General features: G+C 32.3%; 5 protein-coding genes across 8 annotated transcripts; 3 read left to right on the forward strand and 2 right to left on the reverse strand.

Annotated features, from left to right (window-relative positions):
- The first annotated feature begins 7,223 nt into the window (after positions 1–7,223).
- Positions 7,224–11,046, forward strand: LOC133699517 (protein NUCLEAR FUSION DEFECTIVE 4-like). The gene is made up of 3 exons (XM_062122791.1): positions 7,224–7,678; positions 7,836–8,716; positions 10,318–11,046. The coding sequence occupies exons 1-3, from the start codon at positions 7,343–7,345 to the stop codon at positions 10,793–10,795; spliced, it is 1,695 nt and encodes a 564-aa protein (XP_061978775.1). The 5' UTR covers positions 7,224–7,342; the 3' UTR covers positions 10,796–11,046.
- Positions 11,047–15,086: 4,040 nt separating this feature from the next.
- On the forward strand, positions 15,087–18,238 carry LOC133699518 (endo-1,4-beta-xylanase 5-like). Of its 4 annotated transcripts, none has more exons than XM_062122794.1 (8): positions 15,087–15,304; positions 15,412–15,446; positions 15,536–15,692; positions 15,955–16,130; positions 16,275–16,376; positions 16,508–16,654; positions 16,767–17,415; positions 17,500–17,639. In XM_062122794.1, exons 1-7 carry the CDS (start codon positions 15,208–15,210, stop codon positions 17,412–17,414), a joined length of 1,362 nt encoding a protein of 453 aa, XP_061978778.1. In that variant the 5' UTR covers positions 15,087–15,207; the 3' UTR covers position 17,415; positions 17,500–17,639. The 4 variants fall into 4 exon arrangements, with proteins under 4 accessions (XP_061978778.1, XP_061978776.1, XP_061978777.1 ...); XM_062122792.1 differs by having other exon boundaries at positions 15,102–15,304; positions 16,767–17,405; positions 17,500–18,238; XM_062122793.1 differs by having other exon boundaries at positions 15,107–15,304; positions 15,412–15,454; positions 16,767–17,405; positions 17,500–18,238.
- A 1,211-nt stretch (positions 18,239–19,449) lies between these two features.
- On the reverse strand, positions 19,450–22,382 carry LOC133699519 (thaumatin-like protein 1). The gene is made up of 3 exons (XM_062122796.1): positions 21,933–22,382; positions 20,699–21,371; positions 19,450–19,938 (listed from the first exon to the last, which is right to left on the reverse strand). The coding sequence occupies exons 1-3, from the start codon at positions 22,003–22,005 to the stop codon at positions 19,656–19,658; spliced, it is 1,029 nt and encodes a 342-aa protein (XP_061978780.1). The 5' UTR covers positions 22,006–22,382; the 3' UTR covers positions 19,450–19,655.
- A 14,886-nt stretch (positions 22,383–37,268) lies between these two features.
- On the reverse strand, positions 37,269–39,454 carry LOC133699980 (uncharacterized protein At2g29880-like). Its single transcript, XM_062123530.1, has 4 exons — positions 39,326–39,454; positions 38,257–38,601; positions 38,111–38,183; positions 37,269–38,034 (listed from the first exon to the last, which is right to left on the reverse strand). Exons 2-4 carry the CDS (start codon positions 38,587–38,589, stop codon positions 37,550–37,552), a joined length of 891 nt encoding a protein of 296 aa, XP_061979514.1. The 5' UTR covers positions 38,590–38,601; positions 39,326–39,454; the 3' UTR covers positions 37,269–37,549.
- Positions 39,455–46,765: 7,311 nt separating this feature from the next.
- LOC133698804 (auxin transporter-like protein 5) lies at positions 46,766–51,167 on the forward strand. The gene is made up of 8 exons (XM_062121878.1): positions 46,766–47,186; positions 47,295–47,480; positions 47,629–47,741; positions 47,867–48,050; positions 48,292–48,389; positions 49,306–49,513; positions 49,621–49,878; positions 50,609–51,167. Exons 1-8 carry the CDS (start codon positions 47,031–47,033, stop codon positions 50,879–50,881), a joined length of 1,476 nt encoding a protein of 491 aa, XP_061977862.1. The 5' UTR covers positions 46,766–47,030; the 3' UTR covers positions 50,882–51,167.
- Positions 51,168–58,616: the final 7,449 nt, after the last annotated feature.

Below are 58,616 nucleotides of genomic sequence, written 5' to 3' on the forward strand. Positions count from 1 at the left end.
AAAATAATGATGAGAACATGTATTAATTAACTATGTTAAGTAAATAAATTTGCAAAAATATTGGTTTAACTCAAGATTATCCAACTTACTTTCAAACTTCTCTTAATTATTCATTATCAATTATCTACGTACATTCAAATTTATACACATTAATTTACAAAAATTTCAACTCAGCAAAACAATTGACAAAAATTAAAAGGGACCTGTTAAACAAGTCATTATTTATTTCATCACAACACACCTAAGTCGGTAAATCGACATAAATTTCAATAATTTACAAACAAATATTATTTTATAAAATCTAAATCATAACAAGTACAAAGTTATAAATCCATACTACAAGTTTGTTTGAGAAAAAAACAATAAAATAAGTAAACATTCAATAATAATAAAATTGACATTTTAAAATTGTGTTAAAATAACAAAAGATAGATTTACTTATTAAAAATAAAAAAATTCACAATAAATCATAACACGAATGTTGTGACTATAAATGTTAAAGAAGACTGAGTTGTGTTAAGATGAGGCAGGGTGTTTTTTTTTTTAGGGGGTGGTTGTTTGCAGTGGGGTGGATGTTTAGATATAGGGGGAAGAAGAGGAGAAATAAAGGAGGAAAGGGTCGATGGCCAGGTCATTTATTAATTATTACTGATGGAATCATCGACGGAATATATTCGTCTATAAATCCTTTGGTCATGTTGTCGGTGAATTAAACACATCATTATACGAACAATCCAGTTTGAATTCCACTGTAATTCCGACAGTAAAATCATCCACAAAAACTTTCACGTCACCGCACTACTTTGTTTTTTAAAATTCTTTATATTCTGTAAGTGATTCTCTTGGTATATACTGATGAAATGTTTTTGTCGATATAAACCGATGATTTTAACGATGAAAGTAATTCGGTCGGTAAATATCATCGCAAAATACCAACAGAAACATTTTGTTGGCAATTGTGTTGGTATTCGTTGAATTTCTAGTTGTGAAATAAGAGGCATAACTTTCTATTTATAGAAAAATCTAAAAACCTTATAATATCAAAATATTAATTTGCCCCTTAAATAGTATAACATATATTATTTTAGGCTAATTTTATAAATTTATTTAATCTTATCCTTACTTAATTGTTTGTAGGTGCAGAATTGTTATCCACTCTATTATTTACATTCTAACTCTCAATTTCTAAAATTTATTTAAAATTAAGTCACACTTGATTAATCATCTCATTTTAATTTATGACCAATGGTTATTTTGTATGTGACCCATTAGGTTCCCTAATAAGTTGACCAAAATATAAATCATAATCTTAAATAAAATAGGATTAAGTAAATTAATTTATTATCAATTCAATAATTGATTGATTTATATTTGAAGATCAAACAAAATAGGATTAAGTAAATTAATTTATTATCAATTCAATAATTGATTGATTTATATTTGAAGATCAAACATAATGTTTAATAACCTATCATGATCCCTTAAATATTAGAATAATCACAAGTGGTTTGCCTTAACCTTTTAGTGATCAGTTTCTTAGTCTAATTATTATCATTTCATCAACAATGTTTTGATTTAGACATTACAGCATGAAGAGTGTCTACTATGCCAAATCATATTTGTTTTCAACACTATAGTTATTGGTTCTTTGAATAAGATTTGAAACTTTTTTCAAGTCTTATACCACCTTACGCAAGGTCTTACAATAAATACTATTTGAGAACAAATGGAACATTTTTTCTAATTCACCTAGGGTGACGAATCCTCTTCTAATTAAATAAATACCTTCACATAGTCCATATTATACTCAATATTTTCACATTTGTTACCCTTGATTAGGACAAGGTGTAGCAAGATCAAAACATAACACTCTCTATATAAAATAACTTGGTGATCTCAAGTCAAATGATCACTTACATAACTGTCATATGAGGCTTTCCATAGACACAAGTGATATCTACATATGTAATTCTCATGTAGGTCAGTTCAATGTACATGTCATCTGATAAGTACTGCATATTAGTTTTAGGTATCCCTTACGAAAAGAATCATTTTTTTTTATATAAAGGAAAGAACATGATATGTATTAGTCTCAATAACTCTAATTAATATTTAGTTTTAATAGAGTATTAACTATGAATATTTAGAAACAATATTTTGATACAATAAGAATCTCATAATTATAATAATTTTATAATTTCTCTTAGAGATCATTTTTATCTCAAGAACTTTATCTTTACTTTAGATTTATAATCAAATATTAGTTTCATTAATAAAATATTTACTAAATATTAAAAATAAATAAATATTTATTAATAAATTAAATATCCATACATAAAAAAAAATCAATATCATATATAACCAATTAATTTAACGTCTACAATTAATTGACGACGGATATATACATAGATGAAGATAGACAGCATGGAATCATGTTATATTTGACATATTTCTCTTAGGGAGACTAAGAGTTGCATCACTCTCTAGTACTTCTTGCCCCCATCAAGATTCTTTATTTTTATATAAAAGATAATATGAACACCACTTGAATGTGTAGAATGCGAAAATGGTCACGGAACTAAATGCAAACACCACACAGACACATATATTCACCTTTTTTTATCATTTGTACGGAAAATGAGCTTCCAAGAGGCCCACTAACGTGATATCTGCTCCTCCATTTTATATTGATATAGTGCTCGGAATTAATGGGCTGTTCACCTCATGAAAGGGAAGTCGCTGTGCGGTCCATCGTTGAATTGTGAAATATTGCAGTACTGTCACTTGAGGTCTGGCTGGATAGTATTTCAAGATAAAAAGAAATGAATAAAAATATGTTTGTTGAAATGATTAAAATATGATATTATTTATAAAGAGATATTTCTTAACTCTATTCATGATGTCCTAATACAGTAATTAAATACACTACCTTACAGAGAGGAGGAGGCAAGCTTTTTACTTGCAAAAAGAGCAAGTCCCCAGCTGTTCAGCTTGAGGAACACTCGCTACCTGCAGTCTGAGCTTAGCTTCCACGCACAAGATACCCATCTGGTGCTGTTAATTTTGAGAAATTAATGAATGGCACAAGATCCATGGTGTTGTAAATTAACAAGAGAAGAAGATATTTAGTAAAGTAACGAAGTCAACGAAGCTAAATTTGCAAGGTAAAGGGAGGTAGGTCGGCCATCTCTAACCTTTCTTTACGTTTTCTGCCGTTTTTGTTTTTCTAAGAATATGTTTCCTTTTCACTTTCAAACGCGGTTTCAAACTGAACGGCAGCCATACCTCTTGAAAGATCGGCAAAACCATGTTTGTACGTTTTGTACCTTGTTGATTTGAAAAAGAATAATTAAAATAATATTATTTTGATATTTTTTAAAAAATTAGATGAATTTCCCGAATGAGAACTCGGAACTCTATGTTGAGTTAAATCTGTTTGTTTCTGTATTTTTTAAAAAATTAAAATTTCTTTTATTTTTTTATTTACTTCAATAATTTTTTTTTAAAAAAATAATATTATTTTAATATATTTAAATATAAAAAATACTTTTAAAAAAAATAATAACCACGTAAACTTGCGAGTGCCTCTAAAAAAATCCATATGAATTTTCCATTAATGTGAGCAATGATGTTGACTGTCGAGTCGCGGTTGATAAAAATCCTTCTTTTTTTTTAAAAGTAACAATGATGTCGACTTACATGGTTGTTAACTTTAGAACTCGTGAGATTAGTCAAAATACGCTCAAACTGATCCGAATACCTACATTAAACTAAAAAAAAAAATGAGCTTTCAATATTAGGCTATGATTTTAAATAATCAAGACAAGCATTTATTTCTGCAGTGGCAAGTGTTTTAAAAAATATAATTTTTTAAGTTAATTTTTAACTCATTTTAATTTGGTGATATAAAAATAAATTTAAAAATATAAAAAATATTTTAATATATTTTAAAATAAAAACAACTTCCAAAAGTAATCACCACGGGACTAAATCTTTGGAGTAAATCTTTTTGTTCTGTTTTTTCATAGCAAAGGATTAAAAGCTTGGCTGAGAGCACAAGAGAGAATATTTCCTTGTCCCAATTGTACGGCTTGGGAGAAATGTCCGAGAAGAAATGGCATCTGGCACTGCCTACACGTTTGACTAAATTGCACATGCAATCTCACGACTACAAAACGTGCCGTCACTCGTGTGTGACTTGTCGGGCGAGGTTTTCATGATGAAAATTGCTTCTTGTCTAAAGAGTATGTTTGGTACTGTGGTAGCTATTGTGGTAATAATTTGAAAAAAAAATATTTTATAAAAATATTTTTAGTTGAGGTTGGTTTAAAAAATAGATGTTTGGTTAAAACTGTGATTAAAATTGAGGTTGAAAAAAAATAGTTTAACGTGTTTGGTTAAAAATGCTTTAAAATTGAGGTTATAAAATAATTTAAAAAAATATATATTAATATTGATGATTTTTAATTTAAATGATATGGATTTAACTATTGCTATTATAAAATAATTTAATATATATATATATATATTGATGATTTTTAATTTAAATATTATGGATTTAACTATTGCTATTATATCATGAAATAAATCATACTTTATATAAAATATTATTAGATATAAAATTCACTCTCAACTAGTTGTTTTAAAAAAATATATTAAAAAATTAACACACTAAAAAAAAAAAAATTCACGCAATGCAAGAGAATTGCACTATTCACTATTTTTTAAGTAAACAGTGTAATAAGATTTATGAACAATATATAACTTTTTCTTAATTAAATAATTACAAACTGTGTTTTAATTAAAATATAGTCGAGCAGCGTAGTCAAACGAGCTCTTAATCACGTAAAATGATCCATTCCAGTTAAAGAAAGAAGAAGAAGAAGAAGAAGAAGAAGAAGAAGAATGATCCATTTGGGATTTATCCAAGGAATTTGAATTATTCTTCTCTTAAAAAAACCCGTGAGCCCAGTTGAACAGTCGCACTTTCCAGGAAACTTCTGCCGAACAACAGTTGTTCTGGTCTCTAGGATGCTCTGTCCCCTTTTTCTCTGATGAATCACTGCATTTTGTATCCATACGAAGAACGTACCAAACCTTCAAATGCAGGTGTCTCATCCAGCAATTACTGACGAAATAATTTTCCAAACTGAAACGGTGCCATTATGCGGCGAGTCGTCTGGTGTAACAGACGACTACCTTTCAGTCAATTATCAAAGAATCAATAATCATCTTCTTCCCATAATGGAAACGAAGCCGTGGGCTGGATTTAAAAGTATAATAACGGTTATTTTTTAAAATATTTTTTATTTTAAAATATATTAAAATAATATTTTTTTATTTTTAAAAAACTATTTTTAATATTATCACATCAAAATAATTTAAAACATAAAAAAAATATTAACCTAAAATTAAAAAAAAATTAAAAGCACTTTTAAATTATAATAAACCCGTATGTCTCTATGCCTTGTAAGCTAGTTAGGGTCGTGTATTCAATAAAAGTTTTTCAATGGATTAACATGATAATGCAACGCGAAAGAAAATTAGGCCTCCCAAATTAAAAATAGATGGTTTTCCATGAGAGTTCTAAGTGAACGACGCGTGCAGCAATAACACTGCAACGACGACGACAAAACTTTTACTCTGTTTATTTTTGAATTTTTTTTTTACTAAAAACGATTATATACACTCTTTGATATGTGGAAACCTTTTAAAAAATAGTCAATGAGAAAAGATGTTTTAGTCAAATGAAAAATTAGCATTAAAAGAACTTTTTATTTTATCAGATTTTATAATATTCTTTTAATAAACTATTAAAAAGAATATTAATTAATTATTTTTCAGTTTATTTTTCATGGTATGTCTAAACATTGAAAAATATTTCCATACTTATTTTTTATAATACCACCAAACATAAAAAAATATTATTAATTTAGCTTTTCAATATTTGTTTTATATGCTCCAAATAAAATGCTAAAATCGGTTGTTTTAAATATTATTTTTATATATCTTACAAAAATGTTAAAACCTCACAAAATATTATTTATTATAATAATATTTTTTTATTAGTTTTTATTTAAAAAAATATATGTTTTTTCAAGTTTGTTTTCCACAAAATTATTTTAGTTTCATCACTCGTATTATTTGATCTGAATTAATTTAAATTGTTTTTTTTTTAATTTTATTATTTCATATTAATTATAGTAAATGGTTAAAATAGATATATATTAAAATATAATCGGCTGTTTTAAATAATTTTTTTAATCATTAAATTACATATAATAAAAAAATAATCATATTTATACTATTAAAAAAATACATTACCAATTTAAATATTCTAAATAGCATCTTTCATTGGGAATTGGAGAAGCTGTCGGGAGGGTGTGGGACCTGCTAGGCAATTGCAGAAAAGTTTGTTCTCTTCTTATCTATCCTAAAAGTGCTGTTTCCTCTCTCTCTCTCTCATACAAAGTACTGTTGTTATTCTTCTAGAGGAAAAATATTCTTTTTCTTGAAATCATCTTCCTATTGAAGGGTCAAAAACGCATGATCGAATGAAAGAAAAAAGAGAATTAAAACTGCAATTTTTCTCTGGAGATCTTTGTACCCACCACCACTAATAAAATGCCTCTTCTAAAATCATGTCTGCCACAGAAATGAGAATTAATGAATAAAAATCCAATCATAATTTTCATTAAATCTGATATCCTAAATTACACTGTAAAGACAAAATAAAACTTATCCCATCCTTATCAAACCTCTGCTACAAATTCCCAAATGAAATCAAAACACCAATCCTCATTAAAATGGGAATCAGAATCCTAACTCTGTTCTAACATTCTCAATCTTAAGAAGAAGATCCACCAATATTCCCAGAAGAATCCATCACCCTAACAGTTGTGCACAATTGCCTAATCAAGGAAGCTGTTTTCCTGCGAAACTCCAAACTATGGCCGTCCCGATTCACAGACCAGTAAAATCCCGTATTTAAAAACACAAAAAATCAAGATTAGAATATATTAACGGTTAAAAAACCACGCACAACCAACAAAAATCACGAAGTCTTTTAACTATTATCCCACTCCCGCCGGACAAGACAGCCATCCATGATGTCATATGCCATGTATTAGAACAAGTTACACCGTCCGTGTCCTTTAAGAACTACGGTCGTCAAAGAACTTTTTTTTTTAAAAAAAAAAAATCCTCTTTATATATACATGCCCCCTGTGCCCGAGCTTCGAAGCAAGCACTTTAGTTTCTTTCTTTCTTTCTTTCTTTCTGCCAATCGATTTCTTTTGAGGTATCTAAGGCTGGTAGACAGGTTAAGATTTAGATTGGATTGATGGGTTTTCATCAAACCTCTTCAATTTCTTTCTCAGCTACAAAATGGCTAGGCTTTGTGACTGCTGTTTGGGTCCAAGCTATTTCAGGCAACAACTACACCTTCTCAAACTATTCTGATGCACTTAAATCTCTAATGAACTTGACCCAACTTGAACTCAACAATTTATCTGTTGCTAAAGACGTTGGCAAGGCCTTTGGTTTGCTTGCTGGTCTTGCTTCTGATCGTTTGCCTACTCCTGTTATTCTTCTTATCGGTTCAATTGAAGGTCTTATCGGTTATGGTACTCAATGGCTTGTTGTTAGTGGGAGAATTCAACCTCTCCCTTATTGGCAGGTAAATCTTACCAAATTTGTAGTCTCAGTAACCATGTTTGTGGTTAAGATTTAACTGTAGCTCGGGATTCTGCCGGGATTTGGTGCATAATTAGTTTTCGGTGCATTAGTCATGTTATGATCTTACCGAATAATTATTTTTCTAATGTGGAATGCAGATGTGCATCTTCCTATGTCTAGGAGGAAACAGCACTACATGGATGAACACGGCGGTTTTAGTAACCTGCATCCGCAACTTCCGCCGCAACCGTGGCCCTGTCTCTGGAATCTTGAAGGGCTATGTTGGTCTAAGCACGGCTATATTCACCGACCTATGTGCGGCTCTATTTGCTTATGACCCTGCAAAGTTTCTCATAATGCTTGCCGTCATCCCCTTTGCTGTCTGTCTCACCGCCATCGTTTTCCTCCGAGAAACCCCTCCTGCCGCTACTATAGAGGAAGAAAAAGAAGAAAGCAAATACTTCAATATCTTCAACGCTGTTGCTGTTATTGTGGCTGTTTATTTAATGGCTTACGGTTTTATTCCAAATCCTAGCCATGCTATTTCATTGGGGTTCTCGGTTATATTGCTGGTTCTTTTAGCTTCTCCATTAGCAGCTCCAGTTCATGCTTTTATTAAGAGCTGGACTTTGAACCGGTTCAAGAACCAAGCGGATGTTGAAAGGCAAATTCAAGAACCTTTATTGATAGAAGAGAAAGCCCAGGAGGAGATTCAAGAAAAGCCCGCTGAAGAGTCGGCTTCAGCAGTGGTGGAGCAACCGCAAGCTGCAGAGGAGGAGAAGGCAGCTGTGGAGGTAAAGAGGAGGCCGGTGATTGGAGAGGATCATACAATTTTTGAGGCAATGCAGACCGTTGATTTTTGGATTCTGTTTGTGTCTTTCCTTTGTGGGGTTGGCACAGGTTTGGCTGTGATGAACAATATGGGACAGATTGGCTTGGCTCTCGGATATGCTGACGTTTCTCTTTTCATTTCCATGACAAGTATTTGGGGATTCTTTGGAAGGATTGTTTCTGGCTCGGTGTCTGAGTACTACATCAAGTAAGTTTCTTGATCCCTGGTTTATTTTCTTAGAAGTTGAGTTAATTGGGATTTTTTCTCCATAATTTCTCCATTAGTTGACTTTTATAATCCCTCTTGCAAGTTAGAAATTCGTATCCTTATTTTTGGATATGTGCTTTGCCCTTTTTTTTTAAAAAAAAAAAAAAAGCATTAAGCACCCCGTTGGTGCCCGCAGTTTCCACTCCCGGTGGCTTTCCTTTTCCTTTTCCGTTCTGTTTCTCTTTTTCCCTCGAACAATGAGGTATCTTTACTTCTTGGAATGGGCTGTGCCTGCTAATACACGGCTGCTTATTTCTTTTCTTGGATAGATTTTTTATTAATTGATTCAAAAGTCCCCCTTTTGGAAGCACGCTGTGGACTGAACTCCAGATTCAGGCTAGTCAAGTGTGTTTGAGAGTTTGAGAGTATGCATGTTATTTTTAAAATTTATTTTATTTTAAAATCTTTATTTTCTTGTAGTTTGAAGTTAATTGCTGTTGTATTTTGGGATTGTTCATAAGTTAATATTAAAAATAAAAAATATATTATTTTAATATATTTTAAACTAAAAAAACACTTTTAAAAAAATCTTATACAATTCTGTGCCGCCCCCACTTGTGTTGAATCTAGTATTGATCGATTCTAGAAGTGAGCTAACTAATTCAGCACTAGAATTTTTTAGGTCCCAGAGGTCTAAAAGCACTTGCCATTTTAATAAAAATATATTATTGTCTCGCTGATAAAGTACATGGTTAAGTGATTTGGTTAGGAAAATTAAAAAACAGAGATTTGAGAGATAGTTGAGCACCTTTATAACTCTTCCTTTTTGTTTTTTCAGACTACTCAATTAAATTCTACACCTTGACACATTGAAGGGTCAAATTTTTCGGATGTAATTGTTAGGATGGTCCATTTATAGGGATAGGTTAGGGTTAAGTGGAGAATCTCCTTGCTAAGAGCTCATGGCAGCCATCAACCATGGACCACTTGCTTTTTAGAATCTAATAGAAAAAATATACAGTTTGTGTTTTTGGTGTCGATCTCTCCCTTTAATCCTTTGTCATGTATTTATCTGGCATCGTGCTTAACGCATCAAGCCTCCGTTGAGTCCTGAGAAGTCTTTATTAGGACGAGCTCGTTGGATTAGTTCAAATATGCTGGTCTTTACAAGGTCATGACTCATGATATCAACCTGCTATGCCGCTTTGCCCCAGATATGAATTCTTATTTCCTTTGCTACCCCGTCACAATGCTTAATTGCCAAGTAAATTTTGCTTTGTGCAAGTGGCTTGGGTAATATTCCCCATCACAAGGCTGGGTCCAATTCTTGACTTCCTGGGTGATGTCGGCTTCACGATTGTCATAGTTGAGCTTGGATTTATTCTTGCGTCTTATCATCCAAGACCCCCCCCCCCCTGATAGAGCTCTTTAACTGTTCTTGTTGAGTCTGCGTCAAGAGAGCTAAATATTACCACTGAGTTGAGAATTTCTGTGGTGCAGAGAAAAGATGGTTAAACGGGTGTTAAATCGAACGTAAATAGGGCCTTTTTAAGTTAAAACGGGGACATATTCTGACCTTGTGGTCATTTTCGTTTTTGCAGGAAAGCTGGAATACCAAGGCCTCTTTGGAATGCAGCATCTCAGATTTTAATGGCTGTTGGCTACATCCTCATGGCTGTGGCTTTGCCTGGGTCGCTATACGTCGGTTCAATAGTCGTTGGTATCTGCTACGGAGTTCGTTTAGCTGTCTCAGTCCCGACAGCCTCCGAACTATTTGGTCTCAAGTATTTTGGTCTGATTTACAACATCTTAATCCTCAATCTTCCTCTGGGCTCCTTCCTATTTTCTGGTCTGCTTGCTGGATTTTTATACGACGCAGAAGCTACCCCAGCACCAGGAGGTGGCAATACTTGTGTTGGTGCCCATTGTTATAGACTTGTTTTCATTATCATGGCCATTGCATGTGTCATTGGTTTTGGTTTGGATGTTCTTCTGGGAATCAGAACCAAGAAGATTTATAACAGGATCTACATGAGCAGAAGATCAAAGAAATTGGCTGCAGCATCCAATCTGCAATGATATGAAATTACTTGGAGTTGCGAGATAAAAAAAATAAAATAAAAATATATGGTGGGATTGAAGGGCTTCTGCCCAATGACATCCAAAGTTCATCATCTGTCGGTCATTTTATTTTTGGTTAAAAAATAAATTGCACAATCGAATATTCCATTATGGTCTGATTTGTATTCTAAGTAGACTGTGCAAGCAATTTTGTTCAACATTGTAATTTCCTTTTTTTCCCATATTAATCAATCATGATTATTATTACATGGACCAGATCCAAGGAGACCAAAAGTTGTGGTGGAATTTAATTCCCTGTATGGCGATTGATTTGGTTTTCGTGAACCATGGTCAAATAGTAATTTTCCAAAGTGAATTATGAGCTGTGCAATAAAAACCCTGTCAAGTGTCAGTGACATAGATGGACGGCAGGTTACCTCATTAATAGATGATGAGTTTGAACTTACAGGTCCTCTGGGTTGGTTATCTTCTTTGGCTCAAAGTCAAGGGAAGGCTAGCAGAAATTTCTCCTGTGAATAGATTAATATGGGTGAATGCAAATAATAATAATAATAATAAAGTTGTAGATTTGGGTTTTGAAGGATTTCTTCTCGATGAAGAACTAGCCGACGCTAATCCATTCTAAGCAAAGCACCAAGGCACATCATTTTCTGCCTCTGCTTCAAGTAACTTTATTTTACGTGGTTGGCTGTTAGTTGCAGAATGGAAGTGGGAGTAATGGAGGAATTACTCCCCGTCTAATATCAAATACTGTAAATTCAACACTGTCACTCTGTCAAAGCGATGAAACGAAACATTTTAACAGTCAATTTCGAACCGTATAACCATATCAGCATACGAGGAACTACTAGGCAGACTGTGCTTTAAAAATTTCCATAAGCTGTAAATCTTTGTTGTGGCCTACTGAATTGACATAAACTCGTATACTGTCGATCTTGCTTGTAGAGCAGAAAATTATTTCGGCTTTGATTCTATAGTTTTGAGCTTTGATTCTAGCATGATCAGTCCATGAAAAGAAGTTGAATAGTCGGGCCTGTAGCTAAACCTCATTGGCCTGTAGCTAAAGATCTATTGGCATTGTTTACTATAACAGAGGAATGATTTTGCTTTTCCATCCAGAAAAACTTTACACTTGTTTTCAAGAGTATCGTAGTTTTTACGGCTGATTTGTTATTTTCAAATTGATAAGGAACAATTAAGTATTTTTCATAATTATTGCACAATGAAATAATCAGATTATCCTTTGATGCAAAAAAATTAAAACTGATATAAAGAAGTGTTTTTATATTTTCACAATTGTTTTTCATTATCACAATTTATATTTAATAAAATATAAAAAATAATAAAGAATTAAAATGATCAACAAATCAATGAAAATATCCTTAAAACTAAAAACATTAAGAGTGAGGTCGAGGGATTTTTTTGGTTTTTCACAATAATTTTTGGTAATTAGAAAGTCAACTTAGAGCTACTTTTGTATTTAGCTAAATAAAAAACAAAAGACATGTCACGCCCTCACAGTGTCCAAAAATATCATTTCACGATGTATTTGGAAGCACCGTCGTGTCCTTTTCTATTAGTGTAATGAGTGTTTTTAGTGGTGATCTGGTTTGTCGTCTGAGAGCTTTCTTTTCCTTTTTTTTTTATTTTTTCTCCCTTGAAAATTACAGTTTGGCCCTTTTAATTGTTCGTATTTCAACTTCTTTTCTTATTCTTTTGATTTCTCATTTTTAGTCTTTGTCTTTTGTAGAAATTTTATTTATTTTCAATTTCATCATTGAATCCTAATTCACCAAAAAATATATTCTTCAATTTAGTCCTCATTCTTTGAATTTCTAATTTTTTTCTCTTGCCCTTATTGTTTCAATTTCATCATTCAATTCAAATTGATGTTGTTATGTTTTTCAATTTGATCCTTGTTGTTTTGATTTTTAATTTTTTTCTTAAGCTTTTTATAAAAGTTATTATTCTTTTCAATTTTATCTTTTAATTACAACATTGCATTTATTTTTTATGTCAATCTTGAGCTTTATTCTTTTCAAATTTGTTTTGTTCTTTTACTAAATTGATATTTTTTTTTATCAATTTCACCCTTTAATTAAAGCTAAAATTTATTTATTATCTTAATTTTTATCATCATTCTTTTAATTGTTATCTTTCAAAATCCTTTTGTATAATTGAAATTCTTTTTTCAACTTTATTATTTAATCTGTGATTGATTGAAAACTGAACTTCATGGTTTTTTCAGATTGGATGCTTCAGGTCTAATGACTCGGGTCACGGGTTTAAAAAATTAACATGTGTTTTTTTTATAGAAAAAAAGCTTTATAATTCTTTTTATTTTTTTATTAGATTATTTCAATCACATTATCTGGACTGCGAGTTACAGAATTAGCTCAACCTTAATTAGCGTGGTTACAAGTTTATCATGACCAGTTTTTATGTATTTTTCTATCTTATTTCAAAACATTAACATTATTTTTTACATAAAAAAAAAAACATTACAGCCCTGCGACGAAACACAAGCATCAAAACTAGTTACCTACAATCAAAACAGTGTGAGAAAAACACTATGCAAGTCCACAGTGTTTTTCCCATTTTCCCCTTATATGTGTGTGTGTTGCGAAGAAAACATTATGCAAGTTCACAATGTTTTTCCCTTCTTTAAAAAAAACAATTGTGCAAGCCCACCATGTTTTTACCACATACACACGCACTGTGAACTTACACAGTGTTTTCTTCACAACACACACACATATATGGAATAAAAAAAAATTAAATAGTCGTTATTTGTTTTTATTTTCTTAATATGTGATAAAAAAAAATTTAAATAATCTTTATTATTTACAATAATTCCCCACATATTTCAATAGAATTTTAAAATAAAATATACTTGTTGAATTTTTATCTATTAAGTTTAATGTATATAATTTTATATCTTTTGAACTATAAATTAAATAATATAAAGAATGAGATTTTTAACTTTGAGAATTATTAATGATTTTTTTTCTATAAACTAAAAATTCTTATCGTAAGTTAAGTATCTCACGAATTATATTGTATCCCCATAATATCTTAGTGTTAGACTTGGTTTATGTTTAATAGGTTATGTGTGCTTCTAATTGTTCATGAGTATTCTAAAGATTTTACTGATATTTTATAGGAGTGACCTTGATTTTTTCATGTATTCACTGCAATTTAAACACTAACCATAAAGAATATAAAACTCATTAAAAACTTTGTGGTTCATCATATTTTAAGAAAAAAAGAGGTTTTAAGAGGATTTCTTATCATAGTAACAAAATTGCCGATGCTATCTAGCTTTACCGATCCAGTTTGACCAACAAAGACTCTTAGTTACATGGAAGAGAAGGTGGGTAATTGTCCCCTTCAATTTTTTTTAAAAATTCATTTTAGACCTTCTAGTTTTAGCATTTCAAATTTACTCAGTTTTAGACAGCTGCCCTCATATTTCTCAAGAGTCTCTCTGCCGCCCTTATCTTTGAATCCAAGCTCCCCTCGTGACCACAGCGCTCCCCGTGCTTTGAATAATTTTGTCTTGCTGACATTGGACAAGGAAAATAAGGGACCTTTGTAGGGCATGTGTTGATCTCCATGGTATGCTGCATCATGAAGGCGTGCCAGTTGAAGCCATGAAAGCTCTCCCACTTTTTAGAGTTTAGACTGCAAGGCATACAGGGAACGGCAGCTTGAAGTCAAAGCATGCACCATCTTAATTCATCAAAACGTACAGGACCTTTCTATTTCGAAGTCACTGTCAATACCTCTTTGTCAGTCAATTTTCTACCAGCTTCAGCCTCGCAAGCCATAATATACGGCAATTGTAACCACTCTTCTGAAACAAACCAACCCGTCCTCTACTCCCTAAAACACTGACTAAAAGCCACAGAACATGGATCGTGCCACTAAATTATAGCAGGATCAGCTTCACTAATTAGGTGATGATGATCCTTTAACACTTACAGTTGCTGGGATTTCCATCAGAGCAAAGGGGGAGACTATTGATTAGGCAAGGATCAAAAAAGCCAGATAATAATGGAATAATAAACATCCACCCTACGTACGTAACTAGGGACTCGACTCTCGGCCACAGATGATAATTAAAAATGACCATTCAGCAAAGGTTACAGGTAATTAAGAAAGATCCAAAAAAGATAATGAATCCATACACAAAAGATTGAGTTTTAATTAATGAATGGCATGTCTTCACATGAGTATCTTAAAAAAACATGTGAACAAGGGCACCTATAGGCTTATGAAAGACAAGGTAGCACTGTACCCTTGTGAACCACCTCAAATTTAAGTACCATTCACTCTTGTAAGTTGTAGCCTCCATTCCAGTCCTTCATAAAAACATTTCTCTATATAAATTACTATCCATTCCATTCATGCAGTCCATGGCTTTTCTAAGCAAGAAGAGCATGCACAAGGCTCCTATCTTGGGCTTCTCAGTTTTCTTGATCCCTTTCTTGGCTTTTTCTTACGGTGCTTTCTCAATTTCTTGCATTGCTTTTGGGTTTTTAAATTCAAGTTTGTTTGACCTATAATCACTATTTTTTTTTACTTTTCTTTTTTGTGTGTGGTTAATGCAGATGGACCTTTGTATGACTTCACAGCCTACACCGAGGTAAACTGGTATGATTTAGGAGATCATTAATAAATTCTCCTCTTCAAATTTACATTACCTTTCCATGGCTATGGATGTTTTGTTGGCAGTGTAAATCAGTGCCAGAGAAGCCACTATATAATGGAGGGATATTCAAAGATCAAGCACCACTTACCCAGCACAGAATTAGTACTTCTTCAGATGGCTCTTATACACCAGCTTTGATATTGCAAAATCTAGCTCAAAACACCATGTATTGTTTTTCCAGTTGAGTGATCGTATCTTCATTGCTTTAATGTTCCATCTCCTATAAAACTATAGTCTTGATTTTTTATTGCATAATCAAAGGGCCAGGTTCAACACAGCAAGCCATTGTGCAAAAACGAATGTTGTGAACTCCATAATTAAGCTATTAGGAATCATTTTCCTGGCATGAATGTTATGGTAAAAGCTTGATATAAATCTTTGTTATGAGCTCTATAATTGATAGATGTTCCCTGAGGCCTGTGTAGTTTTTGGTGTGATGCAGTTTGGGTCAAGATACAGGGTGCAGATTCAACTCTAGTAACTGCAAGCCTAATGGCAAATAATAACTCCACGTATGATTGCGTGGGGACTGTTTTGGCCAAGAGTGGATGCTGGTCGTTTCTCAAGGGAGGATTCATTCTTGATTCACCATCAAGTGTATCAATACTATATTTTCAGGTTAACTTGTTTATGATTAGAAGCTTCTTCTATTAATTGGTCATTGTCTGGACCTATCATTGTTGGGTTGTCCTAAGATTAAACAAATTGTATAATGTCTATATGTTGATGATATTATTTTCTGTTTTTGAATTGTTCATGCAGGGCACAACTGACAAAAGTATCAATGTCGCAATTGCAAGTGCTTCAGTACAGCCATTTACTGAGCAGCAATGGAGAACAAATCAGCAATACATAATTAACACTGTAAGCACTGTTAACACCTTGTGTTTTCATGGGCTGATAGTGTCTGTGTTTCTAAGCCTGGTATTGCCAGATCTAAGAAATAGTTTCAACTGAAAGAAGCAGCTCGGTTTCTTATATATTTCCTTCACCAGGAAAGAAAGCGTGCGGTGACAATACATGTGTCAGATAGTCATGGAGATAGGTTGCAAGGAGCATCCATTACAATAGAGCAAATCTCAAAAGATTTCCCATTTGGATCAGCAATAGCAAGAACAATTCTTGGAAATTTACCCTATCAGGTAAGTTCAGTACATGTAATAGTCTTACAGAAGATTGTAAATTAAATAAATAGGAAAGAGTACTAATTTCTGGCGACAAGGCTGACTAAGAAAATTGCTCTGATTGTTTCAGAATTGGTTTGTTGAGAGATTCAATGCAGCAGTATTTGAAAATGAACTCAAGTGGTATGCGACAGAACCCGAACAAGGGAAGGTCAATTACACCATACCAGATCAAATGTTGGAATTCGTTCTAGCCAACCAAATAGTTGCTAGAGGCCACAATATTTTCTGGGAAGACCCCAAGTACAATCCAGCTTGGGTTCGTGATCTCACAGGTCCTGCCCTAAAATCAGCAGTCAGCTTCCGGATTCAAAGCCTAATGAGCAAATACAAAGAAGAGTTTATACATTGGGATGTTAGCAATGAAATGCTACATTTTGATTTCTATGAAGAAAGGCTTGGTCCGGATGCCACTTTACATTTCTATAAGACAGCACACGAAGCAGACCCCTTGGCATCATTGTTTTTGAATGAATTTAATGTGGTGGAGACTTGCACTGATGTGAATACAACAGTAGATACCTACATTGATAAGATAAGAGAACTTGAACGCGGAGGATCATCTATGAATGGAATTGGCCTAGAGAGTCACTTTTCTAAGCCAAATCTTCCTCTAATGAGGGCTATTCTAGATAAACTGGCTACCCTTAAGCTTCCCATTTGGCTCACAGAAGTTGATATCAGCAATAAATTTGATAAAGAAACTCAGGTGCACTAGGGTATTCATCATTTATTCTCAGTTCATAAAGAATCTAAAATTAATATTTGTATCCTAACATTTCCTTATGGTGTCAACTCTGCAGGCTATTTATCTAGAGCAGGTGTTAAGAGAAGGCTTCTCACATCCTGCAGTGGATGGGATCATGCTTTGGACTGCAATCCATCCTAATGGATGCTACCAAATGTGCCTTACAGATTCTAATCTTCAAAACCTACCGGCCGGTGATACAGTTGACAAGCTCCTAAAAGAATGGGAAACCGGGGAAGCAAATGGCCTCACAGATGATCATGGATCATACAGCTTCTTTGGCTTCTTAGGTGAATACAGAATAAGGGTGCAATATGGCAACAGAACTACAAACTCAACACTGTCACTCAGTCAAAGTGATGAAACGAAACATTTTAACATTCAGTTGTGACCAACACCATTCCTATAATCTTATCACCATACTAGGAACAACCGAACAACCAGGGTAGATTGTCAGAAATTTTTGACTAGTTAAAAATCTTTGCAATGGCCTGTGGCTTTGTGCTGTGCTGAACTTGGAATTTCTAGCAATGTTGGGCTTCGGAGTACAGTAATTTTTTTACTGAGAAGAATTAAATATTGTTGACTTTTGTTTCTTTATGAAAAGGCCATGGGAGAAGTTCAAAGGTTGGGCTTAAGGTTGGCCATACTTGTCCTTTTGACGGGGAACTTAGATTTTATGAGCCCAATGTCATTCCAGATTCTTACAACGTTAAGATGTTTGTTCAAGTGGCCAGTGTAACTGTTCTGCTAATATTATTTCAAATTCAAATCTAAGGAGTTATGATTGAGAAGTTTTTTGTTAATACATCACCATCGTCTCCTTGCTAAGAGTGATCAAAGAATATCAAATCGTTAAAAAAACCCCTTGAAGTAACGGTAGATAACTAAAGAATGGATGGAAACATTTCTCACCTGTCAATATTCTTCAGCAAGAAGATCAGGAGAGGTTTCTTTCCTTCCCTTTTTCTTTTTGTAATTTTTGCAGTGGGTTGATGGTGCCCCTTCAAGCTGTTCGACCAACACTAATAAATTAAAAGCATAGTATATCCTGTAATGGACCTCTAGCAGGCGGCTTGTGCCACACTTTTCCGCCTTCTATCGTAGCCCACTTTCAAGCCTTGAGCAGACTCGGGTTTCCCATTAAAGTTCTTCAAGAACAATTGGCTTTCTTGTTTCTTGTGGCCGCTTAACAGTGCAAGTTGAAATTTTTTACTCCTGCTGCTGAATTTATAATATCTTGAGCTTTCTCATGGCTGCAAATAATTCAAAGCTTTGTTGAAAAACTTCTCGGGGTAACATGAAGGGCCAGCAAATATGATGACAATCGGTAGTGGTAGGGCCCAGAAGAAACATGATGGAGTCCTTTCAGCGCACAAGATTTATTCGCAAGATTGATGATTGCTTTCTGTTGATTTAGCATACAAAATGAGATTGTGATCTTGAGCTTGTGTGGTAGTAATTTCTCTTCATTAACTGGTGGGTGTTATTTGTTTTTATTGTATAATTAGTCCCTGTAACCATTATTGATTATTGAATCTTCATGAAAGATGTATCCTCATTATTTGCTAATTAACACGACGCGATAGTCTTCCAGGAAATCCATTACCATGACAAACATAGACAAGAGATGAGCTAGAAACTTGCAGCAATCCCCGCAGAGGTATACCATCCCATTTGTTTTTTTTAAAAAAAAAAAACAATTTATTTTTATTTTTTTCTTTACTACAAATTATTTTTATATATTTTTTCAAATTATTTTTTAAAAAAAAAAACACCTGCCAGCAATCCTATTGACATTCACATTACACAAATCACTCTCAATACATACCTAAATTCTTTTTTTCTTTACAATCAACCGGACACAAGATGTGAAAAGCCAAAAAAAATGCAAGCACAGATCAAGGCCTTGTCCTTGATCTGTGCTTGGTTGCTTTAACTCTCGCAAAAAAGGCTTAGACATGTGAAAGCAAAGAGAACCCTAATAATCCTGAAATAACACAGAGAAAACAAACACTTTCTACGTATATAACATTTAAAATTCAAGTGGAAGAGAATCTTGGGAGCGGGTGGTTTACAATCTGGAAGAGAGAATCTGTCAGCTTTCCTAATAAAGGCAAAATCCAAGCATCCATCAAGGCTGCAAATCTGTAATGAAAATTCATCACATTCAAGAGCAGGATCCATTAAACAAAGAGAAAGGTCCTAGCGCTACGAGTGAAGGGGGGCAAAAATAACGACAAGAGTCGTAAAAGCCATTATTGCTGATTGTAGAGCAGAAGGAGAAGCTGTCTTATACGAGTCTCCCATGGCCAAACCAGCTAACCATGACCCATCTGCTAGCATGGTTTCTCCTCCGGATCCAGTCCCAGATCCAGCCCCAGAATCAATGCCTGAACCAGAGCCCGTGTATTCCAGCCCGGATCCTGTGCCAGACCCCTGTGATGTTGTTGTTCCTTCTGTCGTTGGCGTTGAGTAGCTTGAAGATTTCTGACTGCAACACATGTAAAAGAAAACCATCAATTACAAAATACCCTAACAGGAATAATTATTACGGGTCGGGTCAGATTCTCTGGTATAATATAAATGACAACTTTGATTGCAACCTCAATTAATCCTAGAGCACTAAAACAATTAACAAATGAAATAAATTAACCATTCAGAAGAGGACCTTTGGCGTTGCTAATTTGCCTCCATCTAGCTCCACACGAACAGAAAGTGGAATTAAACATAAACAATCACCACCAAAGAATGAAAAAAAACCACTACAATTGCCGTCACACACAACTAAAACCATAATTTTGCTTTCCACAAACAGTAAACCAGAACAAAGCAGCCCACGATACTCGATATTCCCATGTGTGGATAATATCATTGTGATTTCACCCAGATCATTGTTAAAGCACGCAAGGGAGGGATTTACCAAAGACACCCGCGGCTGCATGCAGTTGAAGAAGATCCTAGCCTAGTGTCCGATGCTTTAGTTCATACATATGGCTAGGATCCACCACTGCAAGTAGCCCCGGCTGTCCCTGGTCCTCCTCGCAAAAGAAAAAGGCTAGCCGCTAGACTACCTTTATCTTTAGACAACATCCATGTAAGAAAGAATAAACATTCAACGAGACAAAAAAATAAGCGTCAATTCTATATTAATCAAACAAAGAAAAACTTCAAACAAGTGGAAGATTCTCCAGAAAAAAACAAAAACCCAAAATTATAAAGACAATACTAACCCAAGAGAGACACTTCCTTACCTTGGAGATGAAGGGCAAAAGGTCACTGTATAATCAGCACCGCTACAAGTAAAAGTGCTAGTTGCATCATCATAAGCATAACTGTAAGATTTAGGACAAGCAGCCTTGAACATCTCTGAATAAACAGAAGGTTTACAAGTGGCGGGTGTATTGAACGCGCCACTACAACAGTACTCCGGGCTCCCAAAAGCTTCACACGCGCTCTTACACGCGTCGCCTTCACCAACCCTCAGTTCTTGCGGACACTGTATGTTAAGATCCGATATACAGCCCGTTGAAGCGCACATGCCCGACCCCCCACTACCTTCCACAACCATGGGCAAATTGTACCCATCTACAAGACTAACATCGTAAAAATCCTGCCCACCCGACCCGAGTGTGAACTCTGCTAATGTAGCAGGTGGAGCAGCTCCAAATCCGTTACATTCAACTTGACCCGACCCGCAGTCACCTGTTGAGCATAACCCGGCTCCGGATTCGTCGAAATTACAGCCGGTTCGAGCCCAAAAACGACCAGACCAGCCAGTTGGGGCTATAAAAGAACGAGAAGAGTCTTGTGGAAGCTCAAATCCGGTGCTGTCAAGTCTAGGACTGCCCGCATTGGCAAGAATTCCAGGCCAAACTGTGTGCTCACATTTGTTTACAAATGTGAACGTAGCAGCTAATACACAACCTGTAAAAACATGGAGGTCTATTTGAGAATGATAATGATAGTGTTTATTGGTTAGAAAAATATTAAAATAATATTTTATTTTATTTTTTAAGATTTATTTTTTTATATTAAACGATCTAGAAAAAAAAGGATTAATTTAAAACTAAATTAAAAATTTTAAGACATGATTGGACCGTAATAACAAAAAGAAGCACGAAATGCAAAACCCTTGAAGGAAAATCCAGACAAGAGCAAGAATTCCTCTGGCATTCATTTAGGTTGTTCTTAGAAGAAAAAAAATGGTGACTTGATGAGAAAATGGGTTCAGAATGTTAATTAGTAACTACATACAAACATGAGCCCATAGAAAATGTTGTTGAGATTTGGTTTCTTGGTGTAAAGATTGGGACTTTTAGGCAAAATGAAGTTAAAATTCAAAAACTCTTTAAGCCTAACAAAGAAATGAGTGCTTAACCACAAAATGAGCCTAGTAAAGGGCTGTTGCTTAGTTAATGTGAATATAAATGTGAGAGAGGGACTAGGAAGTAACAATGGAGAGAGCATTTTTTGTGGGATCATTACCTTTATAACTCACAAGAAGAAGAAGAACAAAGCTGGAAATGAGAGTGGGGAAGCAGCAAGAGAAGTAATCCATGAGGTTTGCTTGTCTCTTTTTTATGGCTTTTGGGATTCTCTTTTCACTTCGAGTACTGGTTTAGCTGGCACAATTGCAGCTTAAGTTAGAGGAAGTGATAATGATGAAGGTGATGGCGCATTGAGGTAATGGCAATGGAGAAGACAATGAAGGGACTGATGATGCCCTGAAAGTGGTGAGGAGTAAAGAGTGAAGAAAGAGAGTGGTGTGATTGAGGGTTCAATGCCCCATAAACAGACAAATGAGCTTATGGGAAGAACCAGAGAGGAGAAAAAAGCAGGAGAGATGGTGAATGAGTTGTCAGCTCACAGGTATAATAGAGCCTCTTTCTCTCTGAGACAGACAGACTGGCCCTCTCTATCTCACTGTTGTCAGGGACACTGTAAAAGAAAGTGATTGCAGCTAAGGTCTCCATTTCTTATCATCAGTTCAGGGAAAATCTTGCTTAGCTTTTCTAACAGCATATTGTAGTTTTTACCTTTTTTCTCAATGGAGACAACCTTTTATTTTTATATATATGAAATGTTATATATATAAAATAATTTTTTAAAAATAAAAAAATATAGTTGGCATGTATTTTGGCATAAAAAGTTATTTGAAAAGCACCCGCAACCACACTGCTAAACACGCTCCTGATATTATTTATATATTATTTATATTAACTACAGTTATTTTTTAAAATATTTGTTTTATTTAAAAATATATTAAATAATATTTTTTATTTTTAAAAAATTATTTTTAATATCAACAAATCAAAATGATTTAAAAATATCAACAAAATTTAATTTAAAATAAAAAAAAATTTAATTTTTTTAAAATACAAAAAAACCCATTATTAAATAATATAATTATAAAAAAATTCATTCATTCATGTTTGTTTGAATTAATATTTATGAGTTTGAATTAAATTATTATCCTTGTTTTTTTCATTTAACAGTACTTTGATCCAATTAGTGTCCAAATCACCTTTGGTTTTTGGCAAAATATACAATGGAGACACGTTAAGAATTAAGAGTAAATTGGATAGAAGGAGTGGACAGCTAATAGGAGGTTTATTTCTATGTTTTAAAAAAATAATTTTGAAAAAGTTTAAATTTTATTTTATTTTTATTTACTTGAAATTAATATTTTTATATTGTTTTGATGTGCTAATTTAAAAAATAAAAAAAATTAAATATATTTTTAAATAAAAAATACTTTAAAAATTAATAATTTCCATAATACTGGACATGAATTATTAACCTATATATAATTAAAAGGATTTTGTGGTTATACTTTAGATTTTTTATGAATTATGTTTAGATGTTTTAATTTAATTTTTTTTTGCTAGAAAATAATTTTTTATGTATTTTGAATTGTTTTAATGTGTTGATTTTAAAATTAATTTTTAAAAAATAAAAAAATATTATTTTAACACATTTTAGTATAAAAAATATTTTAAAAAACAAGATAATAACAGTATTAAACAATCACATTTTATTATGTTCTTGCTTCTCCTAATGAGAATGCTCTTCTCCTACAATATATACAATATATTAGATCCAAGCCCCTAATTTACAGAATTTATGATTTAAAACCACAATAAAAAATTTCTTGATTTTTTTTCAATGTCAGAATAATAAAGTAATGAAATTTTCCAAAGAAGGTCAAAAGGAAGCCTTAAAATTCAACTATTTCAACATCCTGCAAAAATAACTTTTCATTACTTGAAAAAACTAAATTAATTAATTAACAATTTTAGTGGGTTTCCCATGGGACAATGGCTGTTCCAGTACGTGAAACCCCATAGCATAAATAACGGGGAACCGTTTGATTCGTATACATAAAGAAAGTCAAAAAGAAGCAAAACTTTTAAGATTAGAGGCCCCACCAATCACATTTTGCCACCACTTTATTTTTCACACCAGCAACAGTTGCTTAAAACTAGAAAAAAAATATTGATTCAGTACCATGTAGCTCTGACAAGGCTGGGATGGAGACTATTTAGAGGTGTGTCCATCCGATCATCGGCTCATAAATTGCCACGACGAGTAATATGACGGTCGATTTGTGCCACGTGGTAAGTCCTGATTTGGGGTCCTCGCTTTTGCAGTGCAATTATGGGAAGAGCATCGGATTCTTATACCCTCTCGTCTTTTCATGATTTACTGTTGATTCTTTGGAAGCTGAAAATATTATTGATTTAATTATTTAAAAATTAAGAGTGTAATTAATTCGAACTGTCAAGAAGTATACTGACAATCAATCTTGTTACCCGTCTGAGCAAGATATTTCCTCAGTCCTCGTTGTAATGGTTTTTATACGAAGGTTCAAGAACATCAAATATGTCGTCCGCGCTCCTCCGAGTATGCGACCAAATTTTCTCAAATGATATAATAATTCTAGAAAAATCATGTTAAATTTATTAAAAGATCTGTAATAAGAGATTAAAATAATTTATGGAAAAAAAATAAAAAATAATTATAAAGTTCAAGATTTAATAACCTAATATCAAAAATAAAAACAAAAAAAATTAAAAAATATAATGTTGAAAAAGAATATGAATTCAACTCGAGCTAATTTGATGATTTCATAACCCGTTATATGAGATCGGAATAAAAAAATTATTTTAAAAAGATAACCTAGTAAAAAAGATAAAAGTGCAGTAAAAAAATATACACAAAAAAAACCGAGCCACCTTAACAAACCCACAACTTACGATATAAAATCAAGATAAAAAAATAATTTAAAACAAAGGACCTAGTAAAAAAGATTAAAGTTCAATAAAAAAAAATTGAGTTAACTCGAGTTAATTTACCAACCCGCTCTTGGAATAACCAAACATAAAGAAAAGTAAAAAAATAACAAAGTTCAAGTGCAAATAACTTGATACAATGATGAAACTGAGAAAAAAAACTCTTAAAAAAATCAAGGAAAAAAGAATAAAACCAACCTGGGTTTAATCGATTAACCCGTCACTCGCAACATGAAATTGGAATAAAAAATAAATTAAGAAAGTGGTAAAAAAAAACTAAGAAAATGATTTTAAAAAGTAATTAAAAGAATGAGAACTATAACTAGATAATAAAAATTAAATTAAATTAAATTAAATATCGAGGGATAAAATTAAAAAAAAAAAATAATAAATTAAGAAAAGGATATGACTATAGAAATCAAAGGAATGAGGATAAAAAACAGATCAAGAAAAAAATGCAATAAAATTAGAAATGATGATATTGTATAAAATAACAATAATCAAGAAAACTATAAAACATATAAATAAAGCTATCAAGAGTAGAGGGACCAAATTGGATAAGAAATCAAATTGAATAAAATGCTTAGGTAAGAAATTGAAAAAAAAACTTTTAAAAAAATCAAAAGCCAAGTAAAAAAACAATCAAAAGGAGGGTCAAAATCAATAAAATCACAAACCGAAAAACACAATTATTTTTTGAAAGTCATGTAAGAATTTATAGGGAATCAAAATATTATTTGATACGCTCATAAATCAAAATATTAACTAAAAACACCTAAAAATGGTCAAAAAACACGAAATCAAAATTGGTTAAGTTTAACTTCATCGACTTAAATATATATTTTTAGGCAACATCGAGGTACTAAACAACCACCATCTAGCATCTTTTATCTAATGGAACTGTTAACACAAAAAAATTTATTTTGGTGGTCGGAAATGACTTTAATGACTATATTTTCTCTCATCACTAAAATCCACGACTTCTCTCTCTTTCCTTTCTCTAACTAGGGGTTGAAAACATTATAAATGAATTTTTGTATCAAAATTGATTTTTCAAAATCTAAAATAATCTAAATTGTCTAATTTGTGTTATTTTTAAAGTTTTAAAATCTAAAATAATCTAAATTGTTTAATTTGTGTTATTTTTAAAGTTTGAGGACCTAGGTGTATTTTAAAATAATTTATGGCACACCAACCATGACTCCTTTTAATTTCACTTCCTCTCCAATCAATTCTATTATTGCCTAAAAAATTAAATAGCATAAAATAAAAATTTACAAGACTAAAATAATTTATTACAAAATACATAGCATATACACAATGTGTTGTTGTGGGCCTAGTGAAACTTTGTAAATATGGTAGTGGCAGAAAACTCGCATCATTCGTAGGTCCACACCACACGATTTTGAAGACCATTCAAACCACTTTCCATGATAAAAAGTGCACCGCTTCACTGTTCCCCTCACCATACGAATAATTAAGGGTTTAAACAAAAACATAATAAAAGATGAGTGATTCTTTGCTTTGGTCACCATGTATTATTTATTTATTTATTTTTATATATATAAGGTATATTGGTCGGTTTACACTCTTACACGTATCAAATTAGATTTTTATATTCTAAATAAAGCTTACGAAACAAAATTTATATCCATGAATGTTAATATTAATGAGCAGAGAAAGCCTTACTACAAATCATACATGAGATCACGCATGGAGCATACCTTTTTTCCCGTTCATTTTAACAACTCAGCTATAGAAATAATTACGGTTATTTTTTATTTAAAAATATATTAAAATAATATTTTTTTAATTTTTAAAAATTATTTTTAATACCTATACATCAAAATATCTAAAAATATAAAAAAATATTAATTTAAAATAAATAAAAAAATAAAAAAAATTATTTTTATAATGTGCAGTTGCCATGGCCATATCTGTCAAGGGCGAGCAAATCCATATGCGTTTTATTCCCCCTTTCTTGTAATTTATGTAAGAGTCATGACAGTTGTAAATCATTTATTAGATATAGTATTTTCTATGTGCTATAATATTAGTCTTTACTTGACATAATTTATAAATGAGAAGCACTTAATCGGTCCAACAATAATATCTTTATTAAAAACAATTCATGTAATTATTAATCTAATTCAATCATGTATATCAAATAGAAACAACAAATACAAGAAACATCTTTATAAATGAGCTCTTAGTATCAAATACATAATCAACATAAAATCATGACATAATATCAACAATTATATTCCATGGTACCTATTATTTCAATATGATTGCTGAAAATCTTGGGTGACAATCCTTTTGTTAATGGATTAACAATCATAATAATTATGCTAATTTGTTCAATTGATAATTTTTGTTCTTGAACTTCTTCTTTAACAACAAGTATTTCAATTTCATGTGTTTTGCACCTTTTGAATACATGTCGTTCTTAAAAAAGAAGACAATTGTAAAATTATCACAATAAGTTTTAAGTGGCTTGACGATATTGTTGACTACTCTAAGTCCTAAAATAAAATTCACAGTTAATTTGTTTGAATTATAGCCTCAAAACACGCCACAAATTTAGCTTTCATAATGAATGCAACAATAGTATATTACTTTGCACTCTTTTATAAGGTTGTTCCACCAGTTAAAAGGAATAAATAACCAAATATGAATTTTTTTATATTTATATATCCAATAAAATCTAAATCTGAATATTCAATCACCTTAAGATGAATAAATTTTCTATAAATGAGCATGTAATCTTTTGCCCTTACAAGTATCTCATTAATTTATTTATAACCTTTCAGTGATCTAAACCTAGATCACTTTGGTACATGCTTAGCATTCCAACATCAAAATTAATGTTTAGCCTGGTACAAATTTGAGCATACATCAAGCTCACAATAATTTATGCATATGAAAATCTTTTTATTTTTTTGTGTTTCAATTCATTATTTGGGCATTGAATGTGATTAAACTTATCTCTCTTTTGAATGAAAACAACATTTGCTGAAAATTTATCCATTCTAAATCTCTCTTAAACTTTATTGATATAAGCTTTTTGAGACAACCCAAACAATTCTTGTGATCTATCCCCGAATAGTTCTATCTCAATCACGTATGTTCCCTCTCCCATGTCTTTCATCTCAAAGTTATTACAAAGAAAATTTTTGATCTTGTGTAGACTCTTAAGTCACGTTTTCTCTTGGACAAGCATGCTATGCAACTCATGTACATTTCATTTATCCTTCATTGTATTATAGTTCATTTGAAAAAGGACCATATTCAGGAGGTAATCAGTTGATAATAAATGGCACAAAAAAATTCACATTTACATTCATTCCTAATGACTTAAGTTTTGATGCAATATTTGTCATTTAAATAACATGCTTATGCATAATACAAGAACCATCAAAATTTATAGTAGTTAAAGTACTCATTGATATCTCAACAAGTGACTTGTCAGCAGTTTGGAAACACTCTTTTATAAATATCACAAATCCCCTAGCATTTTTAGTTTTGGAAAGAAAAAACTTAATGTCATTGGCTATACTCATTCACATAAATATTAGGTTGTCTCTTTGATATTTCCCAAGCTTTATAGAAAGATTCTTTTTAGGCACTACTAATGTCAGTAATATCAGCGGATTTTTTAACTTAAAGTTCCAAATCAAAATCCAAGACAATTAAATGAAATTGAACTTGCCCATACCAATAAAATAAATTAAAGCCCATAACATATAAAGCATGCAAATGAAGGGAAATAAGAACATTTACCGCAAAGATTTATAAAAATACTCAAATATTAATGCTTTAAACCAAAACTTAAATATATTATACAAATCCAAATATATATATATATATATATATATATATATATATATATATATATATAAAATCTTCTTTAGGTGATGCAACAATACACAAAAGAATAATCATAATGATGATAATAAAATTTAACTTGATTTTATAATTATATATGCACTAATTAGATGATTTTACTATGTTTGAATATATAAACATAACTAACAGCACATATTTATTACCATCAATTATATTCATTAATTACAAGAACAACTAATCAATCTTTAGATGATTCTAAAATACCTTATAACAATGAACTTTAATTTACCCATAAATAAACAATTATCATGACATTTATAAGCATAAAATTCATGGGTCATTGAAAAGAAAGAATATTTAAAAAATTCAAAACTTATTTGTCTTAATGATTTGACCACTTTGATGATTAACATAATATAAATTTCAAATTGTAAACATAGTACTTAAACATAAATATTCTAACATATAGTCATAAATATATTATGCTCTTAACTTTAATTTTAATCATGCTTAAGAACATATAAACAGTAATTATTATATATATTAGAAAATAGACTAAAATACTAATTATTTTAAAGTCTCCATTCCTATACAAATAGTGCCCTATTATTGGAGAACTTATGATTAATCTTGAATCAACACTTTAATCTCTCAACTTAACCATCTAGATTCAACTCGCGGTGACTTCATTCTCTAGAAGTATTCAAATTTAAGAATTAACTATTCCGAAAAAAATAAAAATCAATCCGCTATAAATCAATTGGACAATGCCAAAAAAATCATGATCACCTAGCAGTGTCACGACCTCGGTTTGGGCCACACCAAAGCATTCTTAAATTTTGTATGAGCGGCAGTAGTTTTTGAAATTTACAGGTAGCTTTTTTTTAATCCATCATCAATTATGAAAATAAAAACAATAATATTCTTTAATAAATATTCATATACAAAAATCATTATAATAAGCAGTGGAAGAATAAAATAAATTCCTCAAATTAAAATCTAGACTTTATAAGAAATGAGGAGGAACAATAATTTTTAAATGAAAAAACATGAATTTCTAAAACTAAAGTTCTGATAGCAATCTCTAACTAGTATGAATAAATTTCACAATGGAGTATATTTTCTACGCATTTTCCAAGAGATATTCGGCATAAGCTATGCACTTGAACTCTATAATTCTTTCTATGCTTTACGTGGAACTGTTTTTGATGATCTAGCTTGTCTCATCCTTCCTAATCCTGGGGCCGGTGAAACTTTGGAAGGGAGGCCCCAGGGCCACCCTAGCAGTGCCTGTAAATGGTTAAAAATTTGAAAGGTTGAATTGTGGATCAGGCTTTGCTTTTTATGCATTTCTCGAGACGAACAAAGCTTTTGAATTCCTGCTTTCTATAACTTTCGTCTCGTCAAAAGAACCCAGCAAAAGCATAACTGTAGCGGTACTTAGTGTCAAGAATCAAGACATTCCTTCTTGGACCCATTCCTCTCTCCGTTTTCTCAAAAAACCCTTTTCAGTCATTCATCTTTCTTTTGAAAAAAAGAAGAAAGAAACTCGTATCCATGGTTTAATGGTCTGTATGAACATTGAAGCATGCTTTCTTATGATGATTTTCTTTTTACTCATGGTGTATTTACATCAACGTTTATTCACTGAAATCAAACCTGTTCCTTAAAAAAAAAAGGAAACCCAGTCCTTTTTTCAAATAGATTAAGCCTATTCCCAATAACTGAAATTAAAGCCCCTTTCCGATCACGGATCGGGGAGGAAAAATAATATATTTTTTGGTTTTTCTTTGAATTTAAACACAAAGCGTGGATGATAAGACAAATAGAGAACTCCCACTTCGTAAGGGTTCTTGTAGGGTTTGGTGATTCAATGTAATCTGTTGATGCCTATTGCTGTAACTTCGAGCTACGTGTTCTTTACAACAAAAAAAATAAAAAAAAATAAGTTGAGCATTTTAGTTTCAACATATCATGTTATATGGGAGATATTGCAAGTCAGCACCACAGTCTGACTCTGTTTCTGCTTTGGTCAAAGCATGGGCAGCTTATGGGTTGTGTGGCTTTGTGCCAATTGATATCTTCCACCTCCTGGAACTCTGTAAGTAGAGGAACAAGCGCCGCCGGGAAATCATGTGTAAACGGTGGTTCTCCACTGTTTAGGGACTATCAAGTATCTGTGCCTCTCTCATTGTCACCTAAGGTATGTTTCTTGATTGGTGCTAATTATCGTGGTGGTTACTATTTTAATGCTTGTGGTAATTAATTATTGCTAAAAACGTTATCTTTTTAAATTGAATACGACACGAAAACTACAGTGTAGATTCATATTATAAAATTATAAATATATTTTTTAATTAATTATATAGATAATTTTAGCCAAATAATAAATAAAAGTATAATACAATTAAAACAAAAATAAAATAAACAATCACTTTAAAATACATAGTTTAGATAAAAATTCTAGTTTAACTTAAAAATCCCTTACAATACAATTATGTCCATAAAATTTCATTACCTGACAATAATCAAATTTAAAATAAATAATTTGCTGATTTGTTATGTAAACTAAGATAAATATCATTGTTTTCATCTTCCTTATTATTCCTAAGATATTCATGAAGAACATTATCATACATAGAATTACTAGTGCTATTACTGGTATTAACACCAATATTTTGAACATTAATGCTATTACCAGTACCAACACCAATATTATCAATAGTATTTAACTCAAAAATCCTTGAATTTTTTAGATTGACATCAATTGAAATCTCTAAATCAAACCATAACTCTCCATTTCAACATCATTAAAAAAAAACATTCATCTTCTTCACCATTTTTTTTTTGTGTTGCACTATCAATGACACAATTAAATAAAGTTTGATGAACTACTATGAATTCTTTGGATTGACATCAATTTGAATAACTAGATCATATCCAGCACCATAACTCTATATTTCAATATCATTAGAAATTCTTCTTCATCATTTTTATCCTTTTTACTATTTTTTCTTCATGGTGTACCATCAATGACACTAATTAAAGCAAAGTTTAATGAACTACTGTAATTTTTTTTCTTAGTTATCCAATTATCATCAAATGAGAGATCATCTATAACTTCATCTGAATTATTAGCATGCCTTTTGACCTGGTTGCCGTTTAATTTCAAATTGCATATTACAAACACGAAGTCATTCATTTTTTTCTGGTGCAAATGATTTTTTTCATTTTGTATGAACCTAAGCAAGCAATTCAAATTTATAACCTATAAGATTCTTATCAAATATAAAAACATTAAAAATAAAAAAACTTACTATCTAAAATGCATTCCAGTTAAACTTATATCTAGATGAACTACAAGTCAAACTTAGAACTTAGATTGCAAACCTTTGTAATTCTAGACATTTATCCCCATAAGAATCCTATCATTTAGCTAGAGTTTTTTTTTTTAATTCCAGTCTCAATGCCAAATAACCTTTTTATATCTTTAAACAAGTCAAGTTATAAGTCAATTTTGTACATCTCACTTACATCAATCACCATCATTTCAAAGTATTGATACAGTCTAATTTTAATACTGGCATGAAGATTAGAATTGAGATTATAATAATAATAAGGATTGAAGTACCAAGCTATTTCATGAAAAGGTATATGGAGCAATATTTCATATAGATATATAACTATAAAATATTAATAAGAATGTCCTGAGTTTCCTAATTTAAGGAACATTCTTTTCATTAAAAATAAATAAATAAACTATGTGTGTCTTTTGCATGTGATGCAATCATGTTAACTTTAACAACAAGGAGTGATGGAAGGGAGTATAATATGATATTCGGATATAATTTCTTCATTTAAAGATGACATCATAATTTTAGAGACCTAGAGAGAAAATAGGCTAAAACATAAGAATGACTTGACAACTTTGTTTTAAAGTCAATTTATATTTTGAATAGCAAGTAATTTGACACGAGAACAAAACACAAGTCAATATTAATTGATGAATGATTCGGCATATAAAACGCTTTAAATCTTAAAAACTACACAAAAGTAGGCATTTATATCAACATCTAGAAAGTACACTATGAATAAAATAATTAACAAAATTAAAAAACTATATAAACAAAAAAGATTGCATGCCAAATTACCAACAATAACTCTTAAACTTTTCTTTTACCAACGAGAAAATCTACGATATAAAAGAGCATGATTGATTCCTATATATCCACTCATGTAATATATAACTTCATTACACATTTTTATCCTAGAACACAATAAAAATAGAGAGAGATGGGGGTTTGGGTAGCTAGAGAGAGAGAGAGAGGGGAGTGGGCTATAATTTTTTTCTTTTTAGTTTTGAAAAAAAAAGGAGTTAATTAAGATAATATTTAAAGGAATTAATTAAATTAGTTTACCCTAATCAAGTTTGATTTTGTTAGTTCTTAAGTTTTTTATTTGATTTTGTACACTAAACGCAAATTAACTTATCAAATTATATCATGCCGGTAAACCTATGATTTTAATAATTGCGTTCCTCTAAGTGACAGGGACATGATAGTACAATTCCAATTGAATGATACATCACTTGCTTTTCGTGACCAACACCATGTCGGCTAACGCCTTCCAATTCTTCTCGTAAAGCCGTACAACTTGACAGGGACAATTGCTTAGGTGGCATCAACTGGATATCATGTTTAGCCCGAGACTTCAACTTCAATTTTAGCAGATGTGATGCGATTCCAATTATCCACTACAAAATATATTGTTGGTAAATTAACCTTGGGAATTTACTTCTTTTCCATAAAAAATAAACAAAGAAAACCCTTAAATTAGATTAGCATGGTTAAAAAGAAGATTTAGTAACCGTTAATTATTATGGTAACTTTTGTTTTTTACAAAATAACATAGAAAAAATATTTTGATTTGCTATTAAACTTTTATCTTTTACAATGAGTCCTGCATATAATTGCATTTTAAATTTTAGTTCTGTATAAATTAAAATAATTTGGTTTTATGCAGATGCAAATTTCCCTGGCTTCAAGCTAAGCCCACCTGGAAACCGTTGAAAGCAGCCGGCCCAAGAACAGGTGTGTAGGCTTCAGACGAAACGAAAAAAACTTCTCAGTGGCTCAATGGGCTGGAAAGTTTACAGCCCAATAAAGATTCCGATAAACATGAATTTCCTAAAGATGATCATCACAGCAGACTGATTTATGCTATGTACAAAGAGTCTGATCTTAATTTCACATTTTTTTTCCAGATGAGATCAAGAGATCGAAGGAGTAAAATCTTCCATATCTTCCAAACTTTCTTGGCAATTTCTCCAATGAAGGAAAAGAAAAAAAACTTCGGATTGATAAGCCAGTAAAGGGCCTAATATTTTGATATATGATGCAAAACGAGCACCACCTAATCAGTTTTTGAATTTATTTTTCAGAGATTACTAGTTTAAATATTACAAATTTTAGTGTTATTAAAGGCTTACTTGGTTGTTTATTTTCAGTCATCCGCGGTTATTTCCTGATGCTTATATATGGATGTTTATTGTTCTGAAACTGGACAATGGAATGAAAATCTCCTGTCCGGTTCAGAGGAGGACTCTTTCCTCACTGTTGTTTATTATTATTATTATTATTATTATTATTATTATTACGAAGAGAGGCTCAGACCTCCTAGGAGGAGGGAAACCCTACTGCCACTGGCAACCTCCTCATTGTTGTTGCGTACAATGCGAAGTTGTATTGATACAACAGCAATTATGTTGAAGTCTAAGGTCCCGTTAATGATTGTCCAGCCATAGCCATTTTCATCTATGGATCTGAAACTGCACTCGCACGGACTCTATCAGACTATTAGATCAACCGTAGTGAATGTCTCGGGGTATTCCAAGGATTTTTGCGTTATGCATGGAACCATTTGAGGATGATAATGCGAGTGTTTAGGAGCTCAAGGACTATGAGATTAGATTAATGATCTTGATAGGAAAGTTCTTCTTTAACAGTATGATCTTCAAGGATCCTGACAATCGCCATGTTAGCGTTGCAACACTGAGTCGGTTCACTCCAAAGGCAGTAGATTTCCACCCAAACAATAATGACGCGGTGTGCTTACTCGTATTTCTCACGTTCACCTCGTGAAATATCCCAAGCGGAGAGGTGGGAATCATCGGTCAATCTCCACATGAACATATAGGATACCATAAAAGTCATGCCGATTGCTCCCCTTTAGTGACCTACACCAGTTTCAGACGATTACACAAAAGTGCCCATCTCTAGTGATGCAACAGCTTTAGTTTTATGCCACTCTAGGAGTCTTATGACTCAATCCAATCCCCAGCTCCTCTCTTTCTAGGCTGACCTTTCACAGTGTGAAATTCAGGCAATATAACTCTCGAGTATCGATCTCCTAGATGATCATGGTGTGAAGCTTATTAGTGAGAGTCGAAGGCAGCAAAATCTTCCAACTCTCCAACCTCATTGGCAATGATTCTGATGGAGCGAATAGTATCTTGCTGATCTGCTGCTGATGCTTTTCAAACTTCATGGGACAATTCAAAATATTCAAGGAAAAGGAAGGAAACACCTCAATTCGGCGCTGCCGACTTAAATAATCCCAACTTCTGCTGTAATATCAAAAGCAAAACAGCTTTCTTTTTCAATATTCGGGGTGATACAATCACTTGAACATAGCAATTTTTTCTTAAATCAGTCTTCCCAAAATCATTCTGATAGAGAGACGGTCCACATGTGCTGGGCGTAGAATACGGAAAAACTCGGATCAACAAACACTTCACACGCGCTCCTACACACCACCTCACCCTTCCCACCACCAACACAACCAGCAGACGCGGCGGACAACCTCACCAGCATAGGTAAATTTTAACCGTCAACTAAGCTGCCCTAATGAAAACTAATCCTCCAGCAACGTTCAAGGTAAACTCTGCCAACGTGGCAGCTGGTTGGCCCACTGCCTAAAAACTCTACTTTAGCAGACCTGCAGTCACCTGTAAGACATGAATTTTTTTACCAGTCGGGTCCTGAGTACAAAAGATCCGACCCCAGACCCGACCCGGCCTTGGAATCCTCAATGTTCTTGATTCACCACTCGAGGTAAAACCCTGTGGTAGGGAGCTGTGCCGTCCGGACGCCAGATCAATCCAGGCCATGTCGTGACCCTACAATTGTTATTAAACTTGAAAGTAATTGGTTCTTCTCCAAGAAGAAAATCAAGAAACTGGCTTATTTTTAAATTTGAAAAAATTAATCATGGGTTCTTGAATACGGTTCGTTCATTACCTGAGAATGAAGAGAGGTAGATGAGAGTTCAAAGAGTGATGGAGAGACAAAGATGATAGATGAATTAAAGATCAAGAAGATTGGAGAAAGGAGAGGTTTTTGCGTTAGAGAGTGACTAAAAAGAACTTTACTATTTTCTTGTTAAGTGTGTAAGCTGTGTGGTCATGGAAGTTGACTGTTAACCGTTTTATATTTGGCGGTTTATTTTGCCTTCTGTGGTGTTGTTGGGGCCTTTGAAAACTGTTAGTATTGAGCTGGGATAGGCTCCTTTAAATTTGGGCCTTATGGATCTTAAAAATATTAAACAAAACAATAAAACATGTAGCTAAAATTATTGTAGAAAACATTTTCCACACAAACACCAAAAAACTACTCATTGTTACAGTTAAATTATGATTTTTTTCCTTTGAAAAAAAAATATAACGTCTTTGGTGTGGAGGGTAATTTGGTTTTTTCCGATGGTTTATTGATCATTAAAAAATTATTAAAAATTCTATTTTAATTTTGAATATTTTAAAACAATAAAATAATTTATTTATCCTAAAATAAAATAAAAATTAGAACTACTAACCAAGGGTATTTCTATCTTAAAAAAACATTTAATAATTAATTTTTTAATAAAAAAGTTGCTAGCGTGTGGAGGCGTCCACACCATTTGAGCAGCGCGCGTGACACTTTTTATTAGCCAAATCTGCTATTTAGTTGTGTTGTTGGAAGCGTCACTACACTTTGCGACACGCGATGACGATTGATGAGTGATTTGTTGCTAGTGATCATTTCTTCTTTTTTTCTCTCTCTCCTATCTTAAAAGAAATATCTTGACCCCTTTTGTTTTATGTATTTTAATTTCAATTCTTATTCTTTTGATTTTTGATTTTTGATCTTGATCTTTTTATAAAAGTTTTATTTGTTTTTATTTATTTATTTAATTGTAATTTGTCATTGATTATTTTTTTCAATTTAGTTCTTGATTTTTTGATTTCTAATTTTTTCTAGGATTTTTTATTAAAATTTTATTGGTTTTCAATTTCATCATTCAATCAAAATTTATAATGTATTATTTTTTTTAATTTAGCTCTCATTCTTTTGATTTTTAAATAATTAAAGTGTAAATCCACAAAAATAAATCGGTTAAACGTTTAAGGAAAAAAAATCAAGAAATAGCTAGGACTCAAGTTTTATGCTTCATTTTCGTAGATATTGGTATTCAATTTCGAAGATTTGCCTTCCAATATATATATATATATATAAACAATGAATAGGCTTTATTAGATAATGAATATAATTAAGTTACTAGATTTAGTGAATTTATTGAAAGAACAGAGAATCATACGGGAAAGAAAGAATTTAGTACCTGCCAACAATAAAGGAAATCCATCACATTAGCCAATCAGATTGTTTTGATTCATATACATTATACAAAATATAAAATAAATAGATAATACAACAATGAAAAATTGATTCATATGGACCGCAATAATTTTTGCAAAGTAGTTAGGTCACACATTTAACCATGCATTAGACAAGAAAGTCACACCAGACTCGAAAAGAACAAACACTAGCCGGGTACTGAGAGTAGCATCTACAAACTACAGAAACACTAGAACAATCTGCGTGTTATAGATCATAAGAGGTTTCCTATCCTGTGGAATATGAACTGCGGTCACTGCCATAGAGACCTTAGCCACATCAAACGTCTAGGCCCTTTGATTGTCATGAAAGCAATTGCGTTCTTATCATCTCTGAGAACATCAACTGCCTTTACAAATTCAGTATCATCAAACTCGTCCAATTTCTGCAGCTCCTCCAGGCATTTCTGATACATGGCTTTCTCGTTTGATGCATTCCTTTGTATGGCTTTGAGTGTAAATGCAGAGAACATTTCATATAATGCATTCTCTAATGTCTCTCCAATGTTCTCGCATGCCCTTTTCTTATGACCTGATGCCGATGGAGCGATAGATTTTCGCTTCTTAAGGTGTCTGTCATTGACACGGACTGTTGAATCAGAATCGAGAGTGCCGTCAACTAGATGAGTAGGCAGGTTGGCAGGTTCCGATGACTGCACTGTTTCAGTGTTGCTATTTCCCTCTTCGATTTCAACGGGAACTCCATTTGGTAGCTGAAATTTGCCAGCAACTCTTTCTCCTATACCACACATTACCAAATACATCAAAACTTCAAAAAGACAAACAAATAATAACAACAAAGATATGAAATTTACCTTCAAATATGATGGACATCTGTTTGTACAGTGGAAAGCTCTTTCGTCGAAAAGGTCTGGCTTCACATTTCACCTGCAACAAAAACTTAACAAGCTGTGACTTTCTATCAATGCATTAAAAGCAATCTGCAGAAATAGTTACATACTGCAATGTAGCTGTCCCAAACTTTATCATCAGCCACGACCATTTGCCGACTTTCATCCCAGCCAAATCCAGAATGGGTCAGCAAGGTTTTCACAACACCATAATCTTTCTTCATCACATTGTAACGGTTTTTAACTTGGCTTTCCTCTAAATTCATGCTAAACCTCTTGTTAAAATCTCGGGTGACAGATCTAATCATTTCATTTTTAAACTCATTGTAAGCAGTTCTTCCACAATTATGTTGATCGATGAAAAGCTCAACCAGATATGCATCACGAGTTGGAGTCCATTCTGCCTTCGGCCGACCTAATATCACATCCTGTGTGGCAGACATCCTATCTCTCAGCTGAAAAGGAAAAAACACAATCAAGTTATTAAAAAAAATATCTAATACAAATGGAACAATAATAACAAACACAATCAAACCCGACACGATTAAGGACTACAGCTAGCCTTGGATTAGATGACAGCGACTTAATTTGTCGTTGACAACCATTTCCTCAAGACTTTATACACAAATTGAACTCCACATTTCACAACCCAAGGTGCTGTTAAGAACCTCATTTTAAACGATTAAATGCAGACAACTAACGATTTATCACCAAATTAACGGCTTCAAATTCGTTCACATTTTGTCCTATTGATTTATGACAACAAAACTACTACATATACTAATATTAGTGCTTTGTTACAGCTCATATGCAGAGTTGTGTCACCAAATAGAGATTTTCAGATCATTACATCAACACAGGATTGCCGACCAAGTATCTAAAATTTCCTAAATACCCCTAAAACTCAGATGATGATCTAAGCAGTGATTAGTTCAAGCAATGCAAAGAAAACTAATAAGTCCATGACTGTACACACAAGCAAAAACCCACATTAAAAATATTTCATTTTGTATCAAAAACATTCATACAGGCACAGTTAAAGACAGTATACTAGATTCTTTGTTCAATTAAGGTTCAGCACTCAGTTTTTCCTACCTGCGCAAACTTTTCCTCGGTAGACACGAAAAGATAACGTTAATTCTTGTAAGAGCTACATGGACATAGAGGCAGCTAAAGTACCTGTAATTTCAATAACCTATGACGGAGTAGAGATCGGAAACCGTGACTCCGGTGACCGGGAAGGACCGAAACGGTGTTAACTGAAATGGTTTTAGTTTTAAGTGGGCAGTTTAGAGGATAGCTAAATAATGGTTTAAGTAAAGAGAGGATAAAGTAAAAAGTAAATTAACGTTGCCAAGTCAGAATCTCATGTTTGGGCTTAAAGAAATAGACCCGTGGTTCCATGGGCCACTAATAATAGCCCATTTAAGTTTGGAAATCAATATAAATGGGCCTGGCTATAAAGTGGGCAATGGGCACTTCCCTTTACTACTCTGACGTTAAGTTTAGGCCGATCTCTTTTTCTTTGAAGATTTGAGTTCAAACTACGTTTTAGACTGCAAATTAATTGAGCTGTTCAAGTTATTTATAATTGATAAAATTAATAGGTTTTTTTTACTTAATGATATTAAAATAAATTTTAAAAAATAAAAATAATATTATTTTTATATATTTTCAAATAAAAAAACTTTTAAAAAATAACTGTTATTATAATATCAAACATGTTCTAAACAGAATTTGGATGAGTTTGCTAAACATATAAATTTTTAGATTTAAATCTAGGTGAAACTTGTAATGAAGAGATTTATTATGAATATACTAGTTCGAGAAATCGACATGGATAACTTAAGAATACCTAGACGATTAAATGCAAAAAAAAATATGAAAAGAAAAACATTATAATGATTAAAGGAAAAATAATACTTTTATTTATGTTTTGGCAATTACATTTGAAAAGGTACAGCAAAAAAATGGCAAATATATAGTCTGCATTAAAAAAATGCAGCTTATGCTCTTTCAATGGAGGACTCTTTGATTCCAAAAATTGCTTCCAATACGGTGACCATAAAGGGAAGTTTGCATGATGGTGTTTGTTGATAAAAGGATTCAAAATCAGTATGGGCAGCTGATGATAAGTGATGGAGTTGACTACAATTGAAAATCAATGAGGGCAGGGAATATTTGTTTTTGTATTTTAAAAGTGTTTTTTAAAGAATATAAATTTTTATTATTTTTTTTTACTTCAAATTAATATTATTTTTTTGGTATTTTCAGATCATTTTGATGTGCTGATATCAAAAATAATTTTTTTTTAAAACTATATTTTTTTAATGTATTTATAGGTAAAAAACACATTGAAAAACAACTATTATCACACTCTCAAACATTCTCTTAAAAACCCACCCACTGTTATTGCATCCTAAGTCAAGTACATACATAACTCGTTTGTTTTTGTTTTTTAAAAGTATTTTAAAAAAAAGTTAATTTTTTTATATTTTTAAATTATTTGATATATAAATATTAAAAATAAATTTTATTTTAAAGCATTTTTAAACATAAAATATTTTAAAAAAAACAACGCTACTATAGTATGAAATGAAGCTTGTAGTTTCTAATCTCATCCCTCTTTAGAGTGCAGAAAGGCAAACATGGGCGTGCTGCTCTGATAAGAGAAAGACGAAGACTCATAAAAATGGTTCATCGTAAAAGGAGTTGACCTAATGCCTAAAGTTTGATACGGTTGGGGACCTTAATGATTGCTGAAGAGAAACTATGTGCAAATTTCTTCAATGAAAATCTCTCCGGATCTGGCCGGAAAAACAAAAGGAACTCTGAGAAAGGACATAAAATGTTAATCTAGGGAGTTACTCATAAAACCTAGCCAATATCTTGTCTCAGGTGGCATTCACATCATTGAGAGAGGATTAATGTTGCAAGTTAATTCGTGATTATGATGATTAATTTTCCTTCAAGGAGAAACAAATCCGTCATAGCCAACATGTTTTGTGTTCTTACTTGTTGGTTCTTGCAATTAAAATCATAGCAAGGGATGATTATTGTTCATCATAAGCTATAACTTTAGCATGACCTATCACAATTGTGATTCATTTCTTTCTGCAGGCATGGCGTGCTAGATCCCACAACATGCTAATCTTATATCATTAGTTAGGTTTTGTCTTTGTGTCCATTGTAAGTATGGCTTGAGCTTGAGGCACAATTTTGGAAAAGAATTATTGTCTCTAAACCAAAATTATCACAGAAAATCCGACATGTATCTCTTGTCTAATATGTGGTTCCCCGTTTTAAGGACTCCAAAATACAGTTCAAAGACACAGTTTTAGCCTGTCATGTCCATATCATCGATGTTAGTTTCAATCATAAGAGATTAGGACCCTCCATCTTTCTCTGTCTCAGCTGCACAATCTAGCTGTTTGAGAGAGCCCTGAAGCAGCTCATGAGATGAAGATTATTTAACATACGAGCAATACTGACATGGTAGGCTCCCACTATTTTTCCTAGAAAATGAATTCACCTGCCTCAACTGCTGGGAATGGCCATAAAGTAACATTATATTTTGATGGCATCATGGGATTAAACAAAATTACTTCTGGTAGACAGTGAGATGTAAATATTAACTAGCTCGTAATTAACCTTGAGAAATGATGCCAACAAATGGCTAAAAACCTCCACTGTAGCTCCCACAGACAATGAACATCCAAATTCATGTGAACCAAGAAAGATTGATAGACATATCAGAGATTATAGCTAGCCTCTACACAGTCGAAATGCTTGTATGTTCTGATGGAGGACAGATGCAAACAAGCAGGCAACAATATGCGGTGCTTTGCAATAACTACAATTGGTCAAAGGAGACACAATTCTCACAGACAATGTTTCTGGTCCCAGTGGCTTGCAAGTTGCAAGCATGACTTATACTAAGGAGTGTATAAACATGGAGCCCCAACAAACCCCATGAATATGTTCCACAACATCAACATAATAAAAGTTTTTTTTTTTTTACACCTGGAGATGTCATGCCTTTTCTTAATAATTTCAGCAACAGGTAGATGGATATTTCTTTTCTAAATAATTTATAAAAAGACAAAATCATTGTGATGTATAATCATGAGATGATAGGTAATCAATAATCTCTCGAGGCGAGTCCTTCAAATTCAAAAAGAAGGGGCTGTTGAAGAAAATACACCGAGCAGTCTCAAGGAAAAGTGGAGAATGTACAGTAGGGATCTTGAGCATAATTTCTGTGGTAGGTCTCATAAAATTTCTCTCTTCGGATTTTTCTGATATCACCTCCTGTCTCTCTTTTAAAAAAGCAGTACTGTGGTTCAGCACACTCTTGTTTTTCTTCCTTTTCTTTACCTTCTTTTTTCCCAACCATTAATCCATGGTCATACAAAATGTGGTTATGCTGTAGCAAAAATAGTTCGAGGAGCACATCTTGCTGTCCTCAACTATATAGGAAGAAGTGAAGAGAATCCAAATGATGAGAAAACAGGAGAAATGTAAAGAAGAACGCAAACAGTCAAGCACATTGGCAAATATCCAAAGAATTAAAACAATAAAATACTAAAAGAAGCAAGTTTCCTAGGACGCAATGATCTAGCAAAGTCTCCACTGGTTTCTTATGTGGTCTATATATCCGTGCTAGTGTTCTTGATTATTTTAGTAACAACATGCAAATGAAGAAGGAATTTTGGGTTTTGGGCTTGGAAAGATGGGGAGGGTAGAGATTCTCGAGTTCACAAAGCTTAGGCCATGTGATAAAAGCAGCTTTCTTCTTCTTGTCAAGCGACAACGCCCGTTTCGCTGCAATCATGCGGTCTACCTCGTTATAATTTCTCTTCACACATTCCCTTGCTTATTATTATTATTATCTTCTTTCACCCCCCTATGTGCCTTGTTCTTATACAAATATTTTTGTTTAAATCACACTTGCTTGCTTTTTACCTCACAACTCTTACCAGAAAGACCTTTCGTGATCGAGTAATTATCATGCCATCAAGAACTAGAAATTATCTGTCCCCTTTCTTGTACATGGATATTGAAATTAATCAATTAAATAATGAAACGCAAAGTGTGGAGTTATGAAGATTAAACAAGGGCAGGTTAGACATATACAAACTTACTGCAGTAATCATCAACCTGGGAAGCGTGGAGACCCACTCGTGCGGAGAAGCCACCCACGCTCTCTAAATAATTAAGCTTTGGAGAAAAGCCAGTAATTTTCAATTAAGAGCTAGAAAACAAACAAAATTTTCGGGAGGTTTTTTAATTTCAATATTGATTATTGAATTATCCCCCATGTACTGATGTACCTAGATTACATTAATTAATTTTTTATACTCTATTTGGATTAAAAATAAAATAAAAATAATAAAAAAACTGCTCTCACTTAAAAAACATGTGCCTTGATTGGAGGTCGTTGTGTCGTTCGAAGTGTTTATTGAAGATGAAACTTATATGGTGGCACGTGTTGCTTAAATCATGACGGTTTGATGACAATTGATTTTTTTTCTTCCCCTATTTTCTCTCTTAATCTCATGAAATTCATGTCAAGTCGGCCAAAAATTAGAGTTATCCTCTCATTTATTTTGTTATTCAATTATGATCTTTTTTTTATTGTTTTGGATTCTTTTCCTCCTATTTATTTTGTCATTCAATTATGCTCTTTTTTTTTTTATTGTTTTGGATTTTTTTTTAGATTTCTTTAAAATTTCATTTCTTTCCATATGATTTTGTTTTGTTTTTATATCAAATATCATACTCATTCTCTTTATTGTTTTTTTTTTACCCTTTTCTTAACTTGTCTTTCTTCTTTTAATTAATCCCTTAACATTTTATTTTATTTGTTTTTTTTATCTAATTTTGGTCCTCATTCTTTTCATTGTCCTTTTTTTTTATCATTTTCTTTTCTTTTATTTTTTGATTAAGTCCTTCATTAATTTATTTTATTAGTTTTTATATTAGAATAGATCCTCATTGTTTTGATTACAACTTGTTTTTTTAAATTTTTTCATGGTTAAAAATCTTGTTCAAGATTTTTTTTTGTCTTTTACAAGGTCATTTTGGTCTCATAACCAAAGTTATTGGTTTCAAAGATTAATCCAATTTAAATTCTGTCTTTTTATACATTTTTTTTAAAATTCAATCATTTGACATTAAGCTATTAGACCTTGAGCTTTAATTTTTTTTCTCTTTCCTTCCTCTAAAGTTATCTCGGGTCGCGAGTTAGTTAAGTTAACACGATTGCTTTGGTTTTTTTCAATTTTTTTTTAAATTTTATCCTTTGATGTTGGGCTATTAGGTCTTGAGATTTCTTATTTTTATGTTTTTCCTTTATATAGGGTTATCTTGAGTTGAAGGTTTGTTAGGTTAACCAAATGTGAATCAAGTTTTTTTCAATGTGTTTTTTATGTATTTAGCTTTGATTTTTTTTCTTGGTCATTTAAAAAATAATAATTTTCTTATCTCAATCTCATGTTATGGGTTGTTGGTTAGTAAAGTGAACCTGAGTTAACTCAAGATTTCTTTTTTCAAGTTTATTTTTTGAAATTTATTTTTTATAATTTTATCATTTGAAATTAATTTTGTTGGGCCTTGCGCTTCCTATTCCCCCTCTTTCCTCCCTCTAAGATTATCCCAGGTTGCAAATCAGTCAAGTTAACCCAGGTTTATTAAGGTTATCATTATTTGAATATTTTTTTTTAGGTTAGAAAAAAATTGACTAGCATCATGGCTCAATATGGGCAAAAAATCAATCGTTAACTATTTGATAATTAATATATAACAACCATTTAAAATCACTTGAAAAAAGTATTAATTTAATATTTTTCCAGAGTCCAAATACATTTAAAAATCAATTATTATCAATGTTGGGCAATAAACTACGAAAAATTACATTCTCATCACCTAGCATGATTTATAATTCAACTATGGAAGGAATTAACTTGTGTTGATTTAAATTAATTTAAATTTAAAACAATTTTGTTTCTATATTTTTTTAAGATGTTAAATGATATCATTTTTTTTAAATCAAATCAAGTTTTAATTGGATTATGGATTGAGATGTTGAATTGGCCAAATTATCTACCTATCTTATATAAGACCTATTTTTTGGCTCATCAAACCCAAGCTTATATTTAGCTCAAAACTTAAAAAAAACCAACCTAACCTATGTATTTAAAGAGGATTTTTGCCAGGAAATAGATATTTATCTCTTCTCCTCTATTCCTTCCCTGTCGTGACTTCCCTCTCATATTCACTAATATTCACTAAGAGATTCATTTTTAAACTTTAGTTTTTTTATATTAAAAAGGGTTGAAAAAACAAGTATCATAACTTTCGTTTCTGTTATTTCGATTAGGGACTTGATATTGGTGGATTAAAAAAGTATTTTAGGGTTTTTATGATGTTTAATATATTGATTTGATATATGAATGATTTAAGAGTTTTTATTAGTGTTTAAGGTGTTAATTTTGGCTTAAAACAAACTGGTTACATATTAAAATTATGGGTTTTAGAAAAACAACTTAATTGGTGGGGAATCTATAATTTTGAAGAGCAGTTCAGGATTTTAGAAAATCCCAATTGACTGATTAGTCTAAACTGGTCTACCGATTGGTTTAATGCTACCGCTCGACCGGTTGGTCCAATTTGACTGATCAGTTAAACTTGTGATAGTAGTCAATCAGTTGACCCAACAGTAGCATTTTATCGAGTTTATTAGATTCGATTAGTTTGTTTATCATTTTGACTTTATAGTTATGCTTTTGTCTCTAAGTATTATAGATTATTTGTTTTGCTTTATCTAATGAGAATTTTTTAAGTGTCAATCGATTTTATTAGTTTTAAAGAATATAATATTTTGAAAAATATTGAAATGCTATGAAATCTTTATATAATTTATTTTATGATATGTATGTTTTGGGATTTAGCATAGATATGGGGTGTTCTTATAACACCACTCCTGCGTTGCTGGTCATAAACTTAGGATTCAGGTTGTGACATCTTAAGTTAATTATCACCTGATTTAATTTAAAATTCAATTTAAGTTAACTTATTAATCCAAGTTGGGTTTAATATTATGAATTCTTAGGCTCCGTTTGAAAATATATTTTAAAAAACATGAATTAAATTTTTTTCAAAATTTAGCTTTATCAAAACCAATATTTTAAGTGTAATAAGTTTTCAAAACTTTAATTTTGAAAAGGTTATTAAACACTTACTTTTGACTCAACTTGTTTTTAATTACCCAACCGAAAGTACTTGCAACTTTATCATGAATATTGTAGTAATTTTATTTTTTTAAAGTATTTTATTTATAAAAATAATTAAATTATTGTTTTTTATGATTTTAATATGTTGATATAAAAAATTATTTATTCAAAAAAAAAAGCATTGTAATATATTTCTAAAAAAAAGACTCTGTTTCACAAAAACAATAAACACACAAATCTAATTCTACATGATGAGATCATGAATTTGATATATCCACGAACCAACTTGAACAACCTAATAAAAATTACTAGCAAAAACCATAAGCAGAAAACGGAGCTTAAAAACATAATATCTATTAAAAAAAACACCAACTTTAAGCTCCAAAAAGTTGATAGGACGATCTCTTCCCAAAACCCCGATTATCTAAAATACCTTTCAAACTCAGCCTTTCCCAACCTTCAAGAATACCTCTCCTGTCTTATCTATATATGCCACTACTAAGACATGCTTCTCTTCACTTCCATTTCTAATCTCAGAAACCTTCTTTACTACTATTGACACACTATCTATCGCAGTTACTACTGCTATATCTACATAGTCACCGCTTGAACTAATAACAAGTGTGTGTGTGTGAGAGAGAGAGAGAGCAATGGCTGCTGATAAGGTTGTGGAGACAGCGATAGTAGGTAACTATGTGGAGATGGAGACTGAAGGGAAGCCTAACGACATGAAAACACGATTTTCTAAGTTCTTATGGCATGGTGGTTCTGTTTATGATGCCTGGTTTAGCTGTGCTTCAAACCAGGTTTTATATGCATTTCCTACTTACAATCTTTCATTAATTTTATTTTAGCATATTAAGTTTTTTGTTAATCAGTTTGCTTGCTTGCTTGTTCTTAATTCTTTTTCCCAGGTGGCTCAAGTATTGCTTACATTACCATACTCGTTTTCTCAACTAGGGATGCTATCAGGCATATGCTTTCAGCTCTTCTATGGATTGCTGGGCAGTTGGACAGCTTATCTAATCAGCATACTCTATGTAGAATACAGGACAAGAAAAGAAAGAGAGAAGGTTGATTTCAGGAACCATGTCATCCAGGTTAGTAAATTAATTTTCACTCTCTACACATACAGAGAATACAAGACAAAGTTTTCTTAAGCTCTTTCAACCTGTTGATCAAATCCATGTCTTAACATGGGTTACCATGTTTTTCTGTGTATTAATTTTATTATCATCAACCAAGCAGTGGTTTGAAGTTCTTGATGGACTCCTTGGAAAATATTGGAGGAACGTGGGTTTGGCATTTAACTGCACTTTTCTTCTGTTTGGATCTGTCATTCAGCTCATAGCCTGTGCAAGGTTCGGGCTACAAAAACCTACCCCTTCTTTAATCATCTTTATCATCATTTGAATAGTTAAATATGGAACTCTCCACGGCAAAGAATCACCAGCCTGACCATTGGGTTTCTTTAATTTTGTTGCAGCAACATATATTACATAAATGATAATCTAGACAAGAGGACCTGGACTTACATCTTTGGGGCTTGTTGCGCTACCACAGTGTTCATCCCTTCATTTCACAATTACAGAATCTGGTCATTTCTTGGTCTTATTATGACTACTTACACCGCTTGGTACCTCACCATTGCTTCCCTCCTTCATGGCCAGGTAGCTATTTTCTCCCACCATTTTATTATTTTAAGCACCAAGCTAAGATTGCATGCAATAGAGCCATATATGACACGTTTCCCATCACATTAGGACAACCTGCCCTTCACATGCTATTTGTCTTTGAACTCTGTTAAACCAAATCCTTTCTTGTCAAGAATTAGAATAATGTTTTGTTATATTAAGCTATTAATTGATATTATGTGTTGATGATGGTAATGAATGGAATCATTATGTGTAGGTGGAGGGTGTTAAGCATTCGGGCCCAACAAAAATGGTGCTATATTTCACTGGGGCCACAAACATTCTCTACACATTTGGGGGACATGCCGTTACTGTGTAAGACAAACCGAGATTTATAGTTCGTGTCTTCTACGTTATTTACAGAATTAATGTTTCTGAATTTCTATGAAATGTGTTAATTAATGTCTTTTCTTTTGAACTTGGTCATAAAAGTAAACGGGGAAAAGGGATAAAATTTAAGAGGATAAAATGAAGGGCTTAACGTCACTGTGAAAATGACTGATCCTTCGATTGCCAGGACATTTTCTGTTCGAGTGATCATCTAATGGCCAACCTCTGAGCATGAGCTTTTATGGCTAATTTTTTAATGCTCAAATTGCGCTTCCTAGACGTGGAGGCTTTCTGTTTCCCTGAACCTATTATACAGGTTTAATAACTTTACTTATTTATGTTACAGGAAACTAAAAATAAAAAAAAAATATTATTTTAATATGTTACAGTAAAAAAAAAACTTTACATCTACCGAAGCCAATCATCTTTTCTACTTGTTTCTTTTGCTTTTATCACTGGAAGATGCCAGGAGGGGTCCAGTTTTAGCAGTGATTCCTGTGCTAGATTTCTGGCTGAGAAGGAAAAAGACAACTGTCCAGTGACTCCTTTACTGCTCAATTAATGCAAGAACTTCATTAAATTCCTGATCTTTTGATTTCAAATGTTTTAGTTGTCCTGGAATTTGTCCTAAAAGCTGATTACTGTTGGGAACTAAGATCATTGCTAGATTTTGTAAATGGGCTTTTCAATAGCTAATATGCTAGGAACAAAATGGGATGAGGTGAAGTACAGAAAAAATTACCACTCAATTAGTCCCAATTCAATCTTACTCAGACTCAAAAGAAATTTGGATCTGGCTCAGAGATGTACCAGAAGGAAAAAATAGTAGAAATTTTATTAATTTAACTAAAGTATTACAAAATAATTAATTTAACTAAAGAAATGAATTTGGTTGTGACAGGGAAATCATGCACGCTATGTGGAAGCCTCAGAAATTCAAGGCCATATACTTACTGGCTACTCTGTATGTTCTGACTTTGACACTTCCCTCAGGAGCAGCAGTATACTGGGCATTTGGTGACATGCTTCTCAATCACTCCAATGCCTTTGCTCTCCTTCCAAGATCTTCCTCCAGAGACATGGCTGTCATTTTAATGCTCATCCACCAGGCACGCACCTGTACACATGCATTTATGTATACGTATATTTATACTTAAGTGCATACACACACACCCACACATACATAAATAACGAAGTTTCTTTCATGTGTTTGCAGTTTATTACATTTGGGTTTGCATGCACACCATTGTACTTTGTGTGGGAGAAAGCGATAGGGATGCATGAATGCAAGAGCTTGTGCAAAAGGGCTGCCGCTAGATTGCCTGTGGTTATTCCCATTTGGTTTTTAGCTATCATCTTCCCATTCTTTGGACCTATCAATTCCTCTGTTGGATCACTCCTTGTTAGCTTCACGGTCTATATCATCCCTGCCCTAGCCCACATGTTCACCTTCAAATCATCTGCTGCAAGAGAGGTACTCCACCTTCTTCACTCCTACTGGTACTGCTTTACTTTGCTGTCCTCTCATCTCTTAGAACTAAACCTAAACATGGAGAAGCTAGCAAATTAGCCAGAGGATGCTAGCAGGCTGAAATGCCTGCTTTTGTCAGACTCCAAATGATATAGAAGCTTGACTGAACAGTAGTAGCTAGTGAAAGAATTAAAATTCAATATTTAAGCCTGTCCAAATCTTTTTATTAACTAGGGATGATGGCGATGAGTAAACATCAAGAAATGCAGAGTGGTAGCGTGTGGTCACTTCCTAGCAGACCAGACCCGGATCTTTCTCCTAAACGGATAATGATATGATTATGATCATATTGCGAAGTCATATATAATTATATGTTGAATTATTGATGAATTTAAAAGGATGAAAAGTATATTTTATCATTTACTAGATTTAAATTTAATAATTGAAAAGGGAGAAGCAAAATATGGCTAACGATTGTTTTGGGAATCGGCTTGCAAAAACGCAGGCGTCTCGGAGTATCTATTCGTACCTGAGATTCTTCATATCTTGTTATTTCTACTCTATTAAATTGTCTCTCTTGATGCACCTTTTTCTTCTGTACAACTACGAGCAGTAACATATAAATAGAAGTCCCACAAGAACAGGAAGTCTCAATACGTTCATACTGGACTCGATATTTCAATTGGGACACTGTGTGACTTTCTGTTTTTGTGATTAATCGTTGTGATTGCAGAATGCAGTGGAGCAGCCATCAAAGTACACGGGAAGATGGGTAGGAGCGTACATGATCAATACATTTGTGGTGGTGTGGGTGCTAATTGTTGGGTTTGGATTCGGTGGATGGGCTAGCATGACAAATTTCATGCACCAAATTGATACATTTGGCCTCTTCACAAAGTGTTACCAATGCCCACCTCCGACACTGCCACCAACATTGCCACACCTCAATGCCACAGCAGCTCCTCCGCCACTTCACCACCCACAAAACCATACTCGCACCCCTTGATTTTGGCCGCATAAGAAATTGCTTACTCCGAAGTTCCCATATTCATCTCCACTCCACCCTTTGATCAAGGGCCTTGCCATCTTATTCAGCTTGCTCGATAGGCCGTGGACAGAGAGGATAGAAAACTCATAACATGGTTGGCTAGTCAAATTTGTCATGTACTCATAAAACAAACACGTTCCATCCTGTTTTTGTAATCATTCTCTGTCTTTAATCTGCTTAGAGAGTTGTTTTGTGTTCTACAAGGAGGGAAAAAAAGCAGTAGCAAGAAAGTTTTTAACACCAAGATCCTACTTCCTACCATTGTCATTCTCCTCCAGCATCCTTCTGCAGGAGTCAAGAAACAGTCATTAAAGGGGATATCTTTGAATAGACCCTCTAAAAACTTAAGGTTGTCTCACCTAATTAGAGGTCTTAATTTGTGAGAATGAATAATGATGCCAAATAAGTTATAACAGAGACTACATGGAAATAAAAACGACTAATCTGCAAAGACCTGTGTTTGTTTTTTTGCTGTCAGTTAGAGTTTTCGGGCCAATTTTCATGTATTTGGTCTCGTCAAAAGACAAAACTATATATGTTTCGATGGGCAGAGTTACACTTATTCTAAAGGGTCAGCTCCCCCCTGCCTTTTATACTGTGCATTTTTATCCTTCTATTTAAGAATACTTTTAGTCAAGGCCCTCCTAAAACACAATTTTATCCTTATATTTAAGGGTTTGTTCAATAAGACCCTACATATAGTTTATGTTGATTCGTGGCCGGGTCCCTTTTCCTTTATTTCTATTTTTTACCTTTTTTTTCCTTTGTGCCCCTAGCTCCTCCCTATTTCACTCTAGCCATGCCCCTGTATATTTTGATTAATTAAACAATTACTATTTAAAATAGCGATTATATACAAAAATAATATTTTAAAATGTGAATATGTTTACACTGTGCTATTTTCCAAATGTTATTTTAATTTATGTTATTTCCCAAAACTTTTAGCAAACTATGGTATTTTTTTAGATAAAAAAAAATTCCTAATTTTACTACCCATGATATGATGAAATATTGAAATTCCGGTGGCCAAGAAGGAAATCCATCATCTCATATAACCATCAATTCGGGCCCCTGAGACTTGTAAATTGAGGATTAAATAGAACGTTCTTCTTCAATCTACAGCGTAGAACTGGAATTGTTCTTTTCCTCATCTATTCTCCACGATGCCTCGTCAAATTAATTAGTTTATTTCTCTGAATTTTCATGACAATTAGTGTATCAATCAGTTTTTCACGTTGCCTTAAATTACCTCTGGTTCCCCCCCCCCCCCCCCCCCCCCACCCCCCACCCCCCCACCCCCGGAACAAGCCACGGGGGTGTTGAGATCGATCTTGAAAATGATATGTCATGCAGCAAAGTCACGACCTTGTTACTTTCTATGCAAACTACACCGAGCTCGTTCCATGATAGGAGAGGGTGACTTGACTTGATGATAAGATGGATGGATGACGCGAGGATTGAAAGCTAACTGTAGCTCAATTTTTTGATAGCAAAAGGCTGCTAGAACTGGATACCATGTAGTGTGTGATGCAGGAATGTAATTATAATCTGCCATCGATTTTATAAAGCTTATAACAGCACAGTCACAAAGTTGCTCAAAGTTACCTTTTATGACAGACCAAGGTCCCTTTATAAGAGCATGCGAGCCCATGAAAAAACAAGGCTTCGAATCTTTTCTGTAAAGATTGGTTAGGCTCTTACATGGTTCCCTCCTTCATTCGTCAGAGAAGAAGACAATAATATATGCGGGGGAGACATTCTTCTTGGTTTTAGTTGTTTCTAATCAAGCGATTGAAAAACCAGAACTCTAATCGTATCTTGTTCAATTAGCGAGTAATCAAGTTCTGTTAAAATGTCTTTTGCTTCTCAAATTCATAGTAAAAAAAAAAAAAACCAGAGAGAATTTAAGAATTGCATTAACAATATCCAACAAGATGATTTCGTTTATGATTTCGTCTATGCATATGCAGAAAGTTATTTTAAAGTATGGTTACAGTTGTTTTTTAAAATATTTTTCGTATTGAAATATATTAAAATAATATTTTTATTTTTTAAAAATCATTTTTAAGATAAACACATTAAAACGATCTAAAACATACAAAAAAAATTAATTTTTAGTAAAATAAAAAAATTAATTTTTGAAAAATATGATTTGCACTGCATTCCTAAATAAAATTTTAAAAATGATTTTGTTTAATTGATAACTAGTTGAAGGTGGTGACGAAAAGTGAATTTTAAATTTCCTGAATAAGGAGTAAAAAAAATACTTGATTTTTAAATCAGAATCTATATTTTTGTGATTTTCAGGGGCTAAAGTTGCATTTAATTAAAATGCTACAGGCTGTGTAATGCAGCTGGAAAAAATATTTTGTTATTTTTCATAATAAACTTTGTTGATTTAACTATTTTTTTAGGAAAATATTATTGTATTTAATGAGTTATTAGTAACATCCTATTAGTTACTCTTTATAGTTTATACTCACCTTAAAAAACAAAACAGACATAAAAATAAGAGATAAAATAAAATTAATGACCCCCAAAAAATAATAAAAATATCTTTACCTAAAATTTTTATTTTCTATTAATATCTATTTTAAAAAATAAAATGACCCCAGGAGATAACTAACAGGACGTAAATTGACAACAAACCAAAGGTCTGTAGACACCATAAAATTTCCTGTTGTTTTGTATTAATTTTATTTTATATTATTATTATTATTATTATTATGTAGGAATTGAAACCAAGATATAAAAAAATGTTGTTTTCAATGGATAAAAATTGACAACAAACTTTTGAAAATCACTTGAAAACTAAAAGAATTGGTTTTCAAAGCTTGTTTTTACAATTTTAATCTAGTACTTTGGTCGAGACTGAATCTGAGACACTCGGGTTGGTGAGGGATTGGATACAAGCCACTCCAAAGTCCAAAGGTGAGGGCGGACTAGAGTCTCGGGTGCGGGGAAACTCGGGCTTCAATGGACCCAAGACCGAGAATGGGATTGAAGGCTCGAAGAAACAGAGATATCTTCGGTACGTCTTGAACCAAGAATGGGATTGAAGGCGAAGACCAGTACGCTCGGAGTTAATTGAAGATGTCCTGAAATAAAAACGCTGTGATAGAGGATTGAGCTGGGGCTAGGTGAAAGATAGCACCGTCTCCTATAGTATAGCTTTGGAATTGTTTCCTGGTACATTTATCCACTCTGTTTCCAAGAAACAGATTAGCCACTTCAGAATCAATCACCAAGCTCTTTATAAGAGATGATTATATTTCTTCAAGACTGAATTAAGTTATACGTATTCATCATCCACCGCCAGCGGCCTGGAAAGCATCAGATCAAACCTTTCCATTAACATAAAAGCTAGAGGTTGTCTGTTTGTATATATCACATTTTAAATTACATTTAGTAATTTATAGTGTATTATTTTTTTTAATTTTTTGAAATTATTATTCACTCATACTCATTAGACTATGAATTATAACAGTTAATATAATTTATGAATTTACTAGAATAATCTAAGTTGCCTTGTTTTACGAGTCTGATAGAGTGTTTTCTTTTATTTTTTTTAATTGAACTTGACATGAGGTTTTAAAATTAGCTCATTTAGCTATGTTTAATGATATTGTCAAAAAAAAACTTTACACACTTTTAATATTTTTTTATATTTTAAAAAAATTAATTTAATCATGTAGAACACCAACCAACATATTAGTGATGTGTGAAAAAAGATAAAAAAATAATATATATATATATATATATATATATATATATATATATTCGATTGTTTTGATTAGAGATAGATCACAATAAAAAGTATATAGATTTCATTTCACAAATAAAGAAAGAAAAAACTTCCCTTTCTTTTTACCTTTTAACCAAAAATAAATAAATATCAATTTGCGATGATACATATTATACGTACGTGCTAACATGACTGTAAACCTAGCTAACCAGCCACGACGGGGACTTGATGGGTGATGAAACTGTTGCGCTCGCTAGCTGTGAAAGACGTCCAAGGACTGCAGCACTGCACACTCCCTCTTTACCTTCGCAATGAAGGAGAGCCTGCAGCACTTACAGAAGCATTAAATAAATGCATGCCCGTTAATGAAGGTCCATAATTCGCTGTGTATATCTTTAATTAGCTAGGTAAGCTTTAGTTAATAGTGACAGCACTGATAAGTCTACTAGTTGGATTGGCCCAGAGAGTCAGGGACCAAATTACCCAGAACAGTCTACATAAAAACTAGTAGTGGGTGAAGGCTGTTTGTTGTAATAGAATTGGATGATCATTAAGAGGTTCTATCGAAAAACTTCACTCGGTTTTGTCTGGTTCATGGAAATTACAAACCCAGTCTTCAAAGCCTAACTTTCATGGGCAATCGACCATCAGTTTCGGTTCGATTTTTCAAGGTACAATTCAGATTGACTAAGGTAGTGCTAAGCTCTATTCTGCTCAATTCAAACAAATATCAGTGAATCCGAGATGGCGTATCATTCCTTTTGTAGGCAATTGAAAAGGAAAAATATGATAAAGCGTGGCAGAACTTGTAAAACCAAATAAATGATTCAAACATCTCAGGTGTATCAAGTAAGCTCATTCTTCTTGTTATGTTGGGCCTTGTTGGGCCCATTGTTGTTAAACCCAGCCTATCCAACGAGTTAATCCGGTAACCCAGCAACCAGATCCCTAGTCCGAGCTGAGTTTGAAATTATATTGAGTAAGAATCAAGTTGGTGTATTCTAGTCAATTCTACGATTAAAGTCGGTCAAAACTTAATTTTAACTTTTTTATTTATTTTTAAAACTAGATTATTATGAATTTATTCTAGTTAACTTAGATTAATATATCTAATTTATGACCGTGATTTTGGACCGAACCAAAGTTTAATAACTTAAGCTCTTCCTGTTTCATCAACATAATTTATTGGAGATAATTGAGAGGCCCCGTTTGTTTGCAGGAAAGTAGTTTCTTTTTGGAAAGTGAATTCCGGGGAAAGTGAATTCCAGGAAAGTGAATTCCGGGAAAGTATTTTCCGATGTTTGGTAGTGTAATGGAAAATGAGCTGGAAAACATTTTCCAGTGTTTGGTTATGTTATGGAAAATGAGCTGGAAAATAACTTATTAATGTTTTATTTTTTCAAGTTTATTAAAATAATGAGGAACAAATCTTACAAATTAAAAAGTTGAATGAGAATGAAATTGAAAAAAAAATATAATTTCATAAATTATCTCAAATAAAATAAATAATAATCAAAATAATAGAGATTAAATCTAAAAAATTAAAAAAAATGAAAGGTGAAGAAATTAAAATAATAATAATTAACATTTCATAAATTATTTCAAATAAAATAAGTAAAAATCAAAAGAATGAGGACCAAATGTGATAGATAAAAAATTTCAATAAAAAAATGATAAGGAAAAAGCAAATAGCAATTATAAAAATAAGGACCAAAATTAATATAAAAATTAAATTTTTAGAGATGAAATTAAAAAATAAATATTCAAAACAAATTATATATAGCAATCAAAAGTTTGAGGATCAAATTTGATAAAATCAGCAAATAATGACATTTCTAAATTTTTCACAACTTCCGGAAAGTGTTTTCCGCCCAAATTTTTCAGGAAAACACTTTCCTGAAAACCAAGCTAAATTTTCCTTTGACTGGAAAATGTTTTCCGTTGACCAACTTTTCCAATGGCAAACAAACACATAAAAGTTTGGAAAGTGGTTTCCCGGAAACCACTTTCCGGAAAACAAACACAGCCAAAAGGGAAAACACTTTCCTATAAACCAAACCAAATTTTTCTTTGACTGGAAAGTGTTTTTCGTTGACCGAAAAGTGTTTCCGTTGACCAGAAAGTGTTTTCCGTTGACCGGAAAGTGTTTTCCGTTGACCAACTTTTCTAATGGCAAACAAACACAGGAAAGTTTGGAAAGTAGTTTCCCGGAAAATGAATTCCAGGAAACAAACATGGCCTAGGATTAATTGCTGCTCATAAAAAAAAAAAAAAAGCAGGGATCTTAAAAGGAATGCATCACCAGGTAAAAGTAAAACCATATGCGAGACAACTACTTCAAAACAGTGAGTTCCTGTAATTTGAGATTATAAGTTGCATGATTCATAAGCTCCTCGTAAGGAGATTTTTTTTGTCCTCAAATATATATATATATATATATATATATATATTAGTTTTATCCTAAAACCATCTATAGAATTTTATAGTTTATTTTGATTTGATTTTTATAAAATGATCTCAGTCTCATAATACTGGTAGCGAATTTTGTGGATTAACCATGTTGACAGTGATTATTTTTTTAATTATTTTTTTAATTTTAACATTTAATATTGGGTTGATTGAAAATCAGACTCTATAATTTATTTTTCAAAACCCTTTCTATAAAGTTATCTCAATATTCTGACTCGGGTTTGGCAGGTTAACCCAATTAACTCGAGTTATTTTTTTTCAATTTAATCCTTTAAAATTGGATTGATTGAGAATTTAGATTAATTTTTTCTTATTTATTCTTTTTCTATATGATTATTAAAGTCTCATGACCTAGTTCACGGTTTAGGCAGGTAGACTTGAGTTTTTTTGTTCTTTTTTTTTTGTAGATTTTTTTTTAAAAAATTTATCCTTTAATGCTGGGTTGATTGTGCATTAAGCTTCATAATTTGATTCGGCTTGCATTTTATGAGATTATCCTAGTCTCTTGACCCGAGTTGCTGGTTTGGTCGTTTATCTCATGTGGTTTTTTATGTCCTTTTTTTAATTGATTATTTTTTAATTTCACCCTTCAATATTGGGTTAATTAGTGATTAAGTTTTATATTTTTTTTTTGACTTGTTTTCTATGGGGTTATCCTTATCTTATGATCCATTTTTGGTAAGTTAAAACTAGTTGACTCGACTCATTTTTTTAGTTGAATTTTATTTTAAATTTCATTCTTCAACAATGTATTGATTGAGAATTGGATTTAATAATTTTTTTTATTTGATTTCTATAAGGTTATCATGACCTCATGACCCGGATAGAGGGTTTGATAAATTAAAATTGATTCAAATCGATCTAATATATTTTCATTTCAATGTTTTTTAACAAATATCAACCTGATTTTTTTTTAAAGTCAAATTGCATTTTTACCAATCATGTGTATTATCTTTGAACTTGTCAAGTCGATCAGATCATATAAGATCAATTCTCATATAGTTTTTTTTCTAAAAAAATACATTAACAACACCTAAATATTCTTTTCACGTTTTAAAAAAATATTTAATCAAAATTGTAGCGTAGCGCAAGCAATGATCTAGTACTAAAACAAAAGTGGGTTTTATCATTAATATAAACAGTAAAACCCCATTTTATTTCTTGCATTTTAGTCATTGAATTTTTTTTAATTGCAATTTTATCCTCTCAAATTATATTAGCATGGTTTTATATGTTGATATTTATTTCAATTTGTATTTTCTTACACATACAAAGTGTCGAAGGGTATTCCAAGGATATTTTCGATCGGATTAAATACCAATTTTGCAAAATAAATCTTGTAGCTAAATATAGAAATTAAAATAACAATGATCAAATTTAACAAAACAAATCCCATTTGGATATTGGCATGGAAAACTTGTATTTTCTCTGTGTATTTTTTAATTAATCTATTATTCAGCCCTGTTATTTTAGCATTTC

This window comes from Populus nigra, chromosome 7, assembly GCF_951802175.1.
Source record: "Populus nigra chromosome 7, ddPopNigr1.1, whole genome shotgun sequence".
Classification (NCBI taxonomy): domain Eukaryota; kingdom Viridiplantae; phylum Streptophyta; class Magnoliopsida; order Malpighiales; family Salicaceae; genus Populus; species Populus nigra.

What these genes read in the sequence shown, in the direction of transcription:
- LOC133699517 (XM_062122791.1), top strand. Translation starts at nt 7,343, where the DNA reads ATGGGTTTTCATCAAACCTCTTCAATTTCTTTCTCAGCTACAAAATGG. An exon ending in AACCTCTCCCTTATTGGCAG is followed by an intron (nt 7,679 to 7,835) that starts GTAAATCTTACC and finishes TGTGGAATGCAG; the next exon opens with ATGTGCATCTTCCTATGTCT. An exon ending in GTGTCTGAGTACTACATCAA is followed by an intron (nt 8,717 to 10,317) that starts GTAAGTTTCTTG and finishes TCGTTTTTGCAG; the next exon opens with GAAAGCTGGAATACCAAGGC.
- LOC133699518 (XM_062122792.1), top strand. Translation starts at nt 15,208, where the DNA reads ATGCAGTCCATGGCTTTTCTAAGCAAGAAGAGCATGCACAAGGCTCCT. An exon ending in TATCAATACTATATTTTCAG is followed by an intron (nt 16,131 to 16,274) that starts GTTAACTTGTTT and finishes TTGTTCATGCAG; the next exon opens with GGCACAACTGACAAAAGTAT. An exon ending in TTGGAAATTTACCCTATCAG is followed by an intron (nt 16,655 to 16,766) that starts GTAAGTTCAGTA and finishes TGATTGTTTCAG; the next exon opens with AATTGGTTTGTTGAGAGATT.
- LOC133699519 (XM_062122796.1), bottom strand. Translation starts at nt 22,005, where the DNA reads ATGGATTACTTCTCTTGCTGCTTCCCCACTCTCATTTCCAGCTTTGTT. An exon ending in TCTTCTTGTGAGTTATAAAG is followed by an intron (nt 21,372 to 21,932) that starts GTAATGATCCCA and finishes ATGTTTTTACAG; the next exon opens with GTTGTGTATTAGCTGCTACG. An exon ending in TTTTGCCCTTCATCTCCAAG is followed by an intron (nt 19,939 to 20,698) that starts GTAAGGAAGTGT and finishes CATGTGTTGCAG; the next exon opens with TCAGAAATCTTCAAGCTACT.
- LOC133699980 (XM_062123530.1), bottom strand. Translation starts at nt 38,589, where the DNA reads ATGTCTGCCACACAGGATGTGATATTAGGTCGGCCGAAGGCAGAATGG. An exon ending in TTTGGGACAGCTACATTGCA is followed by an intron (nt 38,184 to 38,256) that starts GTATGTAACTAT and finishes TTTTTGTTGCAG; the next exon opens with GTGAAATGTGAAGCCAGACC. An exon ending in GATGTCCATCATATTTGAAG is followed by an intron (nt 38,035 to 38,110) that starts GTAAATTTCATA and finishes TGTGTGGTATAG; the next exon opens with GAGAAAGAGTTGCTGGCAAA.
- LOC133698804 (XM_062121878.1), top strand. Translation starts at nt 47,031, where the DNA reads ATGGCTGCTGATAAGGTTGTGGAGACAGCGATAGTAGGTAACTATGTG. An exon ending in CTTCCCTCCTTCATGGCCAG is followed by an intron (nt 48,051 to 48,291) that starts GTAGCTATTTTC and finishes CATTATGTGTAG; the next exon opens with GTGGAGGGTGTTAAGCATTC. An exon ending in TTTTAATGCTCATCCACCAG is followed by an intron (nt 49,514 to 49,620) that starts GCACGCACCTGT and finishes ATGTGTTTGCAG; the next exon opens with TTTATTACATTTGGGTTTGC.